Genomic DNA, 72,089 nt, shown 5'->3' with positions numbered 1-72,089 from the left:
TTTTGAGAATCTCATACATAAGTACTGTTTTTACATTACGCTTCACACACACAAATACTCACACAAACACACACACACACACACACACACACACACACACCATACTGTGTCTTTTGCCCATATGCCCATGTGTTTAAGGCTGATTATTTGGAATTGGATAGCCTATGGGGTTTCATCTGGAGATCACAGGGTGGTTCCTCAGGTGCACCTGACAGGTTTATGGTTGCTATAGTAAAACTTGGGCCACAGGGATATGGGAAGGTAGGACATCTCCACTGTACATAGTCTCAGGGAAAGGAGGAAAGCCATTCTTGGGTGTTACAAGGGCTTAGGCCTTAAGCCTGGTCTATTGTTATCCTAATATAACAAATAGGAGAAACTGATTCTTTCTCAATAGCTATTGACTGCCTGTAGTGCTTCACCTGGGGGTGGAGCCTTGTGAAATTTCCCCCATCCACAATGGCATGTTGGCTGCTGTTGTCTTTTTGCAGGTCCTGTTTAAGCAACCATATTATTGAGACTCCAGGGAGTAGCATTCCTGTCATGTCTAGAAGATGCTACCCTCAGCATGCTTCTTGGTTGCCCCAGCTCTCACAATCTCAGACACCTTTCATGTGAAATTCCCCAAGTCTTAGGTGTTGAAGTTGTACTGCAGGTGCAGCAGTTGAGATTTGATACCCCGTAGTCACTTGTTCTCTCCAGTTGTCTATGGTTTTCTGTCATGGTAACCATCTGTTCCTCAAAGAAGCTTCTTCGATTAGGAGTGAATGCTATACCCATCTATAGGTATTCGGATAAATATTTAAAATACAGTTAAAAGGTGCATTGGTTTAAAAATGGCAGTAGTAAGTTTTCCTCTAGGAACTAAGACCTTTCCAGATGGGGTAGTTGGCTAGGTTTACAGAATCAAGCATGAATACACTCATTACTGAGTAGGCCTTAAATCCAACTAGACAGCTTTTGGTTACCCCTAAGACAAAATAGTACTACTATTGCATGCTTGGGGATAACTTGCTGTGGTTCATGAGTTTTATACCTGAGTGAGAATGTTGAGCACTTTTTCCTCTTGGTAGTTTGCATAGCACCTTCTAATACTATGAGAGCTAATCTTCAGGGAAACTGGCTCAGAGCAAGTTTTGCTCAGTTCCTACAAGTCCTGTGTTCAAAGTATGTGGTGTCTTCAGCAAAAGTCTTACCTTCACGTTCTGGGGGGCAAGCAAGGGCAATGTCAGTAGCCTGTATTATTTTTTGAAGAAGTTTGGAGCTCCTGCCTTAACGACTTGAAGGAATATTTTCTGTATCTGACACTGTTTTCTCTTTTCTTTTCTTTTTGTTGATCTTTGACTCTTGCAAGGAGTGTTCTTAATGTGACTTGTTTACAACATTCTATTTTAAATAACACCCTGCATCCAACACCCTTTCCTTAGCAGACATTCATAATTATTCATATCTTGCTCAACCTTTCCTTTGTAACTATAAAGATTGGCTCTGTCCAATTCACTATGTTCTTAACTCATCTAAGAGTTGGTTGTTTATCTCCCTTCAACACTCCTATATCTACCAGAGCATCAAGTCAGTGTGAGATATTTACTAGCACTGTCCATTATTGCATTACAAGTATATCAAGTATATTGAAAAGAGTCTGAAAAAATCGAAAGACTTGATACACCTGTTGACTGAATGTGTGTGTGCATGTGTGTGTGTGTGTGTGTGTGTGTGTGTGTGTGTGTATTCTCATATACTATACAATTCCAAGTTTCAATCTGGAAGATAGTGGCCAATGGATTCTTAACTTGCCTGTGATTTTCCTCAGCTATGGGATGTATATTGTGCATATGTTAGATACAATTTTAGAAAGGACATTGGTTAGTTCTGCCCACCTGCCAAAAGCTCCAGAGAAGATAGATTCTCAAATATATTTTAGGGAAAGCCAGATAATTGGTGAATATCAAACTTTGGCCCCCTTAGGAATTCCTAGGCATTTCATTCTCCCCATAAACTATAGGCTATTTCAGCTCTGACATGTTAGGTTTAGTCTCTTTAAGATAAGTGACTCTATCACTGAAATATGCCATTTGTGTAGGCTACCTGAAGTCACAGCAGTTGTCTTTGCTGGCATTATCAGTGTGGTGAAAAAGCTTCCTTTATCACATACTTCACTGCAGTGGCGTGTGAACATCCTTCATCTTGGTACATAGCTTCCCGTATCTTGTCCATTTCTTCAGGTAAAACACTAATAAGACATGCACTCAAGGGTTGAAATAATCAAATCAGATCCATATTTTCTGTAATAATGAATCAGGTTTATGAAATAGTATTAGCTCCAACCCTTCTGTATGAATAAGGTGTGCATTGCTCTTAGTGTAAATTCTCATGCCTGATAGCTGTCCTTAACAGGAGAAATCTGTTCTACCTCCTTCTGCACTTTGGGAGGACAAAGAGACAGAAGAATGTGTGGGTAATGGCTTTGCAAAACAAAAGAAAGGAGAGGAAACAGCAGGACCTTCCTATATTCCCTTTCTGTTTTTCCTGTGAATGTGTTTCTGTGATTCCTGGTGATTCTTTCAAGATTGGAAGATTAAAGATTATGTTATAGATGTAGCAGCCTCATTAGGAAAATTGTCAAGAAAATAATTATCTTTTTATATTGAAGGGCAGGAAAACACAACTGAGAAAATGTGTCACTTACAATGGCACAGGATCACATTTTAGTTTGTCTTACTTGACTCAACCTGATTAGTTCCTGGGCAGGTTTTTGTTTAGCATCTGGAATCATGAATATTCTAAATTCTTAGTTTTTCTTATCAGCCAAGAAAAGCATTCTACAATAGAGGACTTGAACAAGCTGAGCACTTTAGATTCCAGAAGCCAATTCTATTTAATTTGCTATTTTCACACTTGTTATTTTCTGATCAAAGGAGGCACTTTCATTATTTTATTTCTTAATTTTCCCAAGAAAAGAGGATGCGTACACTCCAATTCCATAATGCTAAGCCCAAAATACCCCTTCTACCTATATTGCCTTTCACAAAAGAATCATTTACCAAAACAAGCTGTGCTTCTGAGAAACACAGATAGCTGCCAAGTGCTTCTCACTTATAAATAACCTCTGACTGGCAGGGCCAGCTCCTCCCCAGTGAGTCAAGACTGCCGTCCTCCAGTGGGGAGATGTTTCCACCCAGTACCCATGGGTACATGCTGCTGTGCTGTAGATGGCTCACCCACACCCCAGTGAGTCAAGACTGCAGTCCTCCAGTGGGGAGATGTTTCCACCCAGTACCCATGGGTACATGCTGCTGTGCTGTAGATGGCTCACCCACACCCCAGTGAGTCAAGACTGCCGTCCTCCAGTGGGGAGATGTTTCCACAGAGTGTCCATGGGTTCTTGCTGCTGTGCTGTAGATGGTTCACCCACACCCTCCACTGGTCTTCTCTGACCACATTTGTCCACTTGTCATTCATTCTGTGTTGACTTCAAGAATCTTATCAATAAAGGAGTAGCTTATTGTTTTCCACCTCTTATAGACAGAGTAGAGCTCTGAGGAAAACTTCCTTTTTGTTTCTTACATGACAAGCCTGGAGGAACTTGAAAGACTCCATGCCTTGCTATTATTCTTCCTGAGCAGACACTGTATTGTCTCTAAAAATGGACCCAAGCTCTGAGGATTTTGTGGCCTTCTACACGATGGCCTACCTCATAGTTTCTTGAGTTTTCTTGTTATTGATGTTGGTCCCTGGGGAGCTGGAGAAAGGTGAGAGTTCCTAATGACTAATAGAATTTTATCTCCATCCATTAGTAAGTTCAAGTGTCTTAGTTAGGGTTTCTATTGCAGTGAAGAGACATCATGACCCTGGTAACTCTTTTTTTATATAGTATTTTTATTTTCTAATTAACTTAATTTCACATATCAGCCACGGATTCCCCTATCCTCCCTTCTCCCACCCCCTAGCCCTCCCCCCAATCCACCCCCCACTCCCACCTCCTTCAAGGCAAGGTCTTCCCTGGGGAGTCAGCCCAGCCTGGCAGACTCAGCCAAGGCAGGTCCAGTCCCCTCCTCTCTACACCAAGGCTGAGCAAAGTGTCTCAGCACAGGCCCCAGGCTCCAAAAAGTCAGCCCATGCACCAAGGACAGGTCCTGGCTCTACTGCCTGGGGGCCTCCCAAACAGTTCAAGATAATCAACTATCTCACTTATCCAGAGGTCCTGGTCCAGTTCCATGGGGGTTCCTCCGCCATTGGTTCACAGTTCATGAGCTTCCACTAGTTTGGCTATTTGTCTCTGTGTTTCTTCCAACCATGGTCTCAACATCTCTCTCTCATACAGTCCCTCCTCTCTCTCACCAATTGGACTCCCGGAGCTCCACCTGGGGCTCGGCTGTGGATCTCTGCATCTGCTTCTATCAGACACTGGATGAGAGTTCTATCATGACAGCCAGGGTGTTTGGCCATCCAATCACCAGAGCAGGTCAGCTCAGGCACTCTCTCAACCATTGCTAGTAGTCTACAGTGGAGGTACCTGCGGATTTCTGGGGACCTCTCTAGCACTCTGCTTCTTCCTATTCTCCTGGGGTCTTCATTCATCATGGTATCTCCCTCTTCATTCTCCCACACTGCTCCTGATCCAGCTGGGACCTGCCTCTCCCCTAAGTTCTCTTTCCCCTGACCCTTGCCCTCCATTACCCCCCCACCCCCAGTTTGCTCATGTAGATCTCATCATCTATTTCTCTGTCATTGGGTGATCCCTGTGTCTTTCTTAGGGTCCTCTTTACTAGGTAGCCTTCCTGGAGTTGTGAGTTGCAGTCTGGTTATCCTTTGCTTTACATCTGGGAAAACATTTAATTGGGGTGGCTTACAGTTCAGAAGTTTATTTCATTGTCATCATGGCAGGAAGCATAGTGGCATGAAGGTGATGGAGAAGGAGCTGAGTTCTACATCTGGATCAGCAAGCAGCAGGAAAGAAGAGTGCCACACTGAGCCTGGCTTGAGCATCTGAGACCACAAAACCCACCCAAGTGACACTTCCTCCAACAAGGCCATGCCTCATAATAGTAATAGTGCTACTCCCTATGGATCCATGGGGGGAATTTTTATTTGAATCACCACAACAAGCCCACATAACTGCAAACCTTGCATAACTGGGTTCAGGAACCGAGAGTGTTGTATTTGTAAATATTTCCTACAGATGGGAAAGGTTCTCATTGTGTTCTCATTCTCCCAACTAGTAAGGTAAATCCAAGGGAGTAAGTCAGTAAATCAATAAGGCAGTGAATCAAGAATTGTCTTCTTTGTGCTTCTGACTAGGCTGGAAGGTTAGATAGATCCCAAGAGCATAGGGGGTGTCCATCATGATCAGCAGTGTCTGTGTCTGTTCAAGTAAAAGAACTTGGACGCTACGTAAGACTGAGGCAGGAGAATAAACAGAGCAATGTTCAGAAGGCCTTACACAAAGGCTACATACTTGGTTTATGAAAAGAATAAGTTGACAAGGAGAAAGATGGGGAGCCCTCACTCAAGGCCTGCTAAATCAAGCCATTGGCCAGAGACACTCTGGAGTGTCTATCTTTGACCTATGAGTCATGATAATACTGAAACACACATCTTTCTTTTTCTTTATTGTATGGGGGGTGTGCACATGAATGCAAGTGCCTACAAATGTCAGAGGTGTGAGATCCCTCTGGAGATGGAGTTACAAGAAGTCATAAGACACCTAATGTGGGTGCTGGGAATCAAACTCAGGTCCTCAGGAAGAGCAGTATGTACTCTTAACCACTGAGCTATCTCTCCAGCCCCAAAACACACATCTCTAGGTTAGAATTTAAGGTGTTAATGAGATATGTGATATATGAGTTTGTATATAAAATTACATGTAACATATTAAGCATCTGAAAGAAAGTCTGTCCTTTGCAAATGACCCCAAAGCCTTTGTGACGTGACGGAAAACCTCAAGTGTTTATGCAGCGGGGCTTTGGAGCTGGTAAGGGAGCTCTTTGCTTCATCGCCTCTCTTCCATTTGGCATGCATTTTCTTTTTAATCATTTCTTAGAAATCCATGCTTTTTGTTTTGTTTTTGTTTTTGTGACAGGGTTTCCCTGTATAGCTCTGGTTGTCCTAGAACTCACTCTGTAGACCAGACTGACCTTGAACTCACAGAGATATGCCTGCCTAGGATTAAAGGTGTGCACCACCATGCCCAGTGCTTTATTTACTTTTGTGCATATCTGTGTGTATGTATGTATGTGAGTACATGTAAGTGCATACCATGGCATGCTTGTGGATGTCAGAAGACAACTTGTCTAGAATAGTTCTCACCTTCTACTATGTGGGGCCCAGGGATTAATCTCAGATCCTCAGATTGATGGCAAACACCTTTACCAGCTGAGCCATTGCTCTGGGCCATGAGTATATATATTTTTTAATAAATTGCCTCTGTTCCTGCTGCAACTGTGTTTCCCCTCTTATTCCCTTGTTCAGGAATGTAAGAACATAGGACCAGCATCAGGACTTTGGGAGAATTATGTGCCCTCTCTGTCTATAAATCTAAAATCAGTTTCCAGAACTGAGGTAATAGACAAAGTATTAGGAGTTAAAGGGATGCTTAGTTGATCCACGGCAAATTCTAGACATTCATTATTATAGTTGTAGTTCTATTTTATGTTTAGGTACTTGTGCTCAGTCAGTGTAGATGGATAACCACTTAGCTCAGGATATTAACTATATTCCCATGAAAATGACTTTTATTATGTTTGCAATGGCGTTATTAGTAACATTGCATTTTCAAACTTTTTAATTTTATTTATTATATTTTAATATATATTTTAATTTTATAAATTAATTCATTTTAAAGAATGTAGATGTGGAGGGGATATGCATGTGCTTGCTTTGTGCAGTTGACAGCTGAGATTAGAGGTCAACATTGTTTGTTTTTTCCAATTGTTCTAAACCTTATTTTTGAGACAGGGGCTTTCAAAGTGATGTTGAGTAAATATCTTGAAGTAGAATGATGATATATGTTTAATCTGGTATAAAACTGTCAAACAGTCTCACACATTTTATGTGACTATCAGCAGTGAATGAGTATACCACTGGTCCTAGACTCTTGATAGTAGCTGTGGGGATCAATCCTTTAGTTTTACATTCTCTTTCTAATAAGTGAATAGTATTATCTTACTATGTTTTCAATTGCATTTCCCTAATGACTACCCATGCAGAGTTAATGACTAGGATTGATGTGTGGACCTATATGTCATTATGCACCTTTTATTGGTGAATTATCTAGTCATCTATTTGGTACATTATAAAAATATTTAACTTTACTTTTCTTGGCTTTGAGTTTGATATATTTTGGTTACAAGTTCTTTGTGAGTAATAATGTAAAGATAATTCTCCCAGTCTGTGGTCTGTCTTTCTATTATTTTAACAGAGCCTTTTGATGAAAAAGGAGTTTTCACTTTGATGAAGCCTAATTTATTTTTATCTTTTAAATTTAGATTGTGTCTAATCCAAGTTCACAAAAGTTTTTCCTTCATATTTTCACTTAGATTTTTCTTTCTTTTATAGGAAATAGGTTTCTCATACAATATATTCTAATTATGGTTTCCCTTGCTCCCAAAAACCCCAGATCCTTCCCACCTCCTTACCCACTGTTCACAAAGGAAAATTCAGTTTTTTCCAATGGGTTCTTGCTGAGTATACAAACCATTCTTAAGGATAAGCTCCATGACCAGCAGTAGATGATCAACACAAAATGAACTCAATGCCATTTCTGGATGTTTTCTGTCTTGTTTAGAATTTTTATAGTTTTGGACACAGATTTGTGAAAACTTTAAAGTTAGTATTCATAAAGTGAGAAGAATGGATTTACTTTCTCGCCCCCATCTTTTGATGTGCATTTGATCATCTAGATGCTCCATTTGCTCCTTGTCATCTTTGTCAAAAGTTGTATGTGTGTGTGTGTATGTTTCTACTCTCCTGTTTTTGTTTGTTTTGTTTTTGAGCTGTGTTCTCACTTGTAGCTCTGGCTGATCTCAAATTCACAGCAATTCCCTTGCCTCAACCTCTGGAGTGTTAGGACTATAGGCAGGTGCAACCATGCCCAGCTTGGGTGTATTTCTAGACCCACTGGTATAACTGATCGCTGTCTTTGCCTAACTTTGTTCTCTTTCTTATATATATTTTTGGCTACTTTATGTCCACTGCACTTCCATATAAATTTTTAAAGTAACTTTTCAATTAAATTCTTTAAGAGCTTGCTGGGATTTTTAGGGGAACACATGGAATTTACAGATTAATTTAAAGCAAACTGGCATCTTGGGGACATTGAATATTCCACCCAAGACAGTATATCATCATACTGCTATTTAGATTTTTATTTTTTCTTGGCCATATTTTACAATTTTCCATGTGTATGTTTTATAGTTTTTAAAAAGTATTTATTCCTAATAACTTCAAATTCATGATTTGTAAAATAATTTATATTTCAATTTCTATTTTTTTGTTGCTGAAACATAAAACACCAACACCATGAACTTTTAGAAAGTAATTAAATATTATCCTGAAATGCTGTATAAACTTATTGGTTTTAGGATCTTTGTTAGAGATTTCATAGAATATAAATCACATTACTGGTAAATAGACAATTTTATCTCTTATTTTCTAATTGAGATGATGTTTATTTTTCTTAAGATATTACTCTAGCTACAGCATCCTATCAATGACGAATAGAAGAGATCTACAAACAGCAGCAGTTTTTTTTTTCTTACTGGTATACAAGCCTTTATTCATTTCCAGTCCTTTGTCTCATTGGCTAAAATAGGCCAGTACTCTGTTGGAAGTCTTGAGTAGGGTGTTATAGAAATGTCTCTTTGTCTTTCACCTAGATTATTTTCTTGTCCAGCTTTAAACATCTTGGTTCTGTTTTGTCTTCTCTTTGACTTTTTAGGGACAGATGGTCTTTCATTTCCAATGCCTTTTCTGTATTCATTAGGATGACTTTTAGAATTCTATTATGATATTGAATTACACTGATTGTTATTAAACAAACCAGGTTTTGAATTCTGGGGATAAATCTTCCATGGTTATTAAAGTCTTCTCTCTTGGTGCACCATTGTGTTTGCCTTGCTCAAGGTTTGGTAATAATATAATTAGACATATTGGTGTACAACTTTTGTTTTCATATAATGCCTGTAGATTTGATGACCACAAAGAGTGGTGATGCTACTGAACGTGCTAGGAAGTGTTTCATTTCATTTAATTTTTTGTAAACATTTGTATAGAATTGTTTTGATATTTTTCTTGAAGGTCTGATGAAGCTTGTGAAATCACCAATGTGTGTAATTTTCTTTGTGTGCAAGTTTTCTTTTTTAATTCCTTATGAGTCAACTTAATACAGAGTCTTTCAAGTGAGTTGTTTTTTTCTCTATGAGTTTTGGTAATTTACATCATTAAAGAAATGTTTCTTGGCCTGACATGATGATTCATGCCTTTAATGCTAGCATTGGAGAGGCAGAGGCAGACAGATCTTTGTGAGTTTAAGGCCAGTCAGGGCTATATAGCGAGGAAACTCACCTTCCCTTAAAAAGTCTGTCTTTCATCTAAGTCATTGGACTCATTGGCATTGACCTGTCAATATTTATTTACTACTCATTTAATCTGGGCACAATCTGAATGGTGTCCTCTTCCTGTTTTCTGAAAGTGGCAATTAGTGTTGTCCTTTGGTACCTCACTACAAATGCATCTTACTAGTGGATATCAGTTCTATTGACATCTCTAGAAAGTTTTAAGATGTTTTTGTTGGTTGTTGTTAAATCACTTCATTTGTCTCATCCTAACTTTTTTGCCTTCTTTTTTTCGTTTATTTGGACTTTTATTTGTTTTGGTGTTTATACATTTTTAAGACAGAAGTTATAGCCATCACATTGAGAACTCTCATTTAAATGTCAATATTTGATGATATACTGCCCATCAATGCATTGATTTCAGTAGTGCCATGCTTGTATCATATAACACTGATTAAAAAATCCAGAAATATATTGTGCATATTTAAGATATATACTATGATGTTATAGGAGTCAAGATTGTTAAAAGATTACTAAAGTGAAATAAACCAAAATATTCACTATCTCCAAATTACCCTTTATTGTGTTACAGAACAAATAAAATCCATTCATTTAATCAGAGTTCCAAATTTAATTAGACATTATCATTTACAGTTTTCAGACTGCACTATAAATCACTAGATGTGTTTATTCTCTACAATATCACTTTGTTTTCTTTTATCTCTAGTTATTGTTTTTCCCCCATAAGTACCACTATGGTAATTACTGTCCTCTCCTCCACCTCTGAATATCTGAAAATTTATTAAGTCCTCATGCATGCAAGATACAAGAATTTTTTTTCTAGGCTGTTGTTTCACATGGCATAATGTCCTGTCATCATATCCATGTTGTGGCAAATAATATCTTGTTCTTCCTAGGGATGGATAATATTACATTGCATATATAAATATGCATATATTGCATATTAAGTTATATATCACAGTTTCTTTATCCATTAATTTGTCAGTAGATACATAGGTTGCTTCCATGTTTTGATATTGCTTGTGACACCAAAATAATCATGGCAATGCAGATATCATTATAAAGTTATGATTTTAATTGTTTTGTTGAATGTCAAGAAAAGGGATAACTGAACTATATGATGCAGAAGTTTTATTTTTAAGTTTTGTAGACACTTCTATGTTGTTTTGATGTTTTGTTGGTATGATCCTTTAATGCACTAATTCATGGTTTGGTTTCCTCTTTCATTCATGGATTGTTTAGAAGATCAATTCAGTGAAGAATTTGAGTAAAACAGGGAAGTTAACACTACAGAGATTTTATTGCTTCCCCTGAAAATTTGGGCAGTCAGATAGGAAATGAATATGAAATAGTAACATTTTACATGTTCTGGTAATATTATGCTGATAAAACTTTTCCAGAAAGGCAGTTTCACCATCAAGTAAGAAAAATATGGAAACAGGTGAGAATCGTCCTAAGTTAAAGCACCAATCACTAAAACGTGCAGAACCAGAGAGGAGGAGAAGGGGACAGTGACCAATAAGAAGAGGCATCTCTGGGTGATAAATGAAGAAGGAACCAGGTGAAAGAGTGACTGTCCTAGAGACAAGAGGGCTGGAGAGTTAGAAGACCTTTGACCTCATCCACTTAGGAGTCTGCTTTCAAAGAAATTCTTCTCTCTACCAAAAGAGAAAGAAGCATTTATACTAAGAAACTAGATAGTTTTACTATAGAGAGGTGTGTCAATTGCTGACCTAAAAAGTTAGCACACCGATTCTAACGTAGGCAAATGGAAGGGAGTACTCATAGGAAAGAAGTGTAGATCACAGAAAATGAGAATCAGTATTGTTAAGTGGACAAAGATATCTCAAAAATGAAACTGAAGAAAACTTAACACAGCCCTCTACCAAATTGTAAATATCATCAAATAATCATTTGACTTTAAATTTAACACTTTAAGTCAAAATTAAAAACATAGGTAAAAATATTAGAAGAATGAATGAGATGACAATTGATTGCATTCTGGAAAGCACCTGAGGAAGAAGACAAACATATAAGAAAGGAAGACTAAATGACACATTATTAAAGGTTGAGAGACCAAAATAATAATACAAAAGAATGAATGCTAAAGAAGGGATCAAACAAATCACCAAAAAGATACAAGGACAAAAGGCAACAAACAATACAAAATATATAACACTGGAATTTCTAAAGAATACAAACTAATAAATATGTAAAACTGTAAAAAAATACATATAAGATATAAACGTTTGGAAAAGGGTCCAGGAGTGACCAACTTTGATATCCCATGGTGTAACTTATACATTAAAAATAAGGGAAGGAAATACCTTCTGGTCCTTCAGGCAAGAAAGTTCGTACAGGCAACAAAAGGTAAGAGAATCTGTTTGTGATCCTACTGCTTTCCTGCCACCTAGAAAGTTTAACAAGGAAGAGCAACAAGTGAAAACCAAGGACCTGTTATCCATACAGACTGTTTTCCAAGTTCCCATACTGTATGAAGCTCTCTTAACTTTTCCTAAGTTGAGGAAATGCTATCCTCATCTTCCTTTCCTGAAGAAGCTATGAGGGAAGAGCTCAGCCTGCACGGTACTCACCCTGGATGCTGCTTGTTCTGGCTTGCATCCCAAATTGACATTGAGAAATATGACCATCGGACAGACCAATGACCAACCAGGCAAAGGCATTTTCTAGGTAGAAGTTGGCTGTGTAAGAACTGCTAAACCTTCAAAGGCGAACTGAAAATACGTTGCTCATTTCTATGGTCCAGTTTGTTCTCCATGAAGTCCTTCCATAGTGATGGGTGCTCAAGATGTCAGTCAGTCCAGTGATAGCAATGAATGTCAGGAAAGCACAGGAAATGGCAACTTCTCTATGAAAATTACAAAGTAGAATTTAGGAACATGAGCCACACATGCAGAAGCAGACTGTATATATCTATATAAAGATGGTTTGATGTTCCAATGTTTCCAGCCTCTTGGGAACTCAAACCTCTGTTAGTTGCCAAGTACAATGTTCCATACCCTTCCATATCATGTTAAATTTATGGGAAGACATGTTCATTGAGACCACAGTGAGATGACATGGCACTGATGTATGAGTCAATTGTAAGAAGTAATTAGAAACAGGCACTCAAATCAGTTTACATTCCCCTTGATGTAAACTCTAGCTACACAAAGGTGTCCTTATGCCAGTGGTATCAGCATCATTGGGGACCTTGTTAGAAATGAGAATATGCTTGCATCTCTGAAGTGCAATCTCTAATTTGTATATATTTTTACACTATCTGGGGAACTTGGTAGAGAGGTAGATATGGGTTCAGAAGTCTCGGATGGCACCTGAGATTCTGCATTTCTAGCAAACTCTCAAGGGCCCCTCAGTGTGACTGGTCTTGTGTTCCACCAGATTCACTTCTCTTGAGAAGTCCTCCTTGATATGCCCTAGGAAACTAGTGCTTTAATTTTTTTTTTTGAAATTTTAAAACAAGAACAATAAGACTTCCTCACTGTAAGTGAGGCACAGTGAAATCATCAAAATTAGACCACTTCATTGGTAGAAAAGGCCTTTTACTGGGGGACATACTGCCATGCGGCTGCAGAGAGTAGAGGGCTCAATGGGCAGAGCCTTGGCACTTTATTGGGGCAGGTAACAGCTGGAGATGGTGTGCAGACTAGAACAGCTTGAGAAGTAGTGTTGGTACTCTGAGCTGCTGCAGGCTGTTTGGGTTAATTGGGAACCAGAAGTACTTTACTGAATGGAGTTGTCTGTTGGAGGTGGAGAAGCAAAGCATCGGCTCCCCTAACAAGCAGAAACTGGCCTTACTGGATTTCCAAGGAATACTGAGTTTAGGTTTCTATTTACTGGATAAGAATCCTGTTTACCTGGTAAGAATTTGGCCTGGTTCAAGTCCAGGTCATCATGTTAGAATATTGTCAGCAGCCTGCCATTTTAAGGTCCTGCTTTGTGACCATTATAACAGGCACTACAGAGAATCTCTTCTGAGCACCCAGGACCAGGTACTGTCCACCATGATTATTTCCCAATAGATTTTCCCTTATAGACATTATGGGGGAGTTCACAGGGTCATGAATCACGATTGTTAATAGTTTCTTATACTTTCTAATGATATTTTATTCTCTGTATAGATTCAGAGGTTGCTGACTCTTAAAATATAGGTGAATTTGCTTTGTAAGAATCCAGTAGGAAAATAGTCCTGTGAGATTCAATAAACAAAGGGACAAGCAAGCAGATGAAAACAGTACTATGTTGTAATCACATGTGGTCTTCCTTAACCTTATTATTTTTAAAATCTGTTTTGCTAATTATTATTTTTTTCTGTGTATATTATATATGTATGTAGGTGCATGCATGTTGTGAGTACATGTGAAGTTGATTTCCCCATTCTGCGTTTACTTGGGTTTCAGGAACCTAACTATTGCAAAGACAGAAAAAAGGAAAAGCTTCAGTAACCCACAAATGAAATGGAAAGCCCTGAAAATACATATACATGTAACATTATACAGACTGAGAAGGTCGTATTTATTTATATATTTAGGAATATATATGTATAGATATACACATATATGTATGTAACAACAATTAATGATAAAAGGGGCCATGAATTTGAAAGATTAGAGAGGGTTTTTTTGGAGGCTTTGGAGAGAGGAAAGGGAAGAAGGAATTATATAGCTGTAATCTCAAAGATACAAAAAATGCAGGGCTAGAGAGATGGCTCAGTGGTTAAGAGCACTGGCTACCCTTCCAAAGGACCTGGGTTCAATTCCCAGCACCTACACGGCAGTTCACAACTGTCTGTAATTCCAGTTCCAGGGGATGCGGCACCTTCACACAGATATACATGCAAGCAGAACACCAATGTACAAAAAATAAAAAAATCATTTTTTTAAAAAAATGTAAAAAATTATTTTAAAAGATATCTGAAAAAATACAAGTACTAGTAATACAAGAAGAATTAGATCAAACATATGTTCTGTGATGAGGTGATCAGTTTTTTTTTAAATTTTTATTTTGCAATACAATTCAGTTCTACATATCAGCCACGGATTCCCTTGTTCTCCCCCCTCCCGCCCCCTTCACCTTCTCCCCAGCCCTTGCCCCATTCCCATCTCCTCCAGGGCAAAGCCCTCCCCGCAGACTGAGATCAACCTGGTAGACTCAGTCCAGGTAGGTCCAGTCCCCTCCTCCCAGGCCAAGCCAAGTGACCCTGCATAGGCCCCAGGTTTCAAACAGCCTACTCATGCAATGAGCACAGGACCCGGTCCCACTGCCTGGATGCCTCCCAAACAGATCAGGCCAATCAACTGTGGGCCTCTCTAGCACTTTGCTTCTTCACCCACTCAGAGGGCCTGATCCAGTTGGTGACCCCTCAGCCATTGGTTCATATTTCATGTGTTTCCGTTCGTTTGGCTATTTGTCCCTGTGCTTTATCCAACCTTGGTCTCAACAATTCTCGCTCATATAAACCCTCCTCATTCTCACTAATTGGACTCCCAGAGATCCACCCAGGGCCTAGTCATGGATCTCTGCATCCAGATCCCTCAGTAGTTGGATGAGGTTTCTAGCACGACAATTAGGGTGTTTGGCCATCCCATCACCAGAGTAGGTCGGGCTGTCTCTCGACCATTGCCAGCAGTCTGTTGTGGGGGTATCTTTGTGGATTTCTGTGGGCCTCTCTAGCACTTTGCTTCTTCCTATTCTCATGTGGTCTTCATTTACCATGGTCTCCTATTCCTTGTTCTCCCTCTCTGTTGTTGATCCAGCTGGAATCTCCCGCTCCCCCAAGCTCTCTTGAGGTGATCAGTTTTTAACAAAAGATTCCTTCTCAAGATGGCTCCTAGCCACTATACTCCTGGTCATTTACAGTACAATTAGGATTTCTCTCCACAGCTCTCCCATTCTCTGCAAGCATCCCTGTTCTACCAAACCTGCAGCTGTGAAGGCTGAGATCTTGACTGTCTGTATTCAGTTATCTTACTTTTCACAAGTGACTTCTGCTTTCCTTCCGGTTGCTTGGCATAAGCTCCACAGACCCTGGGATTTTCTCCTTTATCTATGCTGCAATTAGAATATTTGCTCTCTTCATGGTGTCTCAATGTTCCTGCATACTCCTTTCCTGTAGTCTTCCTTTCTTCCTTCTTCTTTCTTTGTCAGTTTCATAGTCTGTGTTTGTGTGATCTAACTCCTCTACTTCATCTTCAGATCTTGACATTCTGTCTTCTTTTTGATCCATTCTACTTGTAAGGCTCTCCCCTGTGTTTCCTAATGGGATTAATGAGTTTTTCAATTCCATCCTCATTCAACTTGATTTCTATTCATCATTTCTATCATTTTATTGAATTTGGTTTCAAATCCCAGATTGTCTCGGTCATTTCCTTCACTTTAATGTTTGTGTTTCTTGGGTACCACTAAATTCTCTTTGAATTCATTCTGTTTAAGTTTATTGAACTGTTTGTTCATGTCTTCCTTAAATTCTTTGATGAAGTTATGATTGTTCTTTTCAACTTCTGTGTCTTAGGATTCATCTAGATAATTTTCATGCAAGAGTATTTCTGTAGGACAGGTAGATTTTGTGGGGGGATGTATTGTCTTGATTTCATACTGTGTGTTTTTTGTTGAGCCCTGGGCATGTGGACTTCTTTCATTGGCTGTTGTGTCTGTTGTGGTTCCAGAAGGCTAGTGAATTAGATGTGCCATCTGGCTCAAACCTGGAGGTTGGGGAGGTGCAGGCTGGACTTAACAGATAGGGCTGGAACCATGGTTTTCCTATCTGGGCTAAGTCTGAGGGCTCAGGCATAATGGAGTCAGACATATTCACCAAGCAAGTTAGAGTACATGTGTTGGCCAAACTGACCTGGAGGTTGGATAAAGCATGAGTGAGATAAGGTCATGCAGGGAGAAGGGAATGGTATGCCTCCTTGCATAAGCTTAGCTCTAGGCTGGGGACAGAACAGATGTAGCTTCCCATACTGGGCTGGGAGACTGGGTGTTGGAACCTCAATTAGGTCTGAGGATTGAGGAAGGTGCGGGCATGGTAGGGTCAGACATGTGGACTCTCCAGACTGGAATGGAGCAGAAACCAGGAAGTAAAAAGGAACCATCACTGCAAATAAAATGAAATCATGACATCCAGGAAAATGGATGCAACTGGAAATCATTACACAAGGTAAATCAGGGTCAGGAAGACAAATACTGTTATGATTTCCCTAAAATTTGGAACTTAAATTTAAAATAATATATGTGTATAAGTACACATGCATGTATAAAACTAGGAAGTGGATCATGAGAGGGATGGAAGAGATCTTAAGAGAAGGGTAAAGGTTAGTATACATATGAGAGGAAAGCAGAACTAGGAACTACTGTCATTAGGAAGAGACCCAGTGTGATGGAGGGGCAGGGAATGTGGGAGGTCGTCGGGGAAGAGGAGGCAAAACGAAGTATAATGACACATGTGCATAAAATTTCATAACTTATACATTACTTTGTATGCTAACTCAATTAGTAAAAGCCGAAAGTAAATAACAGTTTAGAACATAGTATATATAGTAAACAATATCAGAAAGCAAATATATCATAAATTTAAAAAAGAACCAGGAATTTGGAAAAGTGGCTATTGGTTTAATAACTGGCCTATGCTCCTCCATACTTTCATAGCCTGCTTTTAAACCATGCCTGATACTGAGATTTTCATTTAATAACCTGTGTCTTCTGGGAGAAGTAGTGTCCACCTGTACACAGAACCTCTGTTCAAAATACTTTCTTTGAAAATTGTATTTTTAAGTAGCTTACAAACTTACTATCACCTGAACATCTTGTGGACTTTCATACAGATTCTTCATACAACCTTAGTGTGGGTCGGCCTGTCTCCTAGCCTCTGCTTTACCCTATCTTCCATCCCCCATCCCTGTTTAAACCACTGTCCCCCTGTGTTCTACTAGTCTTTCTTATATTTTCAGCTGGGTTGTAAGATCATAGGTTTCCATACAGCTGTTCATATTTGCTTCGTGTTGGTTAACCATTGCTCTAGCCCATCATTTTGTCACACATTCACGACATACTTGAACCTTGCTCTCCCAACTATTCACCCTTTCTACTTCCATTTTACCTACATTCTTCTCTCCCCTTCCTTTAATGTACTCCTCTTTCAATTCCCCATTTTCCTCCCTCAGTCCCCTCTTTTCGCTTCCTTCCTTCCACATGTATTCCAAATTATACACACAAAGCAAAGGACTCAAAGCTAGGAACCACACAGGAGAGAGAACAGTAACATTTTTCTGTATTGGCCTGGGTGACCTCACTCAATATATTTTCTTTTCTCAGTTCTATTCATTTAGTTGCAAATCCAGTGATTTCTATTTTTCCTTATAGTTGAGTAATATTCCACTGTCTATAGATACTATGTTTTCCTTCCTTCCTTCTTAAAGTTTCCATCACTACCCTGATATTACCATACTTAGAACCAAGCTTCCAACATATGTTCTCTAGAGGACACACATACACACAAAAACCTATCAAACCACACTCTCCTGGACTCTCCTTGTTTTCTTTGTGCTTCTATTCTGGGATGGATGTAAAGGCTTTGTTAACTTCCTGGCTGGTGTATGACTGGCAGATGTGTGGCCCTATGGAGGCTGTGTGGCATTAGGGCCAACAGCACAGACTCAATCAGCATGAAAGAGTTACAGGTGGTTTTCTTGGACAGACAGCAGTGCCTCGTAAATCCAGGTATTTGGTAGTGGGAAAGGAGGTATTACTCTCTTTTAAGTAAATTCTAACCATGCAAGCATAGCTCTAATTTTTGGGCTAAAAGCACATTCATAGATTAAAATTGCAGGTTATTTTAACATTTAAGAAAATTCTAAAGAGGGTTTTAAAAGATTTTCTTTATTACAGTGGAGACATATTTCTAGCCTCTAAAATGCAAGGAAAAGGATAAAAATCTATATTCCCTGGCCCGACCCTCCATGTGGTTTCTTTAACTCTTGGGTCAAAATTTCATACACTTTCCCCTAAACTCTATTAGCCACAGCTACACACAACTGCTTCCCATTTTCAGGCTTACCCACCATGGAACAGGCACAGAGGGAGTGGTGCAAGTTATTAAAAAAAAAAAAATAAAAAATCTGTCTTTGCTAGGAATGCCACAGTGTAAAGCAGAGAAATTTAGTGGACACATGGAACATTTGACACAGCTCTTATGGACAATTTGGAGAGATAAGAAAGGGCACAGATTATGGTGAACCGTCTCATAACTAGTGACCCATTCACGGCCAACAGCCACTCATTACACGATCTCTATCCTTCTGAAACAAAGCCTCTGAGGGAAGGATGCTGGGATGTTCCATCTGCTTAAGTCTATGTCACAAAACTGAATAAGTGTCTGGAAAAACACTTGGTTGCAGGGTCCTTGCTCTTGTTCCCTTTGGGGGGTGGGGGCCAAGTAGGCACAGAGTCAAACCACACAGACTCCTGGAGAATGTCGAAACAACAAGCTCCATTTATTCAGGAAGAGGCAAGACTTATATACCCTCCACCCCACCCTTGGGGGAGGTCTGATGAATATGCATCAGCTGGTGTGACATGGCTGTCTCTCATTGGTCCAGGTCATCTCCAGATCATGTTTCAGCTGCTGTTGCTAAGACCCTTAGGCAGACCCAGGCTGGCTCTCAGAAAGTATCTTTTTCACTTGTTTGGGCCATCTGGCCCTCAAGCCCTTTAGGGATGAGTCATCCCACAACACTTTAATATATGAACCTAGGAAACTGAGAAAACATTTGGGCAACAAAAACAAGATCCAGGAATCCTCCACTGAAAGCAAAAATGGATTAAAACATGCAAAAAACCCACTCTAAATCTCAATTGTAGGCACACAACCTCACAGCCATTTGTACTCAAAAGACAATAACTTTGGCACCAAAGCAAAATCCACTGGGAATTTCCACTATCCACAGAACAGAGAAAACTATTTTGAAAAAATCCTACCTATGTTTGGCCTAAGGATGGAACAACTTGATGAAAGATACGGAGGCTCTTCCACTACCTACGCTGTGCCTTCTTGCTCTTATTTTGAGTTTAAACAAACTTTAAAATGTCTTAGCAGTTACTGTCAACTCTCTGTAAAGAGGCTGACTCCATGTGGTTGAAGTCAGAAGTTATTATCTTCTCTTTCCATCTCTCTACACCAGGAAACTTCAACTCTAATGGCTGGGGAGTGGGTTAGGCAGGTGACAATGGGCACGAGGGGACTAATAAATGCTGACCAATTCTAAGCCTGGCAGCTGCTATTCATTTCGAGCTGACACCGTCTTTGAATATGGACACAGTACTGTCAGATAAGTGTTATTTTACATGAACTCTCTTTATTATTAAACACTAACAGTGAATTCAATGTCTTTACTTATTGTGGTAAAATACACATGTCTTAGAATTCACCATAGTGCCATATGTATCCATTTACAAGTGTTAAGCTTATTTATGTTTGTGCAACATACTTTCAGATTCATCTTGCAAAACAGAAACATTGCCCTTTATTAAGCAACTCATATTCCTTCCCCTGCCCACCATTGTCAACTATCAATGTACTTTCTGTCTCAAAGATTTTTGACGACTTTAGGTAGTACCTAAATCTTATACAGCATTTATTATTTGTGACTAGCATATGCCACAGTCATAATGTCCTCAAAGTTCATTAATATTGTGACATATGCTAGGAATTTCTTACTTTAAGAATCTTTCATCATATGCTTCTATCACATTTTGTATATCTGTTCATCTGCCTGGTCACTTGTATGTTTCTACTTATGGCTACTTTGAATAATGATGTTATAAACACAGGGACAACCTATTTGTTAAAACACTTGATTTAATTATTCTTGAACATTTATTAAGAGATGGAACTATTGAGTCAGTTGTGCCAGTAATTTTGAATTAATTTGGGATATAAGATGTAAGGCAAGTGTCTAACATAATGGTTCACTGATTATTTTCTATGTGGACTCTATTTTTCCTGCTGGAATTTGTTCATAAGACTTCCTTCTTCCCCAGTGAATTTTCTTGGCACTCTTGTTGAAAAATCATTTGACCATAGATGTAGAGGTTATTTCTGAGCTTTTAATTTGCATTACTTTTTTAATGTCCAGACTACATTGGTTACTGTAGTGTTTGGGGTTTGAACGGAGCATGTCATGTAAACATTAATATACTGGAAGCCTTGTCCAAAATATGGTGGTGTTAGGAGGTGGGCAGATCTTTAAGAGGTGTAGTCTACTGAGAGGTTTTTAGGTCATTTAAGGAACTGTTCTCAGAAGGGTAGTTGTGAGACTCTGGGTTGGTTTGTGTGTACTGAGATGTTATAAGGCTAAGGCTAGTCCCTGAACCATTTCCCTGCTCTCTATGTGATAATGTAAGTTTTCATCTTATATGACCCCATTGATCCCATTGATCACATATCCTTTAGAGTCCATCTAAAGCTGCCATTGTGCCTCTGATCCTTTGGAACTGTAACTTAAATAAATATGTTGATAAAGTCACCATGTTTCTGGTATTCTGTTGTAGTAACCAAAATGGACCAATACACATAGCTTTGTGGTTAATCTTGAAACCTTAAAGTATGAGACTTTCAACACTGTTTCTTTTTAATATTGGCTTTGTTATTTGGCTGCTGAAGATTTTGCATAAATTTTATAATGGTTATCTTAATTTGTTCCCAAAGAAGTCTTTGTACTTTGGATAGTGATGTCATTAAATCTGTAGAATTCTTTTAATAGTCTTCACAACTAGCAATTTTATTGATTTATATTGAAAGCATTGAGAAGATCAAATAAAAGCCACCTGTAATAGATGAAATAGGAGAAAGCAAATCTTATAATTCAGTTCATAAGATAGTTATGTAGAAAGAGGTACTGGAATGTCTACAGAATATATTTCATCATGGAAGGTGAAAACCCCTGAATTTTATTGTCTAGATTATCTGAAAAACAGAGGCAGTCTATATAATAAACATGTTTATGACAGGTACATTTATGAGAGATACTCTTACAAGACAAGTGAATGAAGGCTGTGTCTATTAGTGTGGACTGTAAAGTACAATTCAGGGAGATAGATTTACCATCTCTTAAGTGAAGAGAACATAGATGAAAGTCCATCTACATACTTTGTCTGTAGACATTACAACAACTTTAAACAGGAAGATCAGAAAATGGAGTGTATTTAGTCCAACAATTAATTTCCCAAAGAAGCGGAAATCACACAATAGTATAACAATAATTAAGAGCCTAGTAGAAGAAACTTCCTGAGTTAAAAAAAAAATCCAAAATTTACTTTTATGTCAGAAGCTACACTCATAAAGTCTCAGAAACATTGCTGTCTAAACATGAGCTGAATAAAGATGATGCCAACAGACAGGCTCACATGGATAGAAGAAAGCTCACAAGGTTCAGCCCTATGGCAAAGAACTCCTATGGCAAGAGTCTTCCCTGGGGAAGCACACAGCAATTGGTTATTCAATACCAAATTCTCAGCTCTGAAAATATGTTCATACAAGTAACATTACACATATTAAATTGTATTTGTGTGTTTAGGAAAAAGTAAAAAATAGGCTATGAATTTGAGAGCAAGAAGAGGTATATGGGAGAGTTTGACGATGGAAAGGGAAGGGTGAATGATGTGATTATATTACAATCTCAAAAAATTACTTTTTAAAGAATCAATATCTTCCATAAATCAATATCTCTCATGAACAGATATTCTGAAAAAATACCCATAGTCACACTTTTAAAGAAATAATCACAGTTCTATTAGTGTTTAGATAGAAAAGTACTAATAAGTTTCCACACAAAAGAAGACTCCAACTGCATTATTGCCCTCTATAGCAATAAAATTCAGAATATAGTAGAGACAAGTGTATGGTAGATTGAAATGGAACACATTTTTTTTTGTTTAAGAATGTTAAACTTTGAATATAGCAGAATATCATTAGGAATCATATCACTGACTGTTTTTTTCTTTGCAGACTCATAGCCAACCATTAGGCAGAACTCAGGGAACCCTGTAGGAAGAAGGAGAGGAATGATTGTAGGAGCCAGAGGAGTCAAGGAACCAAAAGAACATGGGCCACAGCATCAAATAAACAAGGCTCCTAGGGGCTCACAGTGAGACTGAAATGTCAATCACAAAGCCTGTATGGGTCTGATCTAGGTCCTCTGTATATATGTCATGGTTGTGCAGCTTGGTGTTCTTGTGGGACTCCTAACAGTGGGAGTGTGGGGTGTCTTTAACTCTTTAGCCTGCTCTGGGGATCCTTTTCCTCCTACTGGGTTGCCTCATCTAGCCTTTATATGAGGGTTTGTGCCTAGTCTTATTGTAACTTGTTATGCCATGTTTGGTTGATATTCCTGGGAGTCCTGCTCTTTTCTGAAGGGAAACAGAGGAACAGTGGATCTAGGGAAGAGGGGAGTGAGGGCATGGGCTGTGGTGAGTGGAGGGAGGGGAAACTGTGGTCAGAATGTAATATCTGAGAGAAGAATGAATTTTAAAAAGGAATGTTAAACTAAACTTACTTCTACACCAACTGGTAACAGAGCAGAAAGGCATTTTCAGATACACAATATTTTATTTTTTTTCAAGACAGGGTTTCTTCGTGCTGTTTTGGTGCCTGTCCTGGATCTTACTCTGTAGACCAGGCTGGCCTTGAACAAAGATCTGCTTGGCTCTGTCTCCTGAGTGCTGGTATTAAGGGTGTGTGCCACCACCGCCTGGCCTAGATACAAAATATTTTAAAAAGTATCCATCAATCTATATACTTATCTATATGCCTGTCTATGCAGGTACATATGTATCTACCAATCCACAAATATCTTTATCTACAAACTACGACATTTGAAGAATCATGTATCTATGGACATATATGTTCCTGTAGCAATATCGCATGGATTGATGCATAACTTCATGAAAAACTCTAATGGCACATTCTGATGCATTTGTAGTGATACAAAAGTAGGAACCAAACAAATGGAAGAAACAAACCTCATAGAAGGAAACTATTTGAAGAAAGTGTCTGACTTGAACTGCAGCCAGCTTAGCAGCAGAATTCATCATGTAACCACAGGGGATATGGAGAGAAATAGGCTCATTGTCCTGTGTGGATTCTGTGAATTCTCTAGTGAAATTGGAATGAGCTGCTGTGAAAAATGCTTGTTTCAGAAACTTGCGTGTTTGTGAGACTGAGGGCAAAGCCAGAGTGTGATAATACAGATGAAGACAGAATTGAGCCAAGGAAGACTCACAGCTACTCTTTGCTTCAGAGCAACTCTGGAAAAAAAAATACATACATATGAAAAAAAGTACCTATTTGGGGTATCTCTCATACAGTTTGCTAAATGAGGTTTAATGTTAATTGAATTGAAAACACTATGCCTTTGCAGAACAACATATCCAGTAGATGATTGTTCAAGCATAGAAAGTATGAGAACTGACTTGTCAGCTCTTCATGGGAAATAACCTGAGGCTGATCACAGATCATTACAGGTTAACAATTTGAAGAGACTGCTTAAGAATGGATACACTCCCAAGAAGCCAAGTAGAAATGAAGGTGATAGAAGTGTTGGGGGGTAGTCTGCTTTTAATCTCAGCTGGTAAAATCAGATCTGAGTCCTGGGTTGTGCGGCCTGCAGTACTGGGAATGTAGTAGGACATACCGCAAGACCATGTCCTTCCTATGCACCAGAAATCTTAGGGACACATGCATTTGGCAACTAGCTGTATGGCCAAATCTCCTGGAGAAAATGAATGAATGGTAATTCCTAATTTGAAGAATAGAAAGATGTGGCAATTGGGCAATAATAGATGGACCACTGTAGGAAGTAGAGGTGTTGGTCTCAAACTGAAACCCAGGTGATGAAGGAAGAGTGATTAATAAAAAAAAAAGTCCTTTACCTGTAAAATTTCATGTCAGTGTTCATCTTCAAAGACATCTGTGATCTGCAGAACAAAGACGCAGTTTTCCAGAGTTAAACATACCCTGAACCTCTGGGCATGTCTCTGAAAACCTACACACTGGTCTAGGGTTTGAGCCTGACTCAGGCCAAGGAAATTCTTGTAGGAATCTGATATGGAAAATCTACATGCACTTCCAGTGCTGCAAAAAATTGTTTGACATTTTTGGTCTGACAAATGGAAAAACAAATTTTGACACACACAATCCTTAAAAGGTATTATCCAGGGTGACTGCATTTCGAACTTAATGGTGTGTTGGTCAAACTTCTCTGTGTCATCTACAGCTACTTCTAAAGAATCTGTCCTATCTTTGCTGGGTAGTTAGCATGTTCAAATTATTCCAGTAGACGGTACCTAAAAGTCAAAATCCCTAAAAGATGAGCCAAGGAATTCTGGAGCAAAGAAAAGCTTCCTCATATCTAGTTTCTTAAGACAAGTACTAACACTTCTTCCTGATTTGATTTGAGGATTACCCATGGTCATATCTACTCTGTGCAAAACTGGGAATATCCATGATTAAGGTATGAATTGGATTTGTGTTAGGTGTGCTATGAAATAAGTTGGCATTCTGTGTATGCTATGCTAAAAGGGGTTCAGCATATTTGTTAAAGGGCCAGCAAGATGGCTTAGTGGATAAAGGAGCTTGTCACCAAGCCCTATAACCTGAGTTCAATCCCTAGGACTCACATGGTAAAAGCAGAGGACAGGAGTTCTCATCTACACCTGTGTATATACACACACATGTTCACACGCAAACACACATACACACATGTGTGTGCACACTCATGAGTGCATGTATATGTGCATATGCAAAATTAAATAAATAAAATGTAGCTTAGATAATTTTAAAAAAGATTTTGTTGGAGAAGATGTACTTGATCAAGGACTCATGAGATTTCCTTGTGCTCCTACAAAGTACTGAATGCTTTATAAAAATTAAGCTATTTATCAGTATATTCTCAGAACAATTTATCAAGGCAAAGAAATGGCCAATTAAGACCTTACTTGCAATTCTGTGCCTACGGTTCAGTTTGGATCCATCTGTGCTACACTACAAAGCAAAACCAATGGTTTTATTAGCCGTGTCACAGTTCCAGGCTAAATCTTCATCTAGAAACCACTGCCTTTATTAACCTTTTCCTTTCCTTTCTCATTCCTCTGTTCCAAGAAACTTCCCGTAAGATGGACCTAGGTCATGCCGAAGAGATGCGATCATTTTGATTTTACCACTCCTCTTCAAGCCTTTGTCTTTGTGCTGTTCACCATTCATCAATGTAATGATGGTCCTTCTGAATTAAACATGATTTTTCTTCTTAAGAGGAAAAGCTCAAAGGAAACATCAGAGTTAATTAGAGAAAGTGATATTGTAGCCTTTGACAGAAAGAAGCCCGTCAAAGGTGTTGTTAAGAGAGATCTCAAATCATCAAAGCAGAGCCATTCTCTTGCAAATTGCTTTCTATTTCAGCTTTTTAGGGCACAGGGTGTTCTGGGAACTTTGGGTTGAGGATCTGTGGAGGAAGTCCAGGTTGGAAGTTTGGATGGGCTTTAATAAGGATGTCTACAGAAAAGAAGATCAAGTGTCCTTCAAGGGAAAGTACTTACATTTTAATTGAGAAGTCACTCACTGTAAGAGGATTTTGGTCCTTTAGAATGCTTACTCTCTGATTTAGGCAGATGTCATTCAAATCTTTGGCTTCCAATACAAATTAACTCATGGGCTATCTGCAAAGTTCTTTGTGAGACTTCCATGGCCTATGTCCACCTACAAGATCTGTCTTTGAAAACCAAAACCATTAAACATACAGAGATTCAAATGTGTTTTTTTTTTTTGTGTGTGTGTGTGTGTGTGTGTATGTGTGTTTATGCATGTTCACGCATGTGTGTTTCAAGTTGGCAATTAATTTTGTAGTGCTTGAAACGAATACGAGTTTGTTGCTGGTCCCAGACTAAGTTTGCTTCCAGCCTCCTATAATGTTCTTAGGTTCACTTTTCCTTGCCTTACTCCACACTTTGGTTTTCCATCAGCAGTCACCCTGTGACCATGTACTCTTTGAGTGACACCTAAATTTCCTTTCTCTGTGTATTCTTGCTTGTTCTACCATTCAAACTCTAGTCTTCTACTAACACTTTTCATGTCTTATATTCTTTGAATATCAAAATGAGATCTGTAACACAATTATTTCTATGTTTTTAACACTATTTTATTCAAGGGGTTGGAAACCATTTTTCTGTTAAGGGCCGTGTAACCTCTGCCACAGCAACTCTGTCACTGTACCACAAAAGAACCAGAGATAATATGTGAATGGACTTCACTGTATGCTAATAAACCTTTAATTACAAAAGCCATGTAGTGGTCAGGTTGACATATGGGCCATAATTAATGGCCTGTTTTATTCTATACTTGTCTGTTTTTCCTGTTTCTGTTATATATTGAAGAAATTACATGCTTTGATCTACAGATTTTCTTCCAGCCTGGATTTGACTAAGTGCATATTTACCTTCTGTATTTATGTATGATACATCTAAAGACATAATAAACCTTAAGTTTTGATTTTGTTGACAAACTAATTCAAATGTGATATATACATCTCTTATGATATTTATAGCTGTTAATGACCATTCCCAAACTCATTATTTCATTAAAGTTGTGAAAAATGGTCTTTTATAGCACCATCATTCCCTCATGACTCTTTTATAAGCTGGAAGATGATTTCCACTAGGGGAACTTGTAGGCGGGACAAGGAGGAGAATAAAGCTGGGAAGTGGAAGGCTGAGTCAGAGAGACATTGCCAGCCACCATGATGACAAACAGCACGTGAAGATGCCGGTAAGCCACGAGCCATGTGGCAAGGTATAGATTAATGGAAATGGATTAATTTAAGCTGTAAGAACAGTTAGCAAGAAGCCTGCCACGGCCATACAGTTTGTAACCAATACAAGTCTCTGTGTTTACTTGGTTGGGTCTGAATGGCTGTGGGACTGGCGGGTGAGAGAGATTTGCCCTGACCGTGGGCCAGGCAGGAAAATTCAAGCTACAGGAACTTGTCTCTCATCATCTATTTTCTTATCTGAATACATAATTTGAATAGGAAAGTATTTGGTTAACTCCTACTCATTAGTTTTCAAAACAGTAATTTACACTTAATAAGACATTGACTCAAATGAGAATTTTTTTCTTAAGTATAGAAGACTCTGGTGTTAAAGAATACTTCTAGGATTGGAACAGAGGACCCAGGTTCAATTCTCAGCACCCACATGGTAGGTCGCAACTTGTCCATACCTGTAGTTCCAGTGAATCTGATGTCCTCTTCTGAGCTCAGCAAGCACCAGGTATGCACATGGTACCTAGACATACATGTGGGCAGAACCATATACACACAATAAAAATAAATAAAAACTCAAAATATTTTTTTAAGAAAATATTTTAAGTGTCATAATCCATTGAATTACCCTGATATTGATGGTCTGAGGAAATTTCTCCAAGGTGGACCATTCATCTTTTATAGCCTCTCATTTGGTTTTAGCATTAGCTTTCTTTCAAGTAGGAGGGAATGCTCATTTCAGTTTTTCTTCTCCTGTTATAGACTTGGAATCATCCAGGAGTCCTGGTTCTCTTTAATGTGAACTGTTAATGAGAGATGCTGTAATGGAGATCGTTTCTGCATGTTTGACCTCTATGTGTAGGGTTCATATTTTTAGTAAACAATGCTAGAAAACATTGTTTTAAAGTAAAAATAACTGTAGGCTCACCCTGATCTATAGATCTATAGAAGTTTATTCTTACATATTCTTATTCTTACATATTTGGGTGATTTTATCTTTTGTCTTGGTCAAATACATGAGTAGATATTGAATGCAACTCTCTTGTATTTTTGCCAGTGTGTTGACAGCTGGGTTGACAGTCAAGGGTAAAAGTGATGAGATCTTTCAATTCTCTCCTGGGATACCCTTTAGTTTTGGGGTTTTGCTTGTTTTGTTTTGTTCCATTTGGTGTTCCCATCAACAATTTCTAAGAATACCTATCTATTTCTACATAAATATCTTAACCATGTTAACACTTTGGAATTTTGTCAATTAGATTGAGAAATGTTATGCATGTAGTTTTATCTTCAGGTCTCAGCACAAGTGGGACAGATCTTTTCACTGATTGAGGAGTATTTATTTCCTCTGAACTGGTTGTTAGTGTCTTTATTTTTACTATGAAGTTTTCTTCTCCATTTTCAGAAAGTTTTATGCATTAAGGACAGTTATGCTTTGCTGTATAAATTGTAAAGTTTCTTGTCATTGAGCTTTTGGAATTTCTTGTATTTAATTTGCCCTCCAGCTATTTTTTCATTTTAATGAGGTCAAATACACTATTCTCTCCTCTTAGCAAATTTGAACATTTGTCTTATTTAAAAACATTTCTCTTATCCTGGATTATAGAAGAATTCACTTCTAATATTCAGTCACCTAAAGTATTTCTTTTGGGTCTTTTTTGAGTGGTTTATTTTACTTATTCACAAATTTCAAAACTACCAACTTGATAAGCTAATATCCTTTAATAATGAATGTACATGCATATATGTATATTAAATTTTATATAACTTCATATGTGAGCTTTGCATCTACATCTCTCTCATCCTTCTCTCCCTGAATATCTCCTCCCATGCCCTGTCCATCCAAAATTCATCATCTCTCTATAATTACTATTGTTATACAATATACATCTATCTATCTATCTATCTATCTATCTATCTATCTATCTATCTATCTATCTTACTCCTTCCTTCTTTCCTTCCTTTCTTCCTTCCTTTCCTCCCATTCATATATATGGAATCCATTTAGTCCATTTAGTGTTGTTTGTAAATATGTCCAGGGCTAACTACTTGGGTTTGAATAGCCTATTTGGGAGCTTGTCTCTGGGGAAAACTTATTCTGCCTCTTTGAAAAGCTGTTGACCACCTAATATTTCACTGAAAATATTGGGCAGCATATCATATTTAACCTAGAACTTTATGCAAAAGAACCAAGAGCTCTCCCATTGAGCTACAGCTCCAGTCCTTTACTTACTATTTTAACTTTTAAATACCCAGTCCATTTGGAATATACTTTTGGGTTATAATATGAAGAGTAGATCCAATAGCAATTATTTTGTTATCTAGATGGTAGGTAATTATTTTTGATGGAATTATGGAATTCATTAATTTATCTTTCTCCCTTATTTGAGTTACTGCCTTTAATCTACACAAAATTTCTATAAAATTCAGTTTATTTCTAGATTTTCTATTTACACTGATATGTACAGTTAGTTATATGTTGTGGTGGTTTTAAAGAAAATGGGCACTATTGGGTGTGGCACTAATAGGAGATGAGGCCTTTTTGGAGTATATGTGATCTTATTGGAGGGAGTATGTCACTGTGGAGGTGGGCTTTAAGGTCTCATATACGTTCAAACCATGCTCAGTGAGACAGACAACTTCCTGTTGCCTGCATGTCAAGATGTAGGACACTTGGCTACTTCTCCAGCACTGTCTGCTTCATGCGACCATGTTGCACCATGATGATAATGGACTAAACCTCTGAAAATGTAAGCCACCCCAGTTGAACATTTTTCCTTTGTAAGAGTTGCTGTGGTCATGGTGTCTCTTTACAGTGATAGAAAACTTAACTAGAAGTTGGTACCAGGGACTAGGGTATTGTTGTGAGGCCTAACCATGTTTTTGTTTCAAGGGATATGGACCTTGAGACTGTTGATTGGAAAAGCAGTTGAATTCTATAAGTACTGCTTAATTGGCCATCCTAATAGGAACATGGAAGACAGTTGTGCTGAGTGTGATTTGATGTGATTTGGTGCATGGATCAAGAGATTCCAGAGGAGAAGATTTATTAATATGTGGGTGGCCTGGAGATCATTCTTGTGATATTTTGGTGAAGAATGTGGCTACTTTTTGTCCTTGTCCAAAGACTCTGTCTGAGACTAAAGTGAAGAGATTTGGAATAAATCCATTGGCAGAGGAAATCCTGAGACAGCCTAGTATTGACTCTATTGTGCGGTTATTATTGGTCACCCTTATACAGATTTATAATGAAAAAGAACAAGCTGAGCAGGGTAAATTACAAAACATAAAATTTGGGGAGAGAAGGAGCACCAGGAAGTGGAATGGAGCTAAGTCCTGTGTTCAAGGAGATAAACAGATTAAGAAATGAAATAAAAAGAGTGATAACATCAGGGCAAAATCCAACCCAGCTAAGTTTCCACCTTATGAAAAGGAATTAAAGAAAAACTTAGGAAGGGTGGTGGTGCAGGCCTTTAGTCCCAGCACCCAGACAGCAGAGGCTCGCAGATCTCTGAGTTTGAGGCCAGCCTGGTCTGCAGAGCAAATTTCAGAACAGCTAATCTTAGGCAGTGAAGGAAACCACCAAAAACAGAAAGTTGGTAAAGATACAATTGAATGAGGGGGCCATGTTCCAGCCCCAGTAAGCAGCAGAACTTGTCAGTTTTGGCCATGTGGTTCTGGTAATGAGGATAGAGGAAAGGGGCTTTGGAATTTCCTTCTGTAACTAAGGAAAGCCTCTGAGGCCAGGCATGTGTTGAGATTCCCCTGCATGGTGGCCTAGAGGGGCCACTGCATGAAGCTGTGAAGTTGAAGCCCGGATTACCTTGGAGACCTTAAGATGCTGGAGATGCCAGTACTGTGGAATATCTGCTGAGGAAAACTGCTAACAGTGGGTGGATCCAGCCCAAGAGAAAGAAGTATGTTGCAGTCAACAAAGCTGAAAGGAGATGGAGATCAGACATGCAGATGCAGACTTTGGAGTTTGCCCTGTTGATTTTCGGTCTTGCTTTGGTCTAGTATTTCCTCACTATGCTCCCTTCCTTACATTTGGAATGGTAATGTATATCTGGTACCATTATATGTTGAAAGTATTTGATCTGATTTTTGATTTTGATTTTAGAGAAGATTATAGTTAATCTCATGAATTTCAGAAGAGACTTAGAACTTTAGGCTTTTAAATAAGTTTGAGACTTTTATAGACCATGGGGACTTTTGAAGTTAGAGTGAATGCATTTTTTGCATTATGATATGGCTACAAGCCTTTGGGAGCCAGAGAATGGAATGTGGTGGTTTGAAAGAAAATGGCCCCAAAGGGGATGACACTATTATGAGGTGTGGTCTTGTTGGAAGAAGTGTGTCACTATGGAGGCAGGCTTTGAGGTCTCATATATGCTCTAGCCATGCCTAATGAGACAGACTTCTTCCTGATGCCACAAGTCAAGATATAGGACACTTGGCTAATTCTCCAGCACCACCTCTGCCTGCATACTACCATGTTGCACCATGATGATAAATGGACTAAACCTCTGAAAATATAAGCCACCTCAACTGAATATTTTTCTTTTGTAAGAGTTACCATGATCATGGTGTCTCTTCACAGAAATAGAAACCCTAAGACATATATCATTACTATATTGTTTAATTATAAACATTTTATAATTATCTTTAATATCTGAAAGGGCAGCCACTATTTTCTAACCAACTTTACCCTTATTTTTCTTTTTTCTTCTGGTTATTTTTGCTTGATTGTTCTGGCAAATCCATATAGACTATAATTAACCTATGTGGCTTCTAAAAAAAACCCAGGTGGTAATTTTCTTGCCAACCTGTTTGAGGAAGGTCTCTGTGACACTGATTCAGTCTAAGAAAGTGGCATGTCTTTCTCAATTGTTTATAAGTAAGTACTTTTGATTCTTGGAGTAGGGGATGAGACACAAACCTATGGCACTAGCCTTGTCCTTATATGTTTAATCTCCTTTTTAAATATAATATTTTTAATTTTGAGATTATAATTATATTATTTACTGCTTTCAATTTCCTCTCTTCAATTCCTCCATGTATTTTCCTTGTACTTTCTCAAGTTCATGGCCTCTTTTTCTTTAATTGTTGATGTGTGTGTCTAAATATGTTAATATGATCTGCTTAGTCTATATAATGTTATTTGTATATATGTGTATATATGTATATACATGCTTTTCCCTCTGTTTTCGGGCCTGAGCAGTTGAGACTGGATAATCAACAGGTGTGCTCTTCCTTAGGGAAGACTATTGCTCCTACTCTCAGCATTCCTTACTTGCCTGTAGTTCTTTGTGTAGTGTTGAGGCCTCATGAGTTCCCCCTGTCTATATTATCATGTCTGTTGATGTCATCCTTGTTCAGTTTATGTTTAGGTTGTGTTGATGAGACTTCATGGGTGTAGCTTCTGACTTTTTTTAATTTTATAATTTAATTTAATTTTACATATCAGCCACGGATTCCCTTGTTCTCACCCCTCCCGCCCCCCCCCCCCCACCTTCCCTGCAGAAAACCATCCCATTCCCATCTCCTCCAGGGCAAAAATTCCCTTGAGGATTGAGTTCAACCTGGTAGATTCAGTCCAGGCAGGTCCAGTCCCCTCCTCCCAGGCTGAGCCAAGTGTCCCTGTATAAGCCCCAGGTTTCAAACAGCCAATTCATGCACTGAGAAGAGGACCTGGTCCCAATGCCTGGATGCCTCCCAAACAGATCAAGCTAATCAGCTGTCTCACTTATCCAGAGGGCCTTATCCAGTTGGGGGCATCATGAGGTTTGCAGGCAAATGGATGGATCTAGAAAAAATCATCCTGAGTGAGGTAACCCAGACTCAGAAAGACAACCATGGTATGTACTCACTCATAGGAGGATACTAGATGTAAAACAAAGATGACTAGACTGCTACTCACAACTCCAGGGAGTCTACCTAGAAAACAGGACCCCAAGAAAGACACAGGGATCGCCCAATGACAGAGAAATGGATGAGATCTACATGAACAACATGGATGTGAGTGGGGGTAATGAAGGGCTTCTGACATTCTTAAGATACAATATCAGTCTCCCAGCAAACTTCCTGTTTCTCTAGCTCTTACCAACTTTTCAATTGCTCTTCTGCCATGAACCCTCATCCTTGGGTGTAGGAGTTGCTTTTTAGATGTAGGCTCCAGAACATAACAACATTTTGATTAGAAACAACCTAAATGTCCTGTCTGTCTTAATGCAAACTCCAAAGACATATACCCTGTCACTTTGCAAAATGGATATGAGTTATATTATATCTTCATTGGCCATGTTTACTTAAGGTTTCTACTTTCTGTTGCTCTGACAGCATCATGGGAAATCTTGGGCTGCAAGTCACAGGTGTCCTGTGGTATTTTGTGAGATATTTGATCACACTGTTTGAAGATGTCTCTGTTTTACTTCACCTGTCTAGGGCACCTTCTGATCAATTTAATAAAGACCTGAATGGCCAATTGCTAGGCAGGAGAGGATAGGCAGGACTTCTAGGGAGAGAGAGAGAAGGATAGGGGGGTAGAATCTGAGGTGGGGGATTCACCAGCCAGATGGAGGAAATTGGACATATGGTACTGAGGGAAGGCCACAAGCCATGTGGTAGAACATAGATTAATATAAACGGGTTAATTAAAGTTTTAAGAGCTATTGAGGAGCAATCCTAAGCTAAGGCCAAGCTTTCCTACTTAATGAGAAGTTTCTGTGTCATTCATTATTCCGGAGCTGGCGGTTCCAAGAAGTCCAGCTACAGTGGTGTCTTCTGTTTAGTCATCCTCCATGTGTAGCAGGTGTAAAAGCATTAGTCAAGAGAGGCATTGGAGAAGTTGGGGGACTCCTAGGGAGCACTTCCCTTTGAGTTGTTAATCATGCTTAAGAACACAAATACCAGAAAGGCTGAGCTTGCAAAACCTGTCTCAAAATGACAGGCACCAGTCACTGTTTCCAAAATGTTATGTAATCCTCTAAAAAACTGCAAGCGGTAAAGCGAAGGAAATGCAGACGAGAGAGTCTTGTGCTGTGAGTCAGAATACCTAAGGCTCTTTGCCTTCCCTCTGCTCCTTGCAATGAGATTGGAACTTTAAATGGAGCTTAATAAGAGAATGATCTCTGGCTTTATCGATTGCCTTCAATAAATTCCTTAACTTACTCAAGTGTGTTGTTTTCCAACATAAAGCAGAGTCTAATTCTCTAAGTTATTTGAAATGTTGAGATGAACATAGAGGTTAGTTGGGAACTAATTCAGTAAACTGACATAACAAGGGAAAAACAGTATATGGAGCCATTATAGAGTGTTTCCTTGTTTTGTGTTACAAAGCTTAAGAAAAATGAAATTGACTTTATGTAAGAAAATAAATTCCTAGGCCAGGAAAAATTTAAATCAAGAATTGTAGGTGGAGTGTGGAGTATTAGAATCTAGAGAGACACTAGAAAATCCAAGATATTACTGATGAGTTGAATATCCATTTCTAAGGTTCCTAGTGCCTCTGTTAAAAAGAGAAACATGGAAGTCAAATTCATTTTATAGTATTGGGAAATAGATATATGACAGTTGTGCAAAGCATCCAGGTCTTAGTGGAGGTTTTTATGAGTGAAGTGACATCACATAAGCATGGAGCTCATTCTAGATGCAGCTCTCAAGTCATAGCGCTTGCTACGATTCAGGGTGAAATGCAAGCAGAAAAACATGAGCGATAGTGCATGTCACAAATGGAGAACAATAGCAATTGTGATCTTTTAGCAGTGTCCCACTAATGAACAGGGAAAAAAAGGTTTAAATAGTACCTGTCATTAATGCAATTCACCAGCCTTTGCTTGCTGTAGGCCAGGTATAGAGTTGCATTCATATGAGATGGTTATGCTTCCCCCACTGATGGGATCCTGGGGACTGAATTCTATGGATCTATATTGCACATGCTCTGAAAGCCTGGTAGCCCTGTTCTCTCATTCTTTCCGCAGTCTATAGATCTGCCTACTTTCTCTCATTAAGTGAGGCTAAGGGGAAGACTAAATAGATCTAGATCAGAATAAATGAAAATGTAATTTAGTCATCTCTGCAGCATCCTTCATCACTCCAGTGAGCTGTTTCTAGGTATCTGTAGTGCCATTCTTACTCTGAACTTGAGAATGAGTTCTGCTTTTGGAGTTAGCTGGATTCCTGCTCATCCCTCCCATCTGCCACCAAATTGGTGGGTTTTTTTTTTTGCATATTGCATAATGTTGGAGTCTTGGTGTCTTTTCTTTTTGATGGTGACAGCTTCCTACTATGTAGAGTTGTTGTAGGATCTGAATGAAATGAACCATGAAAATCATGTTTTTTTAGTGTTTTACACATGATTGGCTCTCAGGAAAAGTTTATGTTCTGGCCTTTCCCATGATCAGATGCTAGGTGCAGACCCTTTCAAAGTTGTGACTGTTCATGAAGAGCTAGAAAGCAAATGGAAGCCCAAGGGAAGCCTTGGTTTACTCTCAGAATGTTTTAAGCTTTATACTACTTGTTCTTCATGGCAAATCTCTGACAATCCCTATAGAAAAGGCTTATTCTCTGGCTGTCCTGGCAAACAGAGAGAGCTGAGAGGCATGGAGAAGTGGGCAAGGCCTCCCAGGTAAGAGAGGCTTACTTCCTGCAATGATGGTTGTCTTCTCCTAGGATTGGACAAGCAGGACCGTGGGCTGTATTACTATTACAGAAACTGTCAGCTCAGGATAGGTGTTACAGCTCAGGCCTCCAACAGGCAGCTGGTGAGTGATACTGACCAAATTCATCGAAGGATAGCGTGAGAACTAAATGTCAAGTTACCTTGTGTATGAAGGATATTATTTCTATCTAAATCCTCCCTTCTTTTTTTTTGTTCCTAAATTTTATTTATGAATTAATACAAAACATTCCAGACCAATGTGTCTTAATCCTCCTCCTCCTCCTCCTCCTCCTCCTCCTCCTCCTCCTCCTCCTCCTCCTCCTCCTCCTCTTCGACCTGGTTGATCCGGAAGTAACGCAGCTCGTAGCTCTCTTTGCTGTTGGCGACAACACGCAGCCAGTCTCGGAGATTGTTCTTCTTCAAATATTTTTTGGTGAGATATTTCAAATACCTTTTGGAGAAAGGCACCTCGGAAGTGACAGTGATCTTGCTCTTGCTTTGTTCGATGGTCACAACCCCTCCGCCAAGATTCCCAGCTTTCCCGTTCACCTTGATTCTCTCCTGGAGGAATTGCTCAAAATTGGCAGCATCCATGATTCCATCTTCTACAGGGTGGGTGCAATCAAGGATGAACTTCAAAATCTGCTTCTTTTTTTTTTTGCCCCACTTTGCCACAAGCCTTTTCATGGGCGCCATGGCGGCAGAGGAGGCAGAAAGGGTAAATCCTCCCTTCTTAATATCAAGAAATCCTGTGAAAAATTAGGGATCGGATTACCCTTGGAATAACCATTTCCAGCACATCCACTGAGCATTGAATGGAGCCATCTTTTGTAGTGTGTGTATGTATGAGGGTGTACATACACATGGAAGCTAGAGGTTGACATTGGTGTCTTCCTTAATTACTCTCCAATTTATTCTCTGTGACAGAAGCTAGAAGCTCACTGATTTGGGGTTTGGGTAAGCTGGCTGGCCAGCAAGCCCCAGGAATTAGCCTGTCTCCACCTCCCCAGTGCTAGCATTACAGGCACCTATCTTTTTAATATGGTTGCTGGCTTTCAAAACACAGGTCCTCATATATATATGTATGTATGTATGATTTGATTCCTTCTAGCTTCTAGGTTTATCCATGTGCCAGGACCCTGCAGTGAGGGGTGCAGGAGCTCCAGGTATGGTGGAAAGGTGAAGCTTGGTTGAGATGCCCTGAGGTTACCTCTTTGCATACCAAAACAGTAAATGGGGCACACGTGAGACAAGGACTCATGTGGTACTCATGCAGCAATTCTACAATGTAGATAATATTAGAATCACTTTGTTGATAGAGGAACTAAAGCCTAAAGGAGTGAAACAAATCATTAATTGCATGGGATCCTAAATGACAGTGCCAGGATTTAAAAAGAGGGTTGAATTAACTTTAAAGCACGTGATAGGTTTCTCTGATAAATATGGTATAGACTAGACATCTTCCATTTGTCTCTATAGATATCTTCTCTCGGGCTCTACTTCAAGAAGATGGCTTATATCGATTTTTATCAATGTGCTTTCTTCTCCACTGACAGTCTATTCAGCTCACCAGGTGATCAGAGAAAGGGAAGAGGGCATGACCTGTTAGTTATTTCTTTGGCTCTATTCTACAAGGTTACCTGGGCTGTTCCCCAAGGTAGAAGATTGCACTGTGATTCTTTTGTTATTTTATTTTATTAATTCTTTTTTTATAAACAGGTATACTATCTTTTATTCAACTTGAGTTTCCTGATCACATAGTCTTGTATCAAAAATTTAAAACCTGACATGGAAAATGGCCTGAGTGGTTACTTTGGGAACTCCCAAAATCAAAGTTCCTTCCTGTTTCCCAGGAGAAGTAGAAGGTAGAAGGAACACACAGCAAATGTATCCAGATTTAACTGGTCATTTAGAAGACTCTCAGTTCTTTAAGAATTTTCATATAATGTATTTGGATCATATTTACCCAGCCACTCCCAGATCCACCCCCATTTCCTCCCCACCCAACTTTATGTCCTCTTTTTGTTTTTTATTTAAACTCACCAAGAACAATTTTCTTTCCCATTCAGTCTTTTCCCCCTTTTATTAAAAATATTTTTTTTCTCATACAATATAACCTGACTACAGTTTCCCTTCCTCTACCCCTCTCCTCACATCTGGATCCACACTCTTTCTGTCTCTCCTTAGAAAAGAATGGGCTTGTCAGAGATAACAACAAGATGTAACAAAATAAAATATAGTAAGATAAAAGAAAAACCATCACATCAAAGTTGGATAAGGCAAACCAACACAAGGAAAACAGCCCAAGGAAAGTCACAAGAGTCAGAGACCCACTCATTCACACACTCAGGAGTCACATAAAAATACTAAAGTGAAAACTATAACATATACACAAAGGACCCGGCGCAGAGCCCATAGGCCCAGTCCTTGCTGCTTCAATCTCTGTGAGTTCACATGAGCCTTGCTCAGTTTTTTTAGAGGGCCTTGTTCTCCTGCTGTCCTCCATCCTCTCTGGCTCTTACACTCTTTCTGCCTCCTCTTCCACTGGTTTCCCTGGGGTCTGAGGGGAAGGATTTGATTGAACATCCCATTTAGAGCTGTGTGTGCCAAGGCCTCTGTACATTGTCTGGCTAAGGATCCCCGTATTTGTTCTCATCTGCTATAGGAGGAAGCTTTGCTGATGATGGGACAATAAGGCACTCATCAGTGAGTATAGCAGAATATCATCAGAAGTCATTTATTGTTAGTTTTTAAAACAAATTAGAACAGTAATACTTAGTTTTACCCTAGGTCTCTGGTTCTTGGCCACTCAAGCAGTGTCTGGTATGGGATATGGGCTCCATCTTGTGAAATGGGTCTTAAAAGTCAAATCAGACATTGGTTGGTCACTCCCACAAGTTCTGTGCCACAATTGACCTAGCATATTTTCTAGGCAGGACAGATTGTAGATCAAAGGTTTTATGGCTGGGTTGGTGTTTACATTTCCAGAATGTTCTGTTTCATTATCTTTTCTCTTGTTTTCTTTTAGAGAGTTCTTTATTTTCACTGCATTTTTATTCACTCACTTTGTATGATGTGTGTGTACATGCATATGTGCATGTGTATATGTATGGGTGTGTAGTCATGCATGTGCCATGATACGTATGTAGAGGTCAAAGGACAACTCAGTTCTCACCTTTAATCATGTGGACCCTAGAGACTGAACTCAGATCATCAGGATTGGCTGTAGGGGCCTTTACCCACTAAGGCATCTTGGTGGCCCAACACTTCTTATTTTGTCCCAGTTCTCATGCTCACCTACCTTAACCCTTCATTTCTGGGAAGAAAGGCAATGTTATTAGTTGATTGTGATTTTATATACTGCCCATAGCTTTGTGTGTAGTCACATCATAAAATCTCTACAGGTCATGCTGGCTTGAATGCACTACAGCTTGCTTAGGACTTTTCTGGATATCGATGTCTGCCAGATATGGATGGAAAAAGTTCAGAGTTTGAAGCTGGAGAAGTAGCTAACTGACATGGTGTTTCTTTAATGTGTACAAAGCCCAGGTCCAATCCTCAGCATTGTCAAAATGAAAAAAAGAAAGTATAACTCTAGCATGAGGTAGTCTGGTTAAGGCTCCCAGATAGAGCAATTTCTGGGTGCTCCTGAGCTGGCTCCAGTCTCTCTTTCACTGGGTATAATGCAACGTAACTGTACATTGTGGCTCATGGTGTCTTTTTATCTGTGTTCCATACAGATAAGTGTCTTCCCACACATACAATTTCCCTTAGGTATATTAAAAATTTAACAATAACAGCTTAACCTTCAGCTATACTTTGCTTTGATGTCTAAGCCTATTTCTGCATTCTTTAGTTGGGGCGACATCTATTCTATGAGGTGCTCATACATAGAGCTAATCTCTTTAGTGCTGCATGGATTTGCTCATTTGACTCATAGATGACTAGAGTCTTTTCAAGTTATTGGGAGACGGAACACAGAGTCCTTATCTTGTCACTCCATCAGGTGGGAATCATGTTGCTTGGAAGCACAGATACTCTCTTGGAGCCAGGCAGTTTCTCCCCCATAGGCAGCTACTCTGGCAAGAAGAGAGGAGAGGTGTGCCTGAGCCTCCTCCCTGAAAACTCAAACACCACAGTTACGCCTATCAATGCCTCTGTGTTCTCAAGAATTCACTGCATTCATTTTGAGTCGAAAAAGACCAGCTCTGGGTTTGAACAAACATGTTTTTATTCAAGGTTTAAAGCATTTCCTTTATGGATCCCCTGTGGTGCTTTTGATTGTCTCCCTTTCCTAGGAGCATGAATGATTGTTTATTAAACATAATAATAATAATAAAGTGGAGGCAGGGTCTCTTAGCTGGCATTAGTTCAGATTCCAATTTAATCTTTCCTCAGCCTCACTTCATTACGACTCTATTCGGTGGCGTATTTCATAACCAGCATGTGTCAGGGTGAATGAAGTCAAGCTTCAGAATAACATGTCAGTAAGATGATTGTTCATGGAACACACAGTACCGCTAGTCTATAATTAAAAATGGAAAAAAAAACTGGCTCAAAAAAATAACGATAAGAAATTTGCTTCACTGCACATAACACAGAGCTTTGAAGTAGCAAAGGCCACCTTCCCCTCTGAAGGGGTGGCTCCCTTTGAATGACAGGGCAGGGAGTTCTGGGCCAGAACTGCAGATTGGGTGAGCAGGACACTTTTAGACCACAGAAGAACTCAGAGGGGAATGAGCCTTGACTCTTTCAGAAAGGATGTGCTTAGAACAATGAGAGACTCTGTCTGTTATTTGTGATGCAAAGTCAACTCCTTACATGATAATGTGGGAGTGATAATAACCATATTTTGCAGCTGTTGTGTATATTACAAAACATGAACTAAGGTGTAGGGTTAGCAGAGTGCTCTGTGTATGGTAGGGGCTCCATGTTCAGTCATTGTTTTTATTCAGATTCCATTGTAATTGCCATTAGCAGTTGTTAGAAATTTGATTACCTCGATAAGATTGGTCAGGGTTGACTGAAGAGATAAAGATGATGGTGTTCATATTTATATATCTTGATGAGAAATGACTCAGGAATGGAAGAAAATGTCATAGAAATCTTCTAGGTTAATGGGAAATGGAAGCCATCTCAAAGTTTGGGAGTTGGAGACAGCTCCCTAAGGACCTATTTGAATGATTTAAAGTCAGTAGCCAGATTTCTATGTAAAGTTAGAGGGTTTAGACAGAGCCAGGAGCCAGGCATATGGTGATGGGTGGCTGAGTTAGAGTGGATACAGCTGTAAGGATTCTGTATAAGTGCAGCTTGAGGTCTCATCTGGCACCTTATTATATCATCAGCAGGCTACTGCGTCCCAACCTCAAAGCCAGATGTGCACTCCCTGCTATCTCTCAGTCTCTCTCTCTCTGTGCTTTCTCTCCATGCTCTCTCTCTGCGCCTCTCTCAGTCTCTGTCTCTCTTTTTCTCTCTGCCTGGCCTGGCTCTCTCTCTCTCTCTCTCTCTCTCCTTCTCTCTAATAAAGCCCATTCTAACTCTGGTAACCATGGCTCGTGACTCTTCCGCTCGTGACGCTTCCACCACCGATCAAACCAGCGCTGTATACCCTTTCAGCAGCACTAAGATTAAGGTAAATGAGAAATCTCCAAAGAGTGCTTCCCAAGCTGTGTCCCATGGGATATTTTAAGACAGCCATCCCTTCTCTCCTTCAGGACAACCTAAGGCACATCCACCTCCTGTGTGAGTTCTTTTGCTTTTTCAGCAGAACTCCATGGCCTCTGAGTTCGACCAGTGGAGTATCATAGATGGATTCAGGAGTAGTTTTGTGACATGTTGGAGGCAGAACATGTGAAGGCTGCTGACCTCACATATCAGTGGGATAACCATCTTCCTAACCCTATGTACTTTCTGCTCCCAGTCACAGTCATGTGGCATAACTGGAGGTTAAGTTTGGTCAAGTACATTTCTGAGTAAAGGGGTCACTCCCATGCCATCAACCCTCTGTAAATGGTGGTAATATTTTAAACTTAATAGAATTGATATCCTTGAAAATTCATAGTCTTGGGATCTGACTAGCCTAGGACAGAGATTCTTTATGCAATGATGAGCTAGCTAGTCAGCAAGAAGAATGTGAATGATTTGCATTGCATTATGACCAACCATGGGTCCTAGGTATCCAGGCCAAAATTGTCTATTACAGAAAGTCCGCAAGCTATTGAGAAGAAACTCTTTAATAGTCAAGTTTTTTATGTGTTACTGTGTTGCAGATGGGATTTCTCAGTGGCCTATACTGTATATAAGCTTCCTACGACCTATTCTAGTGACACAGCTTACCTTCAGTCTCTCATGCTGCTGAAATTAATCCCTCCACCCAAATCATTTGTTCACTAAGCTAGACTTGTATGGAATCTTGCCTTTGGTCTGTTAGTGTCCTCTCTACTTGGGATAAACATTTATTTAAATCTCCAAAGGAAAAGTCATACAACAGTTAATAAACTAAGATGTTTCCAATTCATGGTCAGTTTAGTCTTTTGTGAAAGATTATCAACACTTACCCCATGATGATTCAGAACCTGAAAAACTCTGATGATCTTATTTATATCAGGACCAGTGACTCTACTACTAACTCTCTCTCTATGATTCCAGTCTCTGGCTTACTGTGGCCATATTAGGGTCCTCCAAAGAGACAGAACCAATAAAAAAACACACATGTAAATATAAGGTGATTTATTATATTGGTTTATGCAATTAGACTGTGTAGTTCAACAATGGCCGTCAGGATGCTGGAGAAGTAAAGAACCTTGTGCATGCTCAGTCCAAGAATCTGGATATCTCAGAACAACAGGAACCTATGATGCAGCTCAGCCTATGATTTGAAGTCCTGGAAGCTCCCTGAAAAGTCACTGCTGTAAGCCTATGCTGAAAAGCTAGAGGAGAACTTGGCCTTTGAGGTTCACATGTGGTAATAGCAGCCATGGGCAATAGTTTCTTGGAACAATGGAACTGGCACACACTGGCTGGCTTCTCTCTTTCTACATTTATTCACTGTAGCCCTCTGAACCCTCCCCCCTGTCCAACTATTTGGATGGCACTGTCTACATTCGGGCTAGGCCTTTCTGTACCACTCACCATCACACATGTTATTCCTCTCTGGAGATACCCTCACAGGCATACTCAGAAGTGTACTTCACCAGACATCTCTTAACCCAGTGCAGTTGACAAGGTTAACATCACAGTGACTATAGGCCTGTTTCTCTTTGTGTGACCTACCCTGCTTTTGTATCTCTCGGCATCATTCTTATGTTCTTCCCTTCTTTCCTCTGTCCTTCTTCCTCATTTTATCTCACCTTTTATCTTTCTGCTTTTATCTTGGAGCACTGTATACATGAACCTCTATGGCAGGCTTACTGTGATTTATCATTCAATTGTCTTGAAGAGCCTAGTGTTAGACACCTTCTAAAGGTGAGAATTTTGACATTTACCTAAATGTTTTTTCAGAGGACAGTGTTTTCAAAACTTTTCACGAATATTCTAAATAACTGTAGTTGGAAATTGTTCACAGTATCCAAAGAAAAAGACTCAAAATACTCATTCTCTGTGGCATCTGAAGGTAAGCTGCCTACCTGTTGGAACAAACAAAATAAACTTGTAAATTATTTCTATAGAATTCTCTATTATTTTTTACCCTTATAAAAGGCATAAAACATTTGGTTCAGAAACTTAAAAAATGAAGACCTAAATGGGTACAATTCTCTTATTGAGTGAAGAATAAGCTTTCTACTCTCCAATTATTTTCATTCTACTGGTCTCCCATGTTGGGAAACAGAAAGGCAAAATATTTTTATTTCAAAATGTTCTGGTAATTTATGTGATGACAGTAATTAAAAGACAGAAAGCAGTTTTATAAAATGGCCCTTACCTAATGTCCCTGGAAAAGCCTGAAGAGAGTGGAAAGAAAGGGTCCACATCTATTCTCAGTCTAGTGGAGAGTGCTCTGTAGTACTCTTTATCTGAGTGCTAAAAATCCTTTAAAATCTCCCCAGAAACAGATGTATGCACATCTGTCCATATGCATACAGCCGTAATTATCTTAAGGCCTTAAAGAGTTGCTATCAAGGGCTGTTGCTATATTATTAGAGTGGATTCCTGGATTGGGGGTTGCAGGGGGCTCTGCTCACTGGGGACTTGCCTAATTTTTACTCATTGAGTGTTCCTATCTACAAATGGGGATTTTTCTCTCTTGATAGGGAAGATCAGTTTGCGAAGTCAGCAAAGCTGGAGCTCACACCTAGATTGGGCCTTGTTGCAGCAAGCCATCCCTGGCACTAGAGGAAAGCCATTGTCAATTACCTCAATTACCTGAACTAAGATGTGGCAGTTCTTATCTTTGGGGCTCCTCCTGGTTAGCAGCCACTAAAAGTCATTTACTTTGACTTCAGTTCAACAGATAGACAGAAAAGACTGTGTTGAAATTGCATGTTAGGAGGAAGGCCACAATCCATACACAGTGGTTACTGTGTAGGTGTCCCCACATAGAAAATTATACATACCACTTTCAAGATCATAGCTCCCTTTGCAGCCTTTGGGGAAGGAGATTGTAAATGGCTCTAGTCTTGCATTTAGGAAGGTAATCAGTCATTCTTGCTATAGGGCAATCACCAAGAGAAACAGAGGAAGAAGGGAGGCAGTATGGCTGTGCCTGTAAAGAATAATGTTAAGTGGTAATTGATGGGGTGAAGCGAGGCAAGGAAGCAAGCAATTAGTGTGGCTCCATCCTCAGCCTCCTCCTGTAGGCATCTATCAAGGCACGGAGCCTTCTTGCCAGGGCAGTCCAGCAGTGCAGTGTTACTAGTGGCTGTGCTGTGAGCCTGGGCCCTAGCTTCCTTGGCAGAGTGTATCTGTGGTTCCCTGCAACACAGATTTCTTTCTGGAGATGACCTTCTGTCTTCCTGGGAATAAGAATGGTGGTGGTAGATAGCTAACAGGTGAGGAGTCTGCAGAGTTCCTACAGCCTTCAAAGGGAAGAGCTTATCGCTCTTAGAGTCCAAAAAGACAGAAATAGAGGGTAGTCAGACAGAGATGAAACCAAGGAAAGGGAAATCAAGGAGGGAAGTAAAAACATGAGCAATAGGGAGACAAGAAGAGACGGTGGGGGAGAGATGAAAAGAAAATGAAAATTATAAAGAGAAAGAAGAAAGAAAGACAAGAGGGAACCAGAGAAATCTTACAGTAGAGAGAGGACTGGGTACCTGCTTCAGGTAGCCTCCTTTGCTAGTAACAGCCACAGCTATGGCCTTCCCCATTAGAATATGGCACTAGTAAGATGACTGGCACACATTCCTTCCCTTAGACTGTTCTGAAGCTGGATTCAGTTCCAGGAGAAGCTAGAAGTAGCCATGAATCATAGACTCATGACTCATAGACTGGGGACTCAATCAGACTCCTAAGTGGTCCCAGTAAAAGCCTCTGTCATCATTAGGATGAGTCCTGGAGGCTGTTAGAGCAGTAATATTTGGGCATATCAGAAGATGCAAGGTGGGGTCAAGGTAAAGTATATTTTTCAGTTAAGTCAAGCCACTGTTAAAACTTAGGAAAAGATTAAAAGCCCAAGTTAACTGACAGTGATATCTGAGTGACTTTGGTTGGAGAGCTAGGGAGACAAAGGTTCTGGATATTGCAACTGAATGAGGAGCATACTAGTTGATGGAGGACATAGATGTCAAAAAAAGTGTATGTTCAGTTATTTACTCTGGCCCTTAGAACCACCTCCCATAGCTCCACTGCTGTGATTTAAATGAGAAAGACATGCCATGGGCTCCTGTATTTAAAAACACCCTTACCAGTTGGTGGTACTCGTTGAGGAGATACAGAACTCCTAGGATGTGGGCAAAGTATGTTGATGGGAATGTGCCTTGAAAGTTTAGCTTCACCCCACTCCAGATCTCATCTTTTTGGATTCTTGTGCTCCATTTCCAGGTGTCATCCTCTGATAAACAAAGGGGGAATGAAGTGCAAGAATCCTCACCGCGATTGCTCCCAGTGCAGGAGGAGTGTGTCAGTGGAGCACAGCACCATCACGAGGGTAAGAGGATGCAAGGGCAGGAGGAATTAAAATCTAAAGATCTAGGACACTCCCATCAGAACACCGGGTTTGAGAAAGCTGGAGGCACACCCTTAGCTCTTTTAGACAGAGGCATGTCCACCGTTGCATCAAATTAATCATCTCTTTAATTTAGGATTCCTGTTTCTGTCTTCTCTGTATCACAATTGCCATCTCAGCTTCTTTCTGGACTCTGTACTATGCCTGCTGCCTCTTTACATGGTACAGATCCAGTAAGAAATGAAATTACCTTACCAGAGCATTAGGCATCTGTTTCCATGGAAACATAGAAGGATGGAAGTGGAGCACTAGAAGGGCTTGGAGGTGCCATAGCCTTGGAAGGACCGTGTGAGTAAGCCATGGTTTATTCAGTTTGCTACCCAACTCACAATATAAATTAAATGCTTCCTCACTCACTAATGGTTCTAACTGGGAGTCATTATGAACAGTGCCAGCAGCCTGGGGCCCAGTCACAACCAACAGAGATAAAAGTTGTCTTCCCCAGGGAGACTGTGAATGAGCCAGCATTATCTTTTTTTGGGGGGGGGTTTAAGTGACACTGTGAGATGTGCACAGAGAACCCAGGAACTGTTCTTGGGAAGAACAGATGTGTGTGGGTGGGTTTTGTGGGATAAACCTGTGCTTGGTCTCATAGACTTGTCTGTTCTTTTACCTCAACCATTCAGCATCTGAGTGCCCTCAGAGATGACACTTATTCTCTCAGGGTCCCAGGCTTCTTATGTGTAAAGTGGCTCTGTTGCAGCCAAATAACACTACATGCCACTTGGTATTGCCAATTATTTGTAATTCTTTTGATAGCTTGCTCTGCCACAACATTCCGAGCTCCTGAACAAGTTTATTTTCAGAAATGCATTGGATGGATCCCTATAACTCAATAGGATTTATGATTGTTTTCACATGAGTGGCAGAGACCCAACTTAAATTACCTGTCATATTAAGGAACCCCAGGAAAACTGTTTCTGAAAGGCCTAGAATGACCCATGAAAATGCCATTTTGTAATCAAATTTCTTTCTTTGGTCAGATGTTGTTCCTTCAAGTAATTGAATCTTGAAGACCATAAAGCAATCTGAGGCTACCTCATAACAATGCAGCAGCCAATGTCATGTGTGAAAAGTGGCAGGTTGTGACTACCCAGGCTTAGACACTACTGGCATTTATTGAGAGACCTTGGGGCTACTCTTGTTCATGTGAGTGTAGTGAGAAAGAGGTGCACATGGTTTCTGGATCATCCTCTCTTTGTTCCTTCCTCATTTTTTTTTTTTTTTACTATCTCCCACTGCAAATTCACTTCCTTCCAATTGTGAGAAAAGTAGTTACTGTTAATTGTCAAGCCCTCCCCACCCCCAGCCGTCCCTTGTGTGACATCCATTTGTTAGCTCCAGTTTGAAAGTGTTAGGAAGAACTGTCAATAATCAATGGCTCATCACTGGGTTTCTTAACTATGGCCAAAGAGTTAAGCTCACCTGGAACAGCCATAAATGCAATAGCCCCATCTTTGTGTTTATGGGCAGTTTTTAAAAGAAAAGCTGTTTTGTCTAAGCAGTAATCACAAGTAGTGTCAATGTTAGACCTGTACTGGGTATGCTTCTCTTCTCTAGACCCATGCCTGGGATGCAGATGGAATTCCATTATCAAATAGAAGGTTTTAGGGGGAGACCTCAGGAAAATCCTTTGAAGCATGTCCAAAGCTCTGCATGTTTCAGGGGAACTTGGTTCTTCCCTTGCTTTTGGTTCACCTTCAGATCATCAAATTATTCTTCTTTCTATTTGACCTTTTTCTATGGAAGCTTCAGCGTTTTGTGTCTACCACCCTATGCTCCTAGAAAAACTTGCCTGACTCATGGAAAGAAAAGGGTGGTACTATACATATAATTTCATTATAGCTATAGATGCTCAGATCAAAGGTGGGTACTGAACTGGACTGGATCCAAATAACATCTTTCTACTAGTTATTTTTCTTCATAACAGGACCAATACAAATTTTGTTAACTGAGTTTTTGAGGCCCCACACAAAATAACTGATGTATAATTAAGATTTGATAAAGGAGCAGCCAGAGCTCATGGGCACACAAGAGCAGGCTTTTTCTGTCCTTTTGAGCCATGGCACATAGTGAGAACAGCCTTTTATATCTGATTCAGAAAACACAAATGCACAACTGAAAACACATTTCTATGAAGTAAAAAATATTCATATGTGTGGTATACTATAGTATAGTCTTACATAATATCTATTGTCTAGTTTAATCTCTCTCTCCTCCAAGTACTGGTTATCAGTTACTAATATTTTCACAATCTCCTAAGTGAGTTGTTACATCACAATGTTTATAAGTTTCATTGTCTAGAAAATATCCTGTCAACTTCTGGTCCTCGTTCTCAGTTCATATACCAAATTACTCAAGATAAAATCTTGGTTGTGCTTGAGCCTGAATCTTCCACTGCTCTAATCAAAAGTGATGGGATTTTATTCAATACTTCTGGTGCCTGTGTGTGTGTATGTGTGACTATTCAGGTAGCATCCATTATATATATCTAGATATTAGGAATGGAGACATAAAGCCAAAAAATCCAGATAGTAATGGAGACCATGGCTCCAAGTTCAAATACATCTGGGCCCATATTCAAACCACAGTGACTCAGTTAAATGCACATGAAAGTAACATTATGGAGCTGCAGATGTGATCATCAAATAAATTAGAAGATAATCATTTGACTTTCCAGAATTTGCCAGAGATTGAGCCCCACTTCCTGGAGTTGACATCTGAGATTTTCCTGTTGGAGTGAGTGAAAAATCAATTAGATGCCGAGTTCTGATTTCTCTCAATAGCTTCAGGGAAATGTTGAATTATACCAAGAAAAAAAAAAGAGAAGGTTGAAATATTTCAAAATCAGTTCTGCTGTAGAGTAACTTTTAGCTACATTATCCCTCTCAATTATGGAAATGGGGCTCAAATATATAGTAGAGTGGGAAAAAAACCATAGATTTATTGACTTAATTCTTAAGGTATTCAGGGTTACTTCTCCCATGGCCACATATGTGTCCAGTAGTGGCGATCAAATTAGATTGCCACAGCACAAGGATTCCCCAGAGTGAACAAAACCAAATGGACAAATACCTTTAATAGTGGCTGCAAAGGCAGAGACAAAAGATAGAGTTGGAATAGTTCATGTCTGAAGAGAGAGTGGAGAGTGCATCTGCGGGAATACTATTAATGATAAAAAAGAATGAGGTATCAAACCATGGCAAAATCTTATTGGATATCGAATGCATATTGAGGAGTTAAAGGAAAAAATTGAAAAGTCTTCATACTATGGGACTCCATTTTGTGACAACTTGAAAGGCAAAACCACAGAGGGCTCTTGGTTTAGGACAGGTGTGATTCATACACGTGGGTCTTGAGCTGAAGAATTATGCAGTATGATGCCATTCTGAAAAATGTCAGAGATAACTCCAATCTAAACGAGGAAAAGATAAGAAATACCATGAAGGTTTTCTAAGAGATCTTTATTTTCATTTATATCAATCCTAGTACAAACCTCACGGTTAGGTATGATCAACATCTCTACAGACAAAGACTTTGAGCCTCAATTCAGGTCTTTGAGTAAAGAGAAGAGCTCTTCCCCTAAACATATCTATGCCAGTTGCAGAAAAACCAAACTCATTATCAGAAGGGTAAGAAGTGTAGTGTTTGCTGTCTTTTCTCTTTCAGGCTATCTTGCCATCTCGAGAGAGCAAGTGTGTGATATTTGAAATTTCCCTTATGATCTCAATTTCCTTTGAGTTGTAGTGACATATCTGAATAATTTGTTGTCTCATTTTGAAATAATTAACCAAATAGGAAATTATTTTATCCATAATATGTCCCTTGTTTATGAGTGCAACTGACATCATGTTACCAGTTATTTCTTCTTACCATTTTATATTAATTCTGATATCCTAGTTCATCATATAATCATTGACATGGTCCTTTTGAAACACCATATATTCTAGTCCATATTAGCTTATGAAAATAATAAAATCACAAATGTGAAGTTGCTCTTACTTATGACCTCAGCCTTCATCTGAAAAATAAAATTCACTTTTAGAACCCTCTCTCTCTCAAATCTATCCCATAAGAATAGTAAGCATCTAGTACGTGCCTCCCCTGTGTTCACAGTTTTCCTAGCTCTAGATTATATTGGCTTCTGTATTTCTGTTTTTAACCTATGACTCTCTTCATTTTGGGACATTTATGTTGTGATGCCCTTGGTTGCATCTCTGCAGAGATGCGCCAATTTAAATTTGAATTAATGCTCTACTATCATTTGCATTAAGTTGGAGAAATCAATCAACCTTTGAACTAGAAGGAGTGTAATCAACAAGCTGGAAATACATTGACACTTTTCTCAATATCGTCAAGAGATTTCAGCAATAAACATTTATGATGTTTCCTCATTTTAAAATTAAACCTCTTCTGCCCAGATCTCAGCTGTGAATCTATAAAGGCTAAGTGGTTGAATGCTGAAGATATCCATTTTGAAGGACTTGTATCCTTCCTTCACTTCCACATGGCTCAAGGCCATATCAGCATCACATTAGTCAAGCAAACATTACCCAGGAAGCTCTGGGATAGAGTACACTTATCATTATATTTTATTTATAATATACCCCTCACACACATAAAATATCACATGAAATAGAATATATATATATATAAATAAATATATATATATATTTATATATATATACACATATCATTATATTCATACTCTATAATGATATAGCCACACCATTGATTCAGATCTTGGATCATCTTGTATATGATCAGAATAACAATGAAAAATGTGTAACTTCTTCCTTTTCAGATCACTGTTTATTGGTAAACATGTCTACATAGAGGCATGTAAGATTCCACTTCAGAAAGAATACCCAGGGGTTGGGGATTTAGCTCAGTGGTAGAGCACTTGCCTAGCAAGCGCAAGGCCCTGGGTTCAGTCCTCAGCTCCAGAAAAAAAAAGAAAGAAAGAATACCCAACAAAATGTTCATTTTTATTTTCTTCATCAGTCAGGTTGTCTCAGCAAATATGACAATTGTTGTGGTAAGGCAAACCAATAAGATTCTAAACTATTTATACTTCAGTACTTCATATTTCAGCTTCAAGGATTGTTCTGGCAAAAATATTGTCCCAAATAAGAATTATTCATAGTTAATAAATGATTGGCTGAAATAAATTACACTTAACAAAGTTGTTTAGATGATATTTTTCTTTCTTGTAATCCAAATTATGTGTTACTGTTATAATAAATAGCAAAAAATCCCCTATAATCCTATCACCAAGAAATGGGATGACTATTGTTTATAAATATATCTATTATTTGAAACAGTTATGATTCTACCTTTGGACATCCTTACTCTCATTTGTAAAGTGATTTAACTTTTCTGAAGCTTAGTTCATCATATTTAAAATATGACTAACAATGAACTGATAAGATGGTTGTGGCCATTTAGTGAATGGATGTATGTAAAGCATAACAAAGGCTAAAAACAATAAATGCCAGTTGTTAATATAGCTCTTAATTGTCATCCTATGATGCGTCTTATTATTTTATTCCAATATTATCATTTTGTTTTATATATTCTTCTTACAGAGTTGAGTCCAGACTGTCAACATGAATTTATATGTTGTTTAATCACAAGCATTCAAAAATAAACATCGTGCAAAGTTACTCTGAGCCCTTTGTACACATAATTAAAAACAGTGACATAATATTCTACTTAGATGGCAATTCTTAATTGACTTGACCATTGTTGAGTATTTATGTTCATAATTCTTCAGCATTGCAAATAATGAGACAAAAAACATCTGTGTGTATGCTTCTATGCAGTGCTGAAGCTTATTTCTTCAGAGTGAAATGACTAGTGCAAAAGTAATACTTAGAATGCATCATGTAAAATTATTTTCTAAAAGGGTTGTGACAAATCATATTACCAGAATCAGTGTATAATTGGACATATTTCACTGAACCCTTGACAGTATTTGAGATTCTTAGGATTCATTTGGAGTTTTGTAGGTGATGATGTGTTAAGTCGTGTAACATACATTTAGTTGAACCTACTGTGTAATTGACTCTATGTTAAGTGGTGAGATAAAGAGAAGATGTAGTTCATTTGGAACTTTCAGACTTGCTCAGATACAAGGGGAACACTAGCCATAACTCAAACAGCCACTTGTTTATGAGCATGCTGCATGAATAAAGGAGACACACATGCACAAATGGAAATAAATGAGACAAGTTAACTCCGAGGGATCCAAAAAGCTTTCTTAAGATAATGATACTTCATTTGCTTTATGAAGGAGGAGTGGGGCCACTCAGGCAAAAGGAGGGGGCAAGAAATGGGATTTCAGGTAGAATGGATGAGGTAAGGCATGAAAATGCATGGAGAGGCAAGTGGTTTGTTGGTAGAGCTGAGACGGCCACTGAAGTGGGCATTAAGGGTAGAAAAGGAAGCTACCTTTAGTCTGGGGTAAATGGAATAAGAGGAGAATATTTCCTATGGAGAAAGGGAAAGGTATGATTGCTGTGGGATGGTCTGTATGTCAAGTGTGTTGCTGATTGGTCAATAAATAAATCACTGATTGGCCAGTGGCCAGGCAGGAAGTATAGGTGGAACAAGGAGGAGAATAAAGCTGGGAAGTGGAAGGCTGAGTCAGAGACACTGCCAGCTGCCACCAGGACAAGCAGCATGTGAAGATGCCAGTAAGCATATAGAAATGGATTAATTTAAGCTGTAAGAACAGTTAGCAAGAAGCCTGCCACAGCCATACAGTTTGTAAGCAATATAAGTCTCTGTGTTTACTTGGTTGGGTCTGAGCGGCTGTGGGACTGGCAGGTGAGAGAGATTTGCCCTGACTGTGGGCCAGGCAGGAAAACTCTAGCTACATATGATGTTTTAGAAAATAACATAATTCTTTAAAAGGAAGTAAAGACTAGATGCCAATAGAAGGGATCCAGAAAATGAGAAGTTGAAGGTAGAAAGTGGGGAGTAGATACTGAGAAATTAAACTATAGGAAAGGTAGAACCATGTGGGCCAGGTATTCGTAAACCAGTTGACTATATTGAATAGACACTTCCTCCTCGTATTAGATGGGCAAGAGGAGAAAACAGGTTCGTTTGTAGACAGAGTTATAAAAATGAACGTGGGGGTTAGCATATATCAATGTAAATTATTTTCATCAAGACTGAAGCAAGATGGTTGACTGAGTAGGGCTAGATAACCTAGGTGGTTGAGAATTATTAAGAAGATACTGAAAAGTTGGCAAAGAAGACACATATGGGTCCTCAGGAAGTGGCTGTGTGTTATAATGCATTTACTTACTAGGTGACTTTCATGTCCCTTGCTTGGATACACATAGGCATGGAAACTAATAGTATGGTTCATCTATAGTCAGAGAGCTTAAAAGTTGCTTGAGAGTTATGGCTGGGGAATCTAAGTTGGATGCAGAAGCAGGTGATTAAGAGATGGTGGAGCTGTCAGTGAATGGGATGTCCTGACAGAGACAAAGCACATGTGCTATGAGGGCTCTGAAATAAGAAGAAAAGATAATATCAACCATCCATTAGAGAACTTGGAGAAAGTGATGTCATGAGAAAATGATTTGGTATTTGGGGAATTTCTGGATGGCACTGGATTGATTGGGGGAATGCTCTGAATAAATAAGGAGAATGGAGAGTACTGAGTAACAGTATTCCATAAATTGGTCATCCTTATACATCTGTATGAATGAGGTTGTCAAAAACTGAACCAGGAAGGAATCAGGGCAACTAATGCTATTGGATAACAATGGAGTGTAAACCTATGTCAGGAGAGGAGTTGCATTATAAGAGGAGAGGAAAGGATAGCCTGAATGCCCTCCTGGTGTCAATTTGTACATTTACAAATGGTACGTTTCACAGATGTGTAATATTTAGATTGTGAAGGCTAACCTGCACCTGTGAGTTCAGACTTCTTACATGGGTAGCGGTATCCTCATGTGAATTCTCTGCTGATGGTTTTTCCTTTATTCTTACTGTTGGAATTTGCACTCAAATTATTATTATTTTAAGATTATTGTTTTATCTTGAAAATAGAGGATTTTGTTGGTTATTTCTTGCATATACTTTTCTAACTCTACATTTTAAGTGTAGATTTATTAATGCAATTCTTTTTTAATTCACATGATTTATAATTCTGAGTGAAGTTATTAACATAGAAACTAGAGAAAAATATAGAACATAAGTGTTGTAAGCAGTATGCTTACATTTCTTGTTATTTCTTTTATTAACTTGAAATAAAGATGTCCTTCTACAGCCAAACATGAGCTCAAAATTTATTACATGAATTTTAATTTGTGTTAAAGCAATTCTAACATTTATTATGCTATGTGAGTTTTCCAGAGGAGATATGAATAAATGTCTATTCATTCCAGATGGGACACCAAAGAAATGCTTACATCCAAGTCCATGAACTGTTGGGACAAATATCTGACAAAACCGACTTAAGGAAGGGTGTATTTTGGCTCACAGTTCGAAGATACAATTCATCTTGGTGGGCAAGTCATGGAACCAAGAGCTTGAGGTAGCTGGTCACATTGTATCCACAGTCAGGAAGCAGAGAGAGGCCAGTGTTGGTGCCTAGCTCTCTTTCTCCCTTTTTATTCAGTTCAAGACGTCTGCTCATGGGATGGTACAGCCCATATTTAGGATAGGTCTCCCCACCTCAATAAACCTAATCTAGAAACTCCTTCACAGACACACTCAGGTGTGTTTCAATAGAGTTTCTAAATCTTATCATGTTTATAACAGATTAACTATCATAGAGAATGAGTTTATTAGCTCAGAGGATTTTGAATGAGGTGTTACTTATAGAAGTGTGGATGACTCAAGGACAGCTGCATAGCCTAAGTGTTCCACCTCAGCATGGATGTGATTCATTGGAATCCTGTCTCATATGACCTTCGACCTCCAAAGCATCTTCTAAAACCACCTGTAACTGGGAGACAGGATCGAGTGGTGGATAGAGTCTTAGGCAAGGGTCTGGTGACCTTCCTCCTTCTAAGAGGAAACGCTAACAGCTCCCTTATCATAGACCTATCTATCACTCTATAGTTTTGCTTATTTCATTGTCATGATTACAGGTTGATTATCTTACAAATTGCCACAGCAGTCTCTTCTCCATGGTGGAAATGCTCATGTTATACTTACAGTAAATGGCTTAACTATCAAAGCATTTAATTCACTCTTTCTCCTGAATATTCTCATAGTTGGTGTGAAGTATTTTTCCAAAAGTTTATTTCCATATGGATACCTAAGAGGAATTAAGTCTTCCCTTAAGGGCAAACTATCAGTGAGACCTCAAGTAGCTCACAAAATTCCTGAAAATCTAGCAATTGTTGCTATAAGCTGCATACCATGGCTCCAGCACAGGCATCACTTCTGCCTCGTTGCTCTGCATAGAGTATTCATTAGACATCATCTTTGCTTAATTGGCTCTGGTGAACCTTGGCATTATTCCATCAAGTTCTCTTAAAAGCAACATGTTTTATGATAATAATGAAATTCAATTTTTGCATTGATCAAATAATGAAAATTATATGGACTATATTAAACTCCTAAATCTTCAGATTTTCCATTTGTTTAATTTTACAGTTGTCTTGATATGATTTCCCACGTTTCTCTTTTTAAGGTATTTACAATATAATGCCTTTAATTTTATTATTCATGCAATATTCTAGAAACTGTTTATCCTTAGATACCATGAATAAAGATGTTTATCTTTTACAGAGCTATCTTGGGGATTGAGCAATTCTCTTACCAACACTAGTAAACTAATTAATTCATAATAAAGCCAATTTGCCATTTATAACTCATATTCTCTAATTTCTTTCTTTTAGTCAATTTAAGACTAGTGATGTATTACTACTGTAGAGCTCTTATATAGATTTCCTTCAGCCTTTCCTAATGATGAAATTCTACAAAGTCAGGGAAACAAACAGATTGATAATGGATCCACACCTCCCCTTTTGCTCCTTGAGATGCAAATCCCCCAGTTTCAGCCCCAGTTCTGTAGCAAAGAACCCACTGAAGGCTCTCTTTTCTCTCTGACCCAATCCCCAAAAGATCACAAATATCTTCTCCTCCAACTTCTCTTTCCCCAACACATCCCATTATTCCCAGGCATATAGTGGGAACACACCAGTTGAGCAGGCCAGGGAAATAGGTCCACAGAAAATTGTCTTCCAGGCAGTACACAGCCACTGCACTTTCCTAAAGTCCAGGGATAAAGCAGAAACCAATGGAAAGGCAATGAATCAATAGAGACAAAACCAGGTATTACCACCCAGCTCTGTAATTATCCCAATCCCAGTTGCCTTGATGTTATCACAAAAACACAATAAATAACAACCAGGACAAAATGTCTCCATTGCAACCCAGAAACCCTACCACAGTAGACATTATAACTAAAGCCCAAGAAGAAGACCTTAAAACAGCCTTACAAAGAGGAGAGTGGCTCTTAAAAAGGAAAAGAAATCCAGGAAAACACGAGTGAACAGTACAAGGAAGTGAATAAAACTATTCAAAATTTGAAGATGGAAGTAGAATTGATGAAGAAAATCCAAACTGAAGGAATTCTGGAGATGAAAAATTTAGGAATTTGAACAGGAACTACAGAGGCAAGCTTCCCCAACAGAATATAAGAGATCAAAGAGAGAATCTCAGACATTGAAGATCTGATAGAAGAAATGGATACATTGGTCAAGGAAAATATTAAATTTAAATTTTCCTGACACAAAACATCCAGAAAATCTGAGATATTATGTAAGGATGAAACTTGAGTATAATAGGAATAGAGGAAGGAGAATAAACCCAGCTTAAAGGTCCAGAAAATATTTTCAACAAAAGCATAGAAGAAAATTTTCTAACCTAAACAATGTGATACTTATAAAGATACAAGAAGCTTACAAAATACCAAATAGAATGGACCAGAAAAGAAGGTTCCCTTGGCATATAACAATCAAAATACTAAACATACAGAGCAAAGAATATTAAAAACTGCAAGAGAAAAAGACCAAGTAACCTATGAGAGAGACCTATTAGAATATCTGACTTTTCATTGGAACTCTAAAAGCCAGAAGGGCCTGGGCAGATATGCTGCTGACTCTAGGAGACCACAGATGCCAGTCCAGGAAGTATAGGTGGGACAAAGAGAGAGGAGAATTCTGGAAACAGGAGGGATAAGTCAGGAGCCGCTGCCAGCCACTGCCATGAGAAGCAAGATGTGAAAGCAGAACTGGGAAAAGGTACCAAGCCACATGGTTAAACATAACTAAGAATTATGGATTAATTTAAGTGTAAGAGCTAGTCAGTAATAAGCTTGAGCAAATGGCCATATAGTTTGTAAATAAATTAAGCCTCTGTGTGTTTACTTGGGTCCAAGTGGCTGCAGGACTGGCAAGTGAGAGAGATTTGTCCTGACCACACAGGAAAACTCTAGCTACAATTATAGATGGAGGAAATAGGGTATTACATGAGAAAACCAAGTTTAAGCAATATTTATCTCTAAATCCAGTCCTACAGATGGTGCAAAAAAGAAAATTCCAATCTAAGAAGGTTAATTACCACCATGAAAACACAGGGAATAAATAATATCAGACCACCAAAATTAAAGGAAGGGACACACACAAACACCACCATCATCACCACCACCACCAACAACAACATAATAGGAATCAACAATCATTGGTCCTTGATATCTCTCAGTATCAATGGTCTTGATTCCCCAATATAAAGACACAGACTAACAGAATGGCTGTGAAAACAGGGCACATCCTTTTGTTGAATCCAAGGAACACACCACAAAGTCAAAAATAGACATCACCTTAGGGTAAATTGTTGAAAAAGAAATTCCAAGCAAATGGACCTCAGAAATACACTGGTGTAGCCATTTTAATATCTAAGGAAATAGACTTCAAGGTAATAGTAATCAAAAGAGATCGAGAAGGATACTACATACTCATCAAAAGAAAACTCCATCCATATGACATTTTAATTCTTAACATCTATGCCCCAAACACAAGGGCATCCAAGTTTGTAAAAAGAAACACTACTACAGCTTAAATCACATATTGACCTTAACACACTGATACTGGGAGACTTCAATACCACACTCTCACCAATAGACAGGTCATCTAGACAAAAACTAAACATAGAAATGCTAGACATTATAAACCAAATGGGCCTAACAGATACTTACAGTATATTTCACCCAAATACAAATGAATATACTTTCTTCTCTACACTTCATGGAACATTCTCCAAAATTGACAACATACTTGGTTATAAAGCATGTCTCATTAGATAGAAAATTGAAACAACTCCCTGCATCCTATTAGACCACCATGGATTAAAACTGAATATTAACAACAAGAGAAACATTAGAAAGTTACAAACTCATGAAAATGGAGCAACTCTTTACAGAATAAAAAATGGGTCAAAGGAGACATAAAAACAGAAATTAAAGACTTTCTAGAATTGAATGAAACTGAATACATGTTATGCCCAAACTGATGGGACACAATGAAAGCAGTTCTAAGAGGCAAGTTCATAGCACTAAGTGTCTACATAGAAAAATTGGAGAGATCTCATATTAGCAACTTAAGAGCACATCTGAAAGCTCTAGGACAAAAAGAACAAAACACACCTAAAAGGAATGGATGGCAAGAAATAATCAAACTTATGGTGGAAATCAATAAAAGAGAATAATATGGGAAGTTCCTTGTCTGTGTATCCTGCATATTGGGCATTAACAGCTTAGATGCAAGATTGTAAAACATCGGTAGCGAACTTCTGCCCTCCGGGGTTCTCCCATTATGTTGTAAGCCTGTATTTAAGACTTCCTCCCTCCTTCAATAAACGGCATTCAGCATTCTGCTGAGGCAAATGACCAAAATAATAATAATAATAATAATAATAATAATAATAATAATAATAATAATAATAATAATGTAAAAAATGAGTGATGGAAGAATGGAAACACTTCATATTCTCTCTCTCTCTCTCTCCCTCTCCCTCTCCCTCTCCCTCTCTCCCTCTCTCCCAGAATCTTCTGGCTATATAGCTCAAGGTGGCCTCAAACTTAAAATCCTCTTGCCTTTCTTTAGTGCTGGGATTATAAGTACACAGTCAAGCCAGGCTTATTACTTTTGTACCATGAATAATAAATTTTCTCTTTTGTTTGAAAAAAATCAATGAAGCAAAGAGTTAGTTCTTTAATAATATCAATAAGATTGACAAACCCTTATCTAAATTAACCAAAAGGAAGACAGAGAATATACAAATTAACAAAATCAGAAATGAAAAGGGAGACATAGCAAGAGACACCAAGGAATCCTGAGAATCATAAGGATTCCCATACTCCACCAAATTGGAAAATCTAAAAGAAATGATAATTTCCTCAAAAGATACCACTTACCAAAGTGGAAACTCAGCTCTTAAAAAAATGACATCATGAAATTTGCAGGCAAATGGATCAAACTAGAAAAGAATCATTCTGAGTGAGTTAACCCAGACTCAGAAAAAAATATGGTATATACTTGCTTGTATCTGGATATTAGGCATTAAATAAATGATAACCATGCTACAATTTGTAGACTCAGAGAGGTTAAGCATAGAGGAAAGGGACTGGATGGATATTTGGATCTTTTGGGGAGTGGGGAATAGAATCAATTTTATATGTAGACTGGAGTGGGGCATGAGGACAGGAGGATCAAGTGAGGAGACATTGGAGAGATTGGTTTGAGGGAGGGAAATTTGGGGAAGAAAGAAACTGAGGGGCATTTGAGGGGCAGTATGGAAATCTAGTGCAGTGGAAACTTCATATAATATATGCAAGCAATCCTAATGAAGTCTTGAAATAATGAGGGAGATGGAACCCCTACTGGCCATTTCTTGAAACAAAATGAAGCTTGCACTACCGGGGCTGGGTTTCATCCACTTAAGTTTGGCTAAGGTGGTCCTATGGAAATCCCCAAACAATCCAGGCTGTTACCAAGATAATAGGTTGCTTTCCATAAACTAACAGCAAGGTCCTGTTGCTGGAGATACCCACATACCTCACTGAACATGGAGAGGTGGAGCGGGTGCCTACATAGAGCCTTCATGCCTTTGTTCTAGTGTTTTTAGTGGAAGAAGGTACTTTGTAGATTACCCCAAAAAAAATTTAAGCACCAATCCAGCCACAAAACCTTTGACCTATAATCTGTCCTGCTTGCAAAATATGCAAGGACAATGGAGCAAACCTTGTGTGAGTAACCAACCTATGTCTGATTTGATGTAAGACCTACTCCATGAGATGGTATTCATATCTGACCTGCATGGGTGACTAAGAACTACAGATGATAACTCAGAGACCTAGGGTAAAACCTGTTACTACTCATATAAATTTTCTTTTTAAAAAGTAACAATGAAATGACTCCTAATGATTTTCTGCTATACTTATAGATCAGCCATTGTCTTAGTCAGAGTTTTTATTGCTGTGAAGAGACACCATGACCATGGCAACCCTTGTAAAGAAGACATTTAATTGAGATGGCTCTCTTTCAGTTTCAGAGGTTTAGTCCATTATCATCATGGTGGGGAGAATGGTAGCATGCAGGCAGATGTAGTACTGGAGTAGCTGAGAGTCCTACATCTTGCAGGCAACAGGAAGTCAACTGACACATTCAGTGGTATTCTGAGCGCAGGAACCCTCAAAGTGTGCCCCACAGTGACACACTTCCTTAAAGAAGGCCATACCCACTCCAACAAAGCCACACCTCCTAATAGTGCCACTCCCTATGAGATTACATTCAATTACATATCCTTTACATTCAAATGAGCACAGCCATTATCAGAGAGACTTCCTCCTGCAACAGATGAAAACAAGTATACAGAACCACAGCCAGACATTACAAAGAGAAAGAGACCTTGGACCCCACAGCTCTATATGGAATTTCTCTGTCAAATCTCTCCCTTCAGAGCTCAGGGAACCCCTTTGAAGAGGAGCAGGAGTGAGGAAGACAGAGGGTACAGAGGACATCAGGAGAACAAGGCCCTCCTAATGAACTGAGCAAAGCACATGGGAACTCAGAGACTGAAGCAGCAAGCACAGGGCCTACACAGGTCTGCACCAGGTTCTCTGCATGTGTGTGTGTGTGTGTGTGTGTGTGTGTGTGTGTGTGTGTGTTTGTGTGTGTGTGTATGTTTAAAATAGCTTTCAATTTAGCACATTTATGTGACTCCTGAATGAATGTGTCTCTGACTCTTGTACTTTCTTGGGACTCCTTTATTTTTCTGTTGCCTTGTCTCTTCCAACTTTGATATGATACTTTTTGTTTTATCTTATTATATTTTATTTTGTTATGTAATGTTGTTATCTCTTAGAAACATGTTTTTTTTTTCCTAATTAGATGTGAAGGGAGTGGATCAGGATAGGAAAGGAGGTGGGGAGGAATTGGGAAGAGTAGAGTGAGGGAAAACTGTATTCAGATTTTATTGTATGAATATACAAAAGAATTATGTTTAAGAAAGGGGGAATTATTTAAAAAAGAAAGAAATCCAACAAAGTCACAATACATGAGTAAAGCCAGGTAACTAATACTTGTTTATCCCAAGTACAGACCATTTTCATTGAAATAGAACCATGTAACTTTCCTGACTCTCCTTCCTCCAGCCCTTCCCAGGTACCCTCCAACCCCTCTCATGTCCCTCAACTTCCAAGTTTATAGCCCCTTTCCTTTGATTATTGCTGTTACACACACACACACACACACACACACACACACACACACACACACACAGAGATTTATATATATATAACCTGCTGATGAATCAGTTTTTGTTATTTGTGATTATATGATTTCAGAGCTAACCACTCTGCATTGGATAACCAACAAGGGGCTTATACCTGGGAGAGACTAATTCTTCTCCCAGCAATCATTAGTTTTTTGGAGTTCTTTACCTAGGGGGAATTTTTGCAGAAATTTCCCCTTTTCGTGTTAATATGCCATTGTTCTGGTCTGCTTTACATAGCCATTTCTAGCAAAGACTTTCCACAGTAGACTTCATGATATTCTTGTTCTTACAATCTGCTTCCTTTTCTGCTGTTTCCTGAGCCATAGATGCAGGAACTATGATATAAAGACTCAAGGAATCATATTATTTTATATTTACCTAAATTTATGTACATACATTACACACACACATACACACAGAGAGGGAGACAGATACAGACAAACAGACACACACACACACACACACACACACACACAGAGAGAGAGAGAGAGAGAGAGAGAGAGAGAGAGAGAGAGAGAGAGAGAGAGAGAGAGAGAGAATAAGCTAAGTGGGCTGACAATGCTAACCCCAAGAACCATAGGTTCACAAAACCTTAGTAGTAGGAACCTTCTTTTGAATGACTGGTCAGGGTAGTCCAAGTTACTCCCCAAACAATAAGCCCATCATTGTAGCCTTTGCTAGCCTTTCAAGGGGTTGAGTGTAGGTACCATTGCTGAAGACACCATATATTTAGGACACAAGACTCTGGTGACTTGAGCTGAATCTGATCTGAAAGCCCATTTCCTGTGGTCTAGCTCCCATGATACTAGAAAATACTGTGCAAGTTGCCAAGGGAGGGAAGCAATTACATAGTCCTACCCAGCTGCAGTACCTTAAAGCATGACGATGACAGCATATACATAAAGGTGCCATAAGCAGCGCTCAGATGTCAGTGGTAACCACCAACTATTTAACGGTATTTAAGGCCCACCCAACAGCACGAAAATCATGCTGGTGCTGGAAACCTAGTCAGCTCTCTGACACTAGTGAGGTCATGGACAATAGGAAAGAACCTACTACCACCATTTGCTAGACCATCCTAATTCCTTACTGCATTCTAAATATTTCCCTTATACCCTAGATAAGTGTAGCTACCACCCCTCAGCAAAGACACTTCTCTTTACAGCAAATGGAGACCACCACAGAAAACTACAACTAGATGCAATGCAGAGATCAATGTCTTTTGGGTAGCTCAGCCCCAGTGGATATAAATATAAACCATTGTAAGATTTACAACCAACTGGCATTTCTTTGAAAAAATAGAATGGACTGCAAAGAAGATACCAGAAAACATGGTGAATGGTGTGGATATTACACTTTATCAAAGTTTTATTTTATGAATTGAGGTATAAATTTCATGACTGTGATCAAAATGTTTTGTTAGCAAGGAATACAAGCTCCCTTTTGTAGGCTCATAGTTTTAAAGAATTTAAAAACCTGCTCAGAAAGAAACTCAAGGACAGTTTTATTGGAGTTTGAGAGACAAACAATAAGCAGACAAGCCAGATGACTAGACAGGTGCCTGGAGAGGGGTGTGGAAAAGAAGAGAGAATGTTATGTTTTCTGAATTAGATAGAGTTAAATAACACAAAAACAAAAACAAAAAACCCAACAGCCAACCAAAGAGAAAACAGGCAGGTCAGCCATGAGCCTCTGTGAGTAGCTCTAGGAGAACGGTCTTCAGAGAGTGCGAGTGTACAGCATGGCAGGGCAAGGAGACTGAGTGATTTAGCCCGAGTCAGAAAAGGGTGATACAAAGATGAAAAAAAAATCTGGCATAGAACGCAGAAAACCAGAGGTTTGCAAAGAGGACCTGTAAGTAATTGAACTGAGGGAGGGCTTCTGGGGTGTGTAAGCACACATCTCACTAAGGAGTAGTTACTCCTCTGTCTTCTTAACGTGTCTCCAAGAGTATCATGTTTCTGCAAGGTTCTGAGACAGCTTCCTGAGGGTATATTGTCCTGTCCAGAAGACTGACAGGCTCACTTAGACTAACTCTTAAGGACGGCAACCATAGTATATTTCTGTATTATCATAACACTTTAAACGATTTACAATGCCATGTGTTCACCCGGGGCTAGAGTTACAACTCAGATCCCATTCTTTGACCAAAATATCATGTAACACAGTGGATTTAAAGGCACTGAAGAAAGAAAAATCCCAAAGGAGAAATAAGTCTACAAAATAGCCATGCTTTATCAGAGAAAACGGCCATCCTTTAGTGGGCTCTGCTGTCGCCATATCCATAAACATCTCTTATACTTATTATTTTTGTTTACTCTTAAGGAAAGGCAGTTGGAAAGCTTCCTTCCTCTTTTCACATACTATTTCAAATTCTGCAGAGGAGAATTTTGCCAATTTTTCCCTTTCCTAAAATTAGTACTAGGCATGTGGTAGTTTGAGAGAAAATGGCCCCCAAAGGGGGCAGCACTATTATGAGGTGTGGTCCTGTTGGAGGAAGTGTGTCACTGTAGGGTGGGCTTTGAGGTCTCTTTTGTTCAAGTTTCCCTCAGTGTGACAGTCAGTCAACTTCCTGTTGCCTGCAAGATGTAGCACTCTCAGCTCCAGCAGCTGCCATGTTCCCCATCATCATGGTGATGGACTGGACCTCTGAAACTGTAAGCAAGCCCACCTCAATTAAATATTTTCTTTATAAGAGTTGCCATGGTCACAGTATTTCTTTATCAGTGTCCTAACTAAGACAGGGCAGGAGTTGGCTCAGCAGGGAGATGGCTCAGCATTCAAAGTCAGTTGCTGTACAAGCCTGATTATGTGAGTTGGATCCCCAGGACCCAAGTAAAGATAGGAGAGGAATAACTCCAAAAAGCTGTCCTTTAACCTCCATATGCAAGCTGTGGCATGCAAGTCTGATGCACATAATGCACACACAGAATAATAATAGATATTTACAAAAATTAGTCTGACACTAAAACATAATAAGTGGGGTCCAAAGCTAATTATAAGGGAGCAGCTCAGCTCTTCCTCAATGATCTCTAAGCCTGGCTATGTCAAACCAGCTACCTGATACATTGAAAATTGTGATAGAATCTTTTATTAATTGCAGCATTTTTAAATATTATCTGAGTAAACTTAGAGTGAGGATCCTTGTATTTTTGCTGTTTTAAAAAGATTCGAACAGACATTTTTGTTTAAAAAGCACCATTCCCCTGGCAAGAAGGAAGTGACATCCTTGCCCCTGCCTCTGTAATTCATCATGCATCTCACCAAGTTAGCCATGTAGGTCTCCATTTTTAATACTGGACAATATTTTAATCACCAAAATAGTTTATACACAGAACAATTACAATAAACATTTCAAAATGCAGTCATTTAAGAATTGAAAGATTGGCCGGGTGGTGGTGGCACACGCCTTTAATCCCAGCACTCGGGAGGCAGAGCCAGGCGGATCTCTGTGAGTTCGAGGCTAGCCTGGGCTACCAAGTGAGTTCCAGGAAATGCACAAAGCTACACAGAGAAACCCTGTCTCGAAAAACCAAAAAAAAAAAAAAAAAAAAAAAGAATTGAAAGATCTTGGGAACAATTTTGACAGCAGAAGTTAGGTAACTGGCTAAATGGAGATTAAGTCTTTCTATAATTGGAAACAAATTCCATTTGGGGATTATTAGACTGGTAAAGAAAAGAATTTAAAAACACACTCAAAAGGAAGGCTGGGAACAACTTTATTAGAGGTTGAGAGAACAAGAAACAGCATAGGCAGGCTGACCATCCTGGCAGCTGCCTAGAGTAGGGGGAACATGTTAAGACAATGTCATGTATCTTATTTAGCCACAAAGGTCAGAATCGGGGAGGAAGTCCAGAGTGTCAAGGAATGGGTGCTTAAGAGTACTGAGCTGTGGTCTGAGTTCAGTGGGCACTCGAGTCCAGATTGCTGTGTCCCCAGGCAATGGATGAGACACGTGGTTTGAAATAGAAAAGGAACCAGATGGTAGTGGCCATGCACACCTTTAATCCTAGCACTCAGGAGGCGGAGGCAGAGGCAGGTGGATCTCTGTGAGGTCAAAGCAGCCTGTTCTATAGAGTGATTTCCAGGACAGCCAGAGCTACACACAGGGAAACCCTGCCTTGAAAAACCAAAAACAAGCAAACAAACAAATGAAAGAAACAGAAATGAAGAGAGCTTATTAAGGAAAGAGAAGCACTCTCAGAAGGAGGATGAGAAAGAACCCCAGACATGTTCAAACACCCTTTTCATCTCTGCCTCTCCCATTTGTAGTTCATGGGCTTCCCTTCCAACCCACTACCCAACACATGCTGTTCATTAGGAGAAGCCTAAGTTAGGAAGGGCTTCCGGATGTCCCCTGTCATGAAATGATCATGATATTTCAGTTCAGTCCCTACACTGGCAGGGTTGTGATTCTGAAATTGATATTTTTGCACTTAACAGTATTTTTATTAGACAACTGCTTTTGCTTACAGTGTGTGAAGACTACTGAATTTGTGCTGGTGGCTCCCAGTGGGAAAGTGTGTTTAATTCTACAATCATGCTACATGTTTGCTATAATGGTTATAATGTTGGGTTTGCTGGTACCCATAGGCTAAGCATAGTTCAGTGAATCTGGACAGAACCCACAATGGCTTCCTGTTTTGGTTTGAATATACAACTTTAGTGCAGGCTCTTGTATCTTGTGGTTGGTCCCAGCTAGTGGCACTGTTTTAGGTGGTTGTGAAAACTTTAGGAGTTGGCATCTTGCTAGAGGAGGCAAGTCACTAGTGAAAGATTCTTGGGAATATATTGTCCCTCTCCATTTCTGTCTTTAATTACAGATGGTATAAGGGACAGCTTTTGCTCAAAGGGAATAAGTGATAGTGTATTCTGGAGTTAAATATGAGTGACCATGGCCAAGGAACAGATTTAAGTTACCTCAAAGTCATTTCCAATGTATAATAGTTTATTATGGTATCAGAACAAAGAAGGTCATGAGTTAATATGCTTTTTCAATCTCATTGGTGGGTATATCAGGTAGGCAGTTCATAGCAAAATGGAGAAAGTTTTGCTACAGGCCTTGGATGCTATTTAATAAGATTATTAGTGTTTGAATTGGTAGGATTTAAGGGTCTATTCATGCATTCCAAAAGATTTGCCCACTAGTCTCAGAGTCTTATGTTTCACATAGAAGTGGGCAATAAACGGTTGTTTAGGAAGCTAAAGATAGACCAAGAGAATTTGGCTTTGGAACTGTGGCATTGTAGCCTCTCCAGAATCGCTGGAGTTCTTTAATAAGCCTTTGTAGATTGTTGATTGTAGGCATAGTTTCTTTATGAGAATTTTCGTTATATTATTGCCCATCGAGAAGTGGAAAAGAATTTTTCCCACACATTCCCACTGCCTTGATGCTCTACCTATATGCATGAGGCCATCTAATCATGGATGATACTCTCTGAAACTGTAAGTTAAAATATTCTCTAGTTGGAAGAGAAGAGTAGGAGTGAATATGATCAAAACACATTGTATGCATGCATGGAACTCTCAAAGAATAAATCAAGCGTACTTTATATAAGAAGAGAAAATAAATAAATATTCCATGCTTTAATTTTTTTTCTTAGATATTGGCAAAGTGACTAATATAATAACCAAGCATGTGAAGACCCCTGTCCTGGACCATGAAAGTCCCAGGGTGTGTACACATGTGTGTGTTAGGGGGTGTGGAATCTGAATAAAGAAAGAGCATAAGAAAATGTCCAGGAAAGTAAAACAACACAGATCTCTCTCTCTCTCTCTCTCTCTCTCTGTCTCTCTCTCTCTCTCTCTCTCTCTCTCTCTCTCTCTCTCTCTCTCTCCCTAATTTGAGTTCATTTGTTGAGGAAAATTAGGCAGGCTGTGAAGAAAATGTATAATTCAGGCAGTGGCAAATGTAAGAAGGAACCTGGAACTCAGAAGAGAGGGTGTGCCAGGGGAGGAGCTGCCCTTTGTGGCATCTTAAGGAGCTCCAGAATCAGCACTCCCCAGGACAAAGCAATTCTAGCAAGGCAGCAAGCCCACACACCTCCAAACTCTTACAAGTGAGTCAGCTAATAATCTTCAAATACTTAATTGGACGTTAGCCAAGTCTGCATTCTGAGCTCTGTTTCCTACGACAGAGATATCCCAGGCCTGGCATTAGTATGCCATTGCCTTTGCATTCACATTCACTCTGCTGCCTTGATCTGTTGTTTCACAGCCAGCATAAATCAATAGTAATCTCCTGGGATGGAGGGATTGTTGGAGGTTCAGCTCACAATGAAAGTAGAACAAACCCCAAACCACAGACCTACCCACAGCCTAGACCCACAGTCATCTCTGAGGCTTGGGCAGCCAGGGAGCCACTCCAGCTTTGCAAGAGGGCCACAGGCTAAGAATAACAAATAAAGTTATTCACTATTAATCCTTCACCACCTGCACCCCTTGAAAGTAACAGGAAATAAAGGGCAGCCTGTTTGCGGCTGGTGTGGGAAAAATCCTGATGAAGCAGTGTGCCCAGATTTTCATAGTGATGCCTCCCTGCCCCCACACCATCCCGGCATCTGTGTATACATGAGGGTAGATTGTGTGGACCTAATGGTTTGGCTGTTGCTACAGCAGGTCACAGTCAGATGCTGCCTGAGTATGACAGCCACTAAGAGAATCTATTTTTCATTCTATCCCAGGCTCAAATCCTACCCTATCAGGTGATGGGGATGCCTTCTATCTCTACAGAGAGCAGCTCCTTCCAAGGACTTCCTGATACCAGTGGTCAGTATTTTATGAAATCATTGTAGAAGAACTTGGGCCTTAAATACTCAACACCTTCTCTTTGCAGATGTTCTTGGGGACTACAGATTATTTCAGATGCTGGTGGCAAGTGAAGGATCCTGAGGAAGAACACAAAGCTGAAAATCACCTATTTTCTCACCCATTGATGAGGATAGGCGATAGAAATGGGGCCGTCGCCGGGCGGTGGTGGCGCACGCCTTTAATCCCAGCACTCGGGAGGCAGAGCCAGGCGGATCTCTGTGAGTTTGAGGCCAGCCTGGGCTACCAAGTGAGTTCCAGGAAAGGCGCAAAACTACACAGAGAAACCCTGCCTCGAAAAACCGGAAAAAAAAAAAAAAAGAAAAAAAGAAATGGGGCCGTCAGCTTAGGAATAGGGGCTTGCATTCCTGTCCTTGATCAAGTCAGAAAAGTTGTTTGTCTTGTGGCTGTAGGCTAGAAATGCTGCTATTTGGTTGAACTGATCACTGGTCTCCTTTCTAAGTGATTTTAGTGTTTCAACTTTTGACAGTTTCAGTATTACAGAGATTAACTGCCTTGGAGGCCATTGAAGATGGTACCATTTCCCATTTCCCTCATAACACTCTAAAGGAAAACATCTCAAATATCCCTCCTTAGACTTCTGGTCAAAAGAATAGATAGGCACTGGCCCTAAGGGAGACATGACATTCTTATTTGCTCCCCAACCTAAAACATATACCATTCTTTTCTCCCTTAGAGTTAGTCTATTTGGATTTGTCAATCAGTTGGCCAAGAGTCTACCCCCAGGAAAACAGATTCACTGTAGGACATATTGAAGAACTGAGAGGAGTAATTAGCTTTTTGGTGAGACAATGTACTTATTTACTTAAGAACCCCTTCTTCCCTCAGTCACTAACAGACCTTTATTATATCCTGTAGCCCTGCAGAATCTGCCCACTTTTCTGAGTTACTCAGAAACAAACAAACAAAAAAACCCATAACTTTTCCCTTTCCCTTTTTTCTATGTCTCTTTCTCTTGAACACTGGCCAAAGTCTGGGCATGATTTCCCTGACATTCTGAAGTTTTTCACTAGTTTTCTGACATTTCCCCTCCCCTTCGTACTGTGTGTTTGTTTGCCTTCGAGACAGCTGCTTGCTGATACATACTTTCTTGGGCTTTAACTCAAAAGGCATGGCTTTCACTTTCCTCTTCTCCATCTTCCTTCTCCTGGCAGCTGTTGAGATTTTTAGCTTGTCTTCCTAGTTGTTTTTCTCTTGAACACACATGAACACAAACACACACACACACACACACACACACACACACACACACACACACACACCAACCAAACAGCCAAACAACAAGACCAAAACAACCACCACCAAAACAAACAAACAAACAAACAAACAAACAAACAAAAAACACCCAGAAACAACTATCTTTGATCTTCCTTATAAGTCTGTTTCTGAATTTATTAATGACCAAGAATGCAAAAGAGGGAAGCCCAGTTTCCCCAGAAACATATAGACCAACAATTTCTATTACCAACCCTCTGTCACCAGATTTTGGCTCCTTATTCTTCAAACTCAAAGGGTTGAAGGCCTTAACACTTGTGCTAATTATTTTTTTCTCCCTCAGAAATTTGGCCTTACTAAGTTCCCAGTATAGAGAGGAAGTATCTGAGGCTGCATCTATAGCAACTCTCATAGGAGCCTATTGTGCAGAGTCCAGGAGGAGAAATGGTTGGCCTAGAGCAGAGAAAGGTACAGCTTTAGTAGACATCTCATCTCTAGTCGAAAGACAATTTGACGTGGTTAATTTATCTTTGACTATCATCACTATCTCCATTATTCTTTTTAGGGACAGACTTCCTTCTTTTGTTGCTCATGACTCAAGACTGTGACTGTTGATCTGGTTCTAGAAAAGGGTCTTTCCATCAGTGGTCTGTTTTTTTTGCTTTGTTTGTTTGTTTTTTATGGTAGAGATGTTAGAGTCTGGGACCTTTAGAACTAACACTTTTATCATGAAGAGTCCTCATGAATGCCTTTATGGTACAAGTAGTTTCTCAATGAAGCTTTGTAGCTGCTGACTGAAGGGCACAGAAAGTAGAAGGATTAAAGGATACGGGAGCAATCTCCAAATCCATCCCACAACAATTACTGGCCAGAGAATGATCTTCTGGGTGGTTAGATGTTCACAAAATCTGATAGTTATTAACATTGTTTTAGAAATTCTTATAATCAGACATGAAAACAGTGAAAAATGAATATTGAAATAAAGTAACCTGAACTCATGGTTTGCTGAGGACACAAGTCCCTAAAAAATGTAAAATAGTCAGTCTAAGGACTGCCAGTGTCTCCTTCAAACTCAGATGAGGTTATTCAGGTTAACAAAATTTAGCTTAATAAAAGAGAACTACATGTGTTAATAAAAGGTATTTTGCATGGTTGTGACCACAGTGACTTAAGAAATTTTCAACCTTTATTTTGCTAAATATTCTATTATAAATTTATTTTTATCAGTATAGACTCCTCAAAGTACCATATTAATAGTTGGAACTTTCTTTTTTTAATATCAACAGACTTAATTGCCTCCAATCTTTAACAATGAATGTAAAATGTAGAACTAAGAGACACAAAGAAACCTACAAACAAAGGAAGCACAACAAAATTCTCCCCAAGCACCACTAACTTTCTTCATAGTCACAGATAATGAGTCCACTCTGGTGGCTTTCGTTACTTTATTTCTTCCTGTCATCTACCAAATCACACATATAATATTATTCCTAATTTTGTTGTGTATGTTTAGCTAAGTTCTCACTAAGTAGCCGAGGGTGGCTTCAAACTTTTGATCTTCCTGCCTCAGCTTCCGGAGTGCAGGAATTTTGGTCTATAACATTCCTGTCTTTAGAAGGTTCTTGTTATCAAAAACAACCTGTCTTTTTTTAAAGTTGCCCTGCTACTTCATGTTGGAATCAATAGAGTAATAAGATATACTAGATATGTTGATTCTAAAACCTTTCTACTATAGGATATACTAATATACAGATAAAAAGGAATACCCATTTAGAAAATGATTATATGAATTCTCACATGTTAAGGAAAAAGATAAAGGATGCAAAAACCTTCCTGAAGTGTATAAGTACTCACAAGAAGACAATAATTCTCTATGTCTGTAAAATGCAGGGCTGGAGAGATGACTCAGCAGGTAAGAGATGACTCAGCAGGTAAGAGATGACTCAGCAGGTAAGACCACTTACTGCTATGGCTGAGAACCCAGGTTCAGTTCCCAGCACCCATATGGCAGCTC

At 39.2% G+C, this 72,089-nt stretch overlaps 1 protein-coding gene across 1 annotated transcript; it reads right to left on the bottom strand.

The window, feature by feature from the left end:
* Window positions 1-36,371: 36,371 nt before the first annotated feature.
* LOC131919085 (large ribosomal subunit protein eL22-like) lies at window positions 36,372-36,755 on the bottom strand (the record flags this gene model as incomplete). The annotated part of the gene is made up of 1 exon (XM_059273142.1): window positions 36,372-36,755. A coding segment is annotated over exon 1 (384 nt), but the record flags the coding sequence as incomplete, so codon positions are not given.
* Between the last annotated feature and the right edge of the window lie 35,334 nt (window positions 36,756-72,089).

The sequence above is a fragment of the Peromyscus eremicus genome, chromosome 9 (genome assembly GCF_949786415.1).
Source record: "Peromyscus eremicus chromosome 9, PerEre_H2_v1, whole genome shotgun sequence".
Classification (NCBI taxonomy): Eukaryota; Metazoa; Chordata; class Mammalia; order Rodentia; family Cricetidae; genus Peromyscus; species Peromyscus eremicus.
This window is presented reverse-complemented; position numbering and strand designations above follow the sequence as displayed.